The sequence below is a fragment of the Oryctolagus cuniculus genome, chromosome 19 (genome assembly GCF_051225735.1).
Source record: "Oryctolagus cuniculus isolate XC-2025 breed Fujian yellow rabbit chromosome 19, ASM5122573v1, whole genome shotgun sequence".
NCBI lineage: Eukaryota > Metazoa > Chordata > Mammalia > Lagomorpha > Leporidae > Oryctolagus > Oryctolagus cuniculus.
The window spans coordinates 47951835-48023923 of NC_142885.1; the positions used below are offsets into that span (position 1 = coordinate 47951835).

General features: G+C 43.4%; 2 long non-coding RNA genes across 4 annotated transcripts; one reads left to right on the forward strand and one right to left on the reverse strand.

Moving 5' to 3' along the window:
- Window positions 1-2104: 2104 nt before the first annotated feature.
- Window positions 2105-4400, reverse strand: LOC149120574 (uncharacterized). Its single transcript, XR_016225616.1, has 3 exons — window positions 4319-4400; window positions 4143-4220; window positions 2105-2584 (listed from the first exon to the last, which is right to left on the reverse strand). It is a non-coding gene; the product is annotated as an uncharacterized LOC149120574 (long non-coding RNA).
- A 5787-nt stretch (window positions 4401-10187) lies between these two features.
- On the forward strand, window positions 10188-59559 carry LOC149120575 (uncharacterized). 3 transcript variants are annotated; one of them, XR_016226307.1, is made up of 2 exons: window positions 10188-11058; window positions 12929-15627. It is a non-coding gene; the product is annotated as an uncharacterized LOC149120575 (long non-coding RNA). The 3 variants fall into 3 exon arrangements; XR_016226308.1 differs by having other exon boundaries at window positions 12933-15627; XR_016226306.1 differs by lacking the exon at window positions 12929-15627 and adding an exon at window positions 59142-59559 and having other exon boundaries at window positions 10208-11058.
- Window positions 59560-72089: the final 12530 nt, after the last annotated feature.

Consider the following 72089-nt stretch of genomic DNA (forward strand, 5'->3'; position numbering starts at 1 on the left):
CTCTCTTATTCCCACTCTTATGTTTAACAGGGATCACATTTCAGTTAATTTTCAACACTTAAGAATAACTGTGTGATAATTACAGAATTAAACCAGTCATATTAAGTAGAACAGACAAAAAAAATACTATGAGGGATAATGTATTAAGTTGTCCATTAGCAGTCAGGGCTATGCTGATCAAGTCACTATTTCTCATAGTGTCCATTTCACTTCAGGAGGTTTCCTTTTTGGTGTTCAGTCAGTTGTCACCGATCAGGGAGAACATATGGTACTTGTCCCTTTGGGACTGGCTTACTTCACTCAGCATGATGTGTTCCAGATTCCTCCATTTTGTTGCAAATGACTGGATTTCGTTGTTTCTTACTGCGGTATAGTACTCTAAAGAATACATATCCCATAATTTCTTTATCCAGTCTACCATTGATGGGCATTTAGGTTGGTTCCAGGTCTTGGCTATTGTGAAATGTGCTGCAATAAACATTAGGGTGCAGACCGCTTTTTTGTTTATCAATTTAAACTCCTTTGGGTAAATTCCAAGGAGTGGGATGACTGGGTCGAACGGTAGGGTTATATTCAGGTTTCTGAGGAATCTCCAGACTGATTTCCATAGTGGCTTGACCAGTTTGCATTCCCACCAACAGTGGGTTAGTGTCCCTTTTTCCCCACATCCTCGCCAGCATCTGTTGTTGGTAGATTTCTGTATGTGAGCCATTCTAACCGGGGTGAGGTGAAACCTCATTGTGGTTTTGATTTGCATTTCCCTGATTGCTAGTGACCTTGAACATTTTTTCATGTGCCTGTTGGCCATTTGGATTTCCTCTTTTGAAAAATGTCTATTGAAGTCCTTGGCCCATCTCTTAAGTGGGTTGTTGGTTTTGTTTTTGTGGAGTTTCTTGATCTCTTTGTAGATTCTGGTTATTAACCCTTTATCTGTTGCATAGTTTGCAAATATTTTTTCCCATTCTGTCGGTTGTCTCTTCACTCTCCTGACTGTTTCTTTTGCAGTACAGAAACTTCTCAATTTGATGCAATCCCAATAGTTGATTTTGGCTTTGACTGTCTGTGCCTCCCGGGTCTTTTCCAGAAATTCTTTGCCTGTGCCAATATCTTGAAGGGTTTCTCCAATGTTCTCTAATAACTAGTTACTATTAATCCTACTTGATTGACACATGACAGACTTACTCCTGGGACCCAATTTCAATCAGGCTCCTCTGAGTGCCCTTTCTGACTGATTCTCGACCTTGGGCTTGAGTCGTGTCATTGGCTCACGCTCCATACGTTATCACCCTTGCTCATGCATTTTAACCAGCATTCCCGGTCCCAGTGGCCAGGTTCTCCCCACCTTGCAATGGAGTCAGGCTCTGATGAACCCCTCGTAAGTGAAACAATACTGCACATGGAGAGTGCACGGGGGAGACACTGCCCCTCTGAGCATCCCAGCTCTGTCACATGGTGCACTGTTGAGTGCCGGCTGTATACCTTCATGACCGCAGGGCTCTCTAGCCGCACCTGCTTCCAGTCCCTGCCCAGTGTTGTGAGAGCAGCCTACCCCTGTGTTGCCAGGCTGGGGAAAGGTGGAAATTCAAGCCTGTGAGGTGCAGCTTCCATTGAACGTGTGTGGCTCTTGTAGCATCTTGTAGCTGCACTAAATGCCTGTCTCCCCATTTTACAGCTGAGGAAACTGAGGCACAGAACTAGTACGTGGCAGTGATGACTTCCAAGCCCCTGTGCTTTCCTAGGGGCCTGGTCTCATGTGGGTTACACTGAGCACACAGAGAGCTGTCTGTATGGTCCCCTTGGGTCCCTGGGGGCTCTGTGTGGCTGGAGACAGCCACGAGATGGAGAGTGGGACTGGTAACATCAGCGGCTGTGGCGCCATCACCCTGGGTTGGGGGTCTGATGTTCAGTGCCCACAGAGAGACATATAGGGAGAATAAACACCCCGATGCAACCCAACAGGCTCCCTGGGGACTAACGGGACCTCCCCCATCCCAGCTACATAGTTGCCACAGAGAAACATGCACATGTTCAAGGAAAACCCAAGTCTGTTTTTTTTAATTAATAGAAAACTATTTTTAATTCAAAAAAATTTAAAATAGCTTTAGGGAGGTCTAATTTACGCATAGTAAACGACATCCACTTAAAGCCTACAATTTGATGGGTTTGGAAACCAACATTGTAATCTGATTTTAAGACATTTCATCCCCTCCCCAAAGAAGCCCCACCCACCAGCAGTCACCATGCCATCGTTCCCCCACCAAAGCAACTGCTGACCCACTGTCGTCTCCAGGACATGCCTGCTCTGCACAGATGGCGTCAGTGAACTCAAGTAACATATGCTGTCTTGTGGGGCTTTCAAGGTTCATGTCCACGGGAGCAGGTGCCCACGTCTCTCCTTTTTCATTCCTGAGTAATATTCCATCATGTGGGTAGCTCTCCTTTTTGTTGCCTGGTCATTGGTTGATGGGCCCTTGGCTTGTAACCAGGAGTCAGGAGCCAGGAGCTCCATCCGGGTCTCCCACGTGGATGCAGGGGCCCAGACACTTGGGCCATCTGCTGCTTTCCCAGGTGCATCAGCAGGGAGCTGAGTTGGAAGCAGAGGTGGAACTTGAACTCGGGTGCTCTGATATGGGATGTGAGTATCCCAGGCAGACTTTGCCCGCTGTACCCTGACTGCCCGACCTTTCTTTGAGAACTGGAAGGAGCACCTAGCACAGCAAATGCACTAGACAGTGCCGTGCAGGCTTGGTGCCATGGTCGAGTGCTATGTATGCTACCTAACGGAAAGAGCCATGGGTTTGTCTATGCTAGCCTCACCACCAGTCATGCCTCAAGTAAGGACTTTGTCACACCAACCATGTCCCTAGCCACAGTCACTCTCAGCTCCACAGAGCCTGCTGGGACCAGCATGGGATCGAGGCCTGGCATGGAGCAGAACGTCCCTACACGGTGCGTGACTGCATCGTCTCTGAGTGCCACAAGGGGGCCTCCAGGGCCCCAGACTGGGTGCTCTCTGCCATGGCCCTGCTGATGTCTGGGTCTGCCCCCTTTTGGGGGGCTGTCCTGTGCCCTGTGTGATGGTCAGCAGCCTCCTCGGCCTCTGCCCACCAGGTGCCAGCTGTGCCCCACCCAAGCAGGGCGGCTCAAGGTTTTCATGGTCAGGGAAGGTGCCTCTCCTAGGACAGAATGGGGTCAGGGCAAGAAAGGGGGCCTGGGATAACAGGCCAGGAAATGGGGGCTTCGTCCTGGGTGGTGGGGGTAAGGTGCACTAAGAAACCCCCAGGGCTTCATGTGAAGGAGCGACAAGGTCAGGGTGAGGTTCGGTGAGACCATGTCTAGGGTGCAGGGAAGGCCAGCATGGGTGAGCCTGGCTGGAAGTTACCGCATGTGGATCTGGCCACAAGGAGGTGGGGCCATGGCCACAGAGCACCGTGTGCCTAGAACTGGCTGGGCCTGGGGTCACACCCAAGGGGCAGGTAGTGGTCCTGGAAGATGCAGAGGTGGGGACTGGGCTGGGGTCAGAAGCACAGTGGGAAGGTGGGAGGGGGGCTCCTCCTGGGGATGGGGGTGGAGCCAGGCCTTCCAGTGGGAAGTACTTCCTGGGGTAGGGGGGCAGGGAGGAAAGAGAGAGGGGGAAGGGAAAGAGAAGCAGCAGGAGATGGGAAGGCTTGGATGCAGATGTACAGGCACACGCACACACAGATCGGGAGAAAGAGACAAGCACACACACGCATACATGCTTGCACATGTCAGGAGAAAGAGACAAAGCGAGGGGGAGGGACAGAGACAGAGGCCAAGGGAGGGAGGAAGGAGGAGCTGGAGAGACACAGAAGACAGCAGCAGAGGGACCAACCTTTCCTTAGCTCCTAGACCCCAGGCTCTCTCCTTCTGCCACCTGCACTCACTCACAGCCTCGCTCTTACCTACCTGGGGCAGGTCCCAGAAGACCTGAATGGGAGCTGGGGTCGCCCCCATCCAAGTGGGGGCCCCTGAGCTCTGGCAGGGCTGGGGGGCCCTGAACCTCGCCCCCTCCCCTGCTGCTGTGGCACCCCTTCCCACCCTCTTCCCTTCCTCCCCATCCTCTTCCCTGCCCCCACTCCCGGGATGCAGACTGATCTCTCCATGCCCAGCTCCAAGCTCACCTGCGAGGCCAAGGCAAATCTTCCTCTTCTCTCCACCAGGCTCTCTCCAGGGCTTGGAGTGCAGAAGCCTGCAGGGGCCTGGAAGGAAACAGAGATGAGTGACACGAGGTCGCAAGAGTTGCCAGCAAACAGGGAGGTGCAGGTGCTGGTGCAGGGGTAGCCAGCAGATTCAGCACCTGGTAAGGGCCCGCTGGCCACGTGTGGAGGCAGCAAGCAGCCCCTAAGGCCCGCCCCAAGGCCCGCCCCTAAGCCCTGCCCCAAGGCCCGCCCCTAAGGCCCGCCCCCAAGGCCCCACCTCCTGAAGACAGCTGCCAGGGATGAAGTTTCAGCAGAGGAGCTTGGGGATGGCAGCCAGTGAGGACCCAGGGCTGCTCAGGTGTCTGCTTTTCATGAGAGAAGCCCCAGCTCCCGCGTTTTCAGGCACACCCTCCAGATTTTTTAAATCTTGACCAAAAAAACGCATGTTTTATTTTAAACGTCTTTTTTTAAAACAAAAAAGATTATTTATTTATTTGAAAGGCAGAGTTACAGAGAGGTGGAGGCAGAGAGGGAGAGAGAGAGAGAGAGAGAGAGAGAGAGAAAGTCTTGCATCTGCTGGTTCACTCCTCAGTTGGCCACAATGGCCAGACCTGGGCCATTCTGAAGCCAGGAACCAGGAGCTTCTTCAGGATCTCCCATGTGGGTGCAGGGGCCCAAGTGCTTGGACCATCTTCTACTGCTCCCTCAGGCCACGGCAGAGAGCTGGATCGGAAGTGGAGCAGCTGGGACTCGAACCGGCACCCATATGGGATGCCAGCACTGCAGGTGGTGGCTTTACCGGCTCTGCCACAGTGCCAGCCCCCTTTTATTTTTATTTCACTGCTGTCACCAACATCTGCAGGTTGGATTCAGCCTGTGGGTTGCTGGTTTTTGATCATGGCTGCACGTTTCTATTTTAGTGTTTGTCGTAATTGATTTTGCTTCACCATGAGTGCCGTTCTCCTCCTTAGCCCTTGGAGGGTAATGGCTGGGTCAGACCCATGACCTTGTCCCCCAGACCCACAACCCTGTCCCCCATGACTGTGCCAATGCCTCCCAGACCGCGGAAGCGTCATAGCCTTAGGTGAATGAATGAGCTGCATGTTGCAAGCAAGGGTGCTGCCTTCAGAGGGGTCAGAAGGCGCCAGAAGATTCCAGGAGCCATTACCTGTTGGCTGAATGGCAGCCAGTGCATCTGCAGGAAGCAGGGCACTGTGTCCTGTCGCTGGCCCCCTGAGACCTCCTGATTTAAATTCCACCTCATCCTTTGTGCGCTCCTCCTGGGAGCAGGGACCAAGGGGAGGATGTAGGCCATCAGGCTTCCCTTACCCTGAGCCTGGCCCCAGGCACAGGGCCAGGCAGAAATGGGGCTCTGGGAACCTGGGGAAGAAGCCAGAATTTTAATAAGTGTAATAAAAATAGGTAGTCAGTCCCACCACGGTGGGAGGGTTGGTGGCCCAGGCACTGATCCACCAGGAAGGCTGGACTCTGAGGGGCATGGCCAGGAAGTGGCAGATGCCCAGAGGCATGGCCTCAGGAGGGTGAGGTGGCTGGAGCTGCTCAGGTTGAGGGCAAGGTAAGTGCCCTTTTCCTGGTGTGGCCAGCAGAGGGCAGCACAGCCCCAGAGGAGTGAGTTGTTTAGGGAACCAAGCAGAGAAATGGAAACCCTGTGATGGGGGAGAAGCAAGGCTCCTGGGGTCTCTAATACACAGGGGCAAGGGCTTACTGGACAGTCCAGCTCCCATGTCTCCTCCAAGTGGAGGGAGACAGGCTCTGAGGCTGTCTAGGGACAGCTCATGAGGTGGTGACCATTAGGCTGCACTGCCTGTGATGGATCCAGGCCCCACTTCCTCCTGCACCATTGCGGGTGCTCCAGGCAACATCTTTGGGCCCCTCACTCCTATTTTAGAGATGAGATAAAGGAGGCCCAGAGATTTGTCACACAGCTGCAAGGGGAGCCGGGCCCAGGGCCACATGGTGCAGTGAGCATGTCTGTACCCACCCGTCCTCCCTAGAGGGGGAGCCTTATAATGGGACTTGCTCCTTCCTGGTTGTTCTTACATTCCTAGAATCTGCAGGGGTGGGGGCAACTGTACCCCCTCCAGCAAGTGAGACACTGTGTGGGGCCCAGGTGTGGATCCTTGTGCTTTTGCGCAAGTTCTCTATCTTCCTCAAGTCTCAGTTACCCTGATTTCAAAGTGGAATACTACTGACACCTATCACAGAGGGGGTTGTGAGGGATTAAAGCCAGGGTGGGGAATGTCTGGGCCACAGGCCATATGAGGCCCCCCAAAATCATGTGGCATGGCCCTGCCAAGGTGCACTCAGGTAGGACTCGACATCTGATACAGCTACAGCAGGCTAATTTTTAAGCTGGTATTTTTTTTAAAAGATTTATTTATTTATTTGAAAGGTGGAGTTATAGAGAGGCAGAGGCAGAGAGAGAGAGAGAGAAAGAGAGACAGAGAGAGGTCTTCCATCTGCTTGTTCACTCCCTAGATGGCCACAATGGTCAGAACTGAACCAACCAGAAGCCAGGAGCCTGGAGTGTCCTCTGAGTTTCCCACTTGGGTGCAGGGTAAGCTGGTAATTTTGTATGGCCTCTGAGTGATATTCTAAATATCCAAATGGCCCTTGCAGAAGAAAGATTCCCCGCCCTTGGTTTAACATGCTTAAGCCTCGTGCGTGGGTGCCAGTTGACTCTGGGGATGATGACTGTAATAGAACAGGTAATATCACGGCAGCTCCAGGACACTCACGGTGTGCAGTGGCTTTTTGGTATTATGGTGAAAAGGCTTGCAGTGCATGTGACAGGGGAAGGGCACGAGGCAGGTCAGAAACAGAGGGAAAGGGGGATCTGGGAGGGGACATGTAGACCAAAGCACTTAGGGACACAGAGAAAGAGAGAGAGTAGAGGGAGAGAGGGAGGGAGGTGGCTAAGTCTGCTGTTGATGTCTGTCCAGGACAGGCACATCCACCTCTTCTGCCCACCGTGTGTCCCCCAAAGGGCTGACAAGGCCCAGTAGAGCTCTCAGCCACACAGACAGATGGCCAGTTAGAGCCCAGGTCACACTGGGGCAGGATACACGTCCCCCACAGTGACCAGGAGAGCAAAGTCCTAGGAATCTACAGTGTTCTGTTTTGATGAATCCTGTTCAGAAAGGCAGGCTACAGGGTCTCAGTCAGGAGCAGGATGACGAAGGGTCAGGGGGCCTAGGGGATGTGGCAGGGAGGAAGCCAGGCAGTGGTGGGTGGGGGGTGGTCCAGGGAGAGTTCTGGACTGTGAATGCTGGGGCTGGTGCACAGGAGAGTGGTGGGCTGCTGCCATCTTGGACTCAGGCACCGGACACCATAGCTGGCCCTCAGAGCAAGGAGACCTGGCTGGGCAACCTCACCCAGACCCCAAGCCGCAGCCCTGGCCCTGTTCCCTTCATCTCCATGTCTCTGCAGCCTAGGGAGCCCTTGCTGGGCTGCAGAGCTTCCTGGGAGTCCGCCGCCTGCTCGTCTCCTCCTCCTGAGTCACCTCTTCTGTTGATTTGCTTTCCTTGCCTTGGAGCTTGACACCATCCAGGAAGAACTAGCACTGTAGGTTCTCAGCTTTACAGGAAATCAAACACACACTTGAGGAGTCTTCCACACCAGCCTTTTGAGAGCTCACCCACTTTTTTTTAATTTATTTGAGAGACAGAGAAGGAAACAGAGCTCTCATTCAGAGGTTCACACGCCAAATACATACAATGGCCAGGCCTGGGCTGAAGCTCTCCCACCAGATGTCAGGGAATTAATGACTTGAACCATCACTGCTGCCTTCCAGGGTGTGCAGCAGCAGGAAGCTGGAGTCAGGAGCCGGCATTGGGAACTGAAGCCAGGCACTGCAATACGGGGTGGGGGTGTTTTAAGCAGAGTCTAATGGCCAGGTCCAGCACCCATCCCTGTGTCTGCCTTTGTCCCTGTGTTGTGACTGACCATACCTCTGTTATAGCTGTCATTGCCATTCTCCTGAAATTCTGCCTTCTGCAACTATATTAAAGAATGACTCCTGAGGCTGGCACTGTGGTGTAGTGGGTTAAAGCCCTGGCCTGCAGTGCCTGCATCCTATAAAGGCACCGCTTCGAGTCCTGGCTTCTCCTCTTCCAATCCAGCTCTCTGCTATGGCCTGGGAAAGCAGCAGAAGATGGCCCAAGTCCTTGGGCCCCTGCACCTATGGGGGAGACCTGGAAGAAGCTCCTTGCTCTTGCCTTCAAATGGGCTCAGCTCCAGCCATTGCTGCCACTTGGGGAGTGAACCAAGGAATAGAAGACCCCCCTCTCTATCTCTCTCTGTAAGTCTGTCTTTCAAATGAATAAAATAAATCTTTGAAGAAAAGAAAAAAAATGGCTCCAGCCCAGTTCACTCTGCACACCCCCACCTTCTGCAGAGCACCTATGCAGAGCAGACACTCACCCCTGCTCTTTTGTTCAACGCAGACCTTCCAGACACCCAAAGGCCAAGCCTGGAGTGGGGGGCCAGAGCCTGCAGCAATCCTAACACGGAGACACACTAAGAAGCAGCCATTCTCAAAGACTTCTAGGGGCCAGCACTGTGACATACTGGGTAAAGCTACCACCTGCAGAGCCTGCAGCCCCTATGGATGCTGGTTCGATTCCCAGCTGCTCCACTTCTGATCCAGTTTCCTGCTGATGACCTGGGAAAGCAACAGAAGATGGCCCAAGTCCTGTGGTCCCTGCAACCATGTGGGAGACCTGGAAGAAGCTCCTGGCTCTCAGCTTTGGCCTGGCCCAGCCCTGGCCATTGCAGCCATTTCAAAATTGAACCAGTGGGTGCAATATTTCTCTCTCTCTTTCTCTCACTTTCTCTGCCTCTCCGTCTCCTTCTCTGTAATTCTGACTTTCAAATAAATAAATGTTAAAAAAAAGAAAAAATAAGACTTCTAAAGGGGCAGGGCCATCCTAGCCAGGAAATTATTCCCTTAAAGGAAAGTTCAGAATGACCAAATATATGTGTTTCAAGATTTGTACACAATCCAAAACTAACCTGAGAGGCTTGCTGGGTTTATGGTGTCTCGTTCATCTGTCTGTGGGCTCCCAACCACACCACACCACTGAGCTGTGGGGTTTTAAAGGTTAAGCCTCTGCATTCTCCCCCCCCCCCCCCCCGGTTCCTGGCAGCAGAGGGTGAAATGACCTCATTCATCAGAAGGCCTAGGGGCAAGTTCTGAGACAAAAGGAGATTTGCAAAGTGAAGGCTTCGACTGCCAAGTTTAAATGGAAATGGACAGACACACTCAGAGGATCTAATAGGAACAGTGGTAATTCAGAGGCCGAAAAGGCATCTTGGGGGCACACGGAACCCAGCTGGTGAAGCTCACAGACCCAGGACCAGAAATCTGTTAAGGAAGGAGGACGCCACTGCACTGGCCTGAAATCCAGGCTCCCCCAAACCAGGGAACACACAATATTCCGGTTCCCCAGCATTGCAGGTTTTACAGTTTGCGAAACCCAATAAGACACCCCACAGTCCACGTGGTTGTGTCTATTCTAAGTCCAATGGCTTCTCACTCTCTTGCTGTTCCCATGAGCCACACAGTGTCTTTGTGTGCATTTCCTAATGGACAGGTACACAGCCCAACCGCCCATAACAGACGCAGGGACTTCAGGCAGACAGGGAGCCACCTTCAGGAATTTGAGTTAAAACGTTCTGCCTGCCAAGCAGGGCTCCTCTTGGGAGAAGCCATTCTGGACCCCCAGGGTCTGGCCACCTCGGCCCTTGGTGCACAACCTGGGATGGCTCCAGAGTCAGCAGCTGTCTCACCCCTGGGTGTGGGGGAGGCAGGGCCAGGGTAGGGACCAGAGAGCCCTGGAGCCTCCAACCTGCACCTGCCCAGTGAGTGACAACCTGCTGCTGGTCTTCCAATCCCATAACTGTCTTTTGACTGGCATTGAGTGAAAGTTCAGTAAGCAGACCTCGGCGATTACTCTCTCTTTTTCTTTCTTTCTTTTTTTTTTTTTTGATATGCTGAAGCTGTAGGTGGTGGTCCCCTTTCTCCAACTGACAGCCCAGCCCTGAGGATTCTTTCCAACTTTTGGGGGTCAATAAAGGAGGAGGGCGGTTCAACTACAGAAAAGAACACCTGAGGACTGTGGGACCCCCCCCCCCCCACTCCAAGAGATCTGACTTGGGGGAAGAACCATGAGTGCACCTCGCACAGCTGCCACCAGGAGCTGCAGGATTCACACCCGGTCCAGCTCCTGGACGCGCCACTAGAGGGCGCGCTGTGGCCGCCCCGCCCTGTCCGTTTCAGCTGGAGCGGCCCCGCAGCCTCAGCCCGTTCACCTCCGCCCTGCCCACCTCTGGCGGCGCAGTCCCCACTCCCAGGGCAGCGTCTCCTCAGCCATCCAGCCCCGGACACCCGCCTGGCGTGGGCCACGCCCACTCCGGCTCGGCCCGCCTCCTTCGGGTCCCCTCCGGCTGCCTCAGATTGGGCCGTCCCGTCCACCAAGCCGCCAGGCCCCGCCCAGCAGGCAGCCTCGGGCGGAGCGCCCCGCCCAGTCGGGGGGACCCGGGCCACGCCCACTCCGCCCGCCGCGCGCCTCTCCGGTGGGGCCGCCTGGTCCCGCCCCTGTTGTTCGCTCTGGCAGCATCAGGCGGCTTTCTCAGTTCTTCGCGGGCTGCGGACACCTGAGCTTTGACGTTTGAGTGGCGGAGACCGGCGCGGGGCACTCTCATGCAGATGGCCGAGGACCCTCGAGGGCTCGTCAGGCGCGCCCTGGCGCCCCCGCCGCCCGGAGTCCGGAGACCTGGAGGCGCCGCCACGTCGTCCCGCGCTCACCAGCCGGCGGCTGCAGCCACGTCGCGGGGTCCCGAGGAGATGAGCCGGCTCACGGAGAGCACCTACCGGGTGAGGCTGGGGGCTGCGGCACAAGGCGGGGATGAGGGTCGGGGGCGTCGCTGGGAGGCCTCGGGACCCCGAGAGGCGCCAGGGCTGGGGTCGCCCGGACACCCCCGCGCCGTCCCTTTGGAGCCCGCGGCGGAGTCCACTCTTGGGGAAGGTCCTGCCCGCTGGTCCCCGCGGTCCCTCCTGGCTCTGGGGCGCCCGGGGCGAGCCGCACTCCGCTCCCCCACCCACCCCGCGCCATAGTTGCGGGAGTCCGAGGAGGCGAGGACCATGTTGGCCCGGCCGCCGGGGTTTGGCCCTCTGAGTCCCAAGGGCCCAGCTCAGGTTTCCACCCAGGAAGCCAGGAAGGCGGGGCGAGTCTAGTGTGCCTGAAGACGCCCCCGGCCCTGGGGAGGGGGTGGAGGCTGGAGCGGCCCCCGTGGCCCTGAGCCGAGCCTCGAGTGTGTAGGTCGGAGATTCTGTGGGGTGCTTGGAGGTAGCGAGCACCCGAGGTTTTAATAAAATTGCCCGGAGTTGAAAGAATGCGTTGATGGTTGGTCTCTGAACGTGCGTGTGTTAGAATATTTTTCCAGACGCAGGCATAGGGTTAGCGGCTAGTTTAAGCACTTATAAATGAATTTCAGTTGAAATAAGAGATGTGTTTAATCATCTACTATTAATAGAATACAAAACAACTTTTATTTTAATTCAGCCTGGGCTTATTGAACCCGTGAGACTTGAAAGTTCTCGAAATTCATCCGGAGCCACAATTTAAGGCCCACCCGTTTGGTCCTTTTTATGGATATTTTTTCTACCCCTTCAGCTGAGTTTGTGAAGGCTGAGTGAGTTCCTGAAATCAGAGGGCTTTTTTGACTTTTACTGGATAAGAATAAAAAGACAGCATGAAAATGTTTTCATAATCTCTGTTAAAGTCCAAAAGATTTCCCTTCATCCAATATGAATTATACTTTCGAGGTAGATGGGGTAGACACTGTTGGCCATGTTTTGGGGACTATGGCCACAAGCTGTCCCTTATTTGCGTATTTCTTTAATGGAGGGCAGTCTTTAAAAATTTGAAGGATAAACCCTTATATTTGTATTGAGGTTGCTAATATTTAATCCTGAGGAAGTGGGGGCAGGAGGTGGGGCTGCTGCCCAAGTGTCTCAATAAAATAGTCTCACTCCCACTAGGCTCAGAGTTGGGGAGCAGTGTCTGTCTTTAAGGAAGACCTGTAATTGGGGAGTGCAGATTTTTGCACATTTGAGGTGGGGTTCAAGTCTCCTGTGGAGTAGGGGAGCACCCCTGAACCCAGAGCGCTCCCCTCCACTGCCTCCTGGCACCCAGCATGTTTACCTTCCTCATGGGAGCTGAGGTCAGTTGGAGAGGGACAGTCATACTCAGCCAGCGCTCACCTTTGCTCCTTCCCCACCTCTTCCTGACTTTTGCTTTTGGTGATGACTCCTTGCAGGAGCTGTACTTGAGGCACAAATGCCAGCCGCTTTGTCCTGTCACATTACTCAGAGAACGAGGACAGGAGGCAGACAGTGTAGGCTTCATCATCTTGGTCATTCATATTTGTCAGCATTGCCGGTCTTTATAAATGGCTTTTGTGCTTTGAAAGATTGTACTGCACTGAAGATCTGTGCCTTAGTGCCTGGCGCTCCCAGGTGTTTGGAGGCATGCTGAAAGCTAAGTGTTAGCTGGGTTTAATCACCGTTTCCTCATTGATGTTTTGGGTCACATTTTTGTGTGTGTGGAGGTGCTGTGAAAGAAGTGAAGGCTGCTAGCCCTTGCCTGAGCTGTGATGGAAGTGTGTGATACAGGCTCACAGGTCTGTTTGGAAGCCTGAAAAGCCTTTCTTTTCTTTCTTTCTTTCTTTTTTTTTTTTGACAGGCAGAGTGGACAGTGAGAGAGAGAGAGAAAGGTCTTCCTTTTTCCATTGGTTCACCCTCCAATGGTTGCTACGGCCGGTGCACTGCAGCCAGCGCACTGTGCTGATCCAAAGCCAGGAGCCAGGTGCTTCTCCTGATCTCCCATGCGGGTGCAGGACCCAAGGACTAGGGCCATCCTCCACTGCACTCCCGGGCCACAGCAGAGAGCTGGACAGGAAGAGGAGCGACCGGACAGAATCCAGTGCTCCGACAGGGACTAGAACCTGGTGTGCCGGTGCTGCAGGCAGAGGATTAGCCTATTGAGCCATGGCGCTGGCCTGAAAAACCTTTCACCACCACCTCATTGGGTTCTTCCCTGCCTATCCCCCACCTGCAGTGATCAAAACTGGAAGCAATTCATGGTTAATACGGCAAAAATCCACCGGCAGTGTGGGTGCATGGAGCTGTCTCAAAAAGGAACTTCCTTCATGTTACCTAGCAATCGACAGTGTTTTACTACTAGAAACACAACCTTAGCAGGTGCGGTTACAAAAGCCCCCTACAAGTGAGATTTTATGACTTGCCAGAATGCGTTTTAGATTTTTTTTAAAATACTCAAATTTCTCCAGCTTTGGAATAAAGGACTAAATTCTTTAGAGAAAAAGGAGGGCTCATAAAGGAGTGTGACCCTTTGCTGTCAGTCTGAGGTATCCTTAAACATACATAGTTGCTGAGTTTTATCAGATGCATACTTTACAGATGATTCATGGGGAGCCATGCTCACTCCCAGGAGGATGTGTTTTACTACTTGACATAGAAATAGCATGGTGATAGGCCCCAATATGTCAAGTAATGTTATCGTTGATAGGTAGAGTTCAGGAGAAGGTCCCTCCCCTTTGCTACACTGTAGTCTATAGTATGCCAATAATTTGCCTTCAAAAGCTTGCTCGTATTTTTTGCATGGTTTTCTGATGAGTACATGCTTTAGTGGTAGAGGAAGAAGTTCAAAAAACTCCTTAATTCAGGGTAGCCACAGCCTTCCTAGAAGTTCGAACTGTTAAAGTTTGAGGAAGTTGAGCAAGAATGGGTGTGGTGTCATCACTGGGATGCCCTAGCTACATTAATCTTGCAGAACAGTGAGTGAAAGGCAAAAGGACACAGGTCTCTGAATGTCACCATCTCAAGGAGGTCCTAACAATGCTTATCTAAAATCCCAGACAACTCCCTCTGTCTTCCCAGCCCCAAAGTGGACTCCACCAGAGGGAGAGTTTTGTTCTGTTGTATTCCAAGCACCCAGATCAGTAGTGGGCCTGTGTATTCACTGCACGAATACAATTTATTTAGTTAGTTTCCTGTGCTGAGTTCTGGGCTCCTTCCCTTGACTCTTTGCAAAGAGTTCCCTTTCATTCTAAGTGGACATCAGCACTGGGGGTGGATCTGTATTTTGTTTGCTTGCTTGTCATTCTTAGATTGAGAAACAGGCCTTGGGTCTGTGAGTGCCCAGCTTTCACATGCCACTCAACACACCAGTCCTCCAGAATAATTTGCTTTCGAGGGGCCAGCCCATGCAGAAACCATGCTTGTATACCTTTTCATTACTGGGACAGTTAAGATGTCACTGAAGTGTTTTTTTTTTTGTCATTCTGTCAATTTATCATCATTGGGATGATTTAAATGACCCTTTTAATAAGAAAATTAAGCGCAATTGTTTTTTCTGTCAGGTAAAGCGAGCAGTCTGGGCATGGGTATTAGGTTTGTTCCATGGTTTTATCCTTTCTCAACTTGGGTATAATGGGAGATGTGTAGGATTAAGTCTGGTGTGGCTGGTTCCTGAGTGGACAGTGATGACAGGTATAGCAAGTAACACTTTTAAGAGCTCTTAGTTATGTTTATCACTGTAGCCATATGCAGCTTGGTATCTTCATCTTTTTTCTGAATGCTGCTACTTCAGCTGTGCTGAAGATAAGATGGGGTTTGCAGAGGCCCAGGCAGCTTGCCCTTGGCTCCATGAGGGCTAAAAAGGGTGGGCGCCAGTGAGAATGAGGTACCAGGCCTCAGCAAGAACGGTCGTCAGATACAGGATATTAAACTGAACAGCCCAGTACTTTACTTTTAGTCTGATAAATGAAGATATATAAAGCCAAACGATGGGCTGCTTTTCCTCTCATAAACATTTCTTTCTTGACTGGAAAGGGGTTTTGGAATCTTAAAAACATTGTGGGGAAGCCTGGGAAACTGGGACCACTTGGACAGGTGACACTGTTCACGAGTTTCAGGTGCTTTTGAGTTTATATTTGTGACGTTATTTCAGTATTTGGCATTCTTTTTTTTTTGGCCTTATACAGACTGTCAAGGGGAACCTAATGTGCATGGAATTGCAACAAATTGAATTTTTATTTTCTTTAGCATCCCACACAGCTATTTATTCTGCAGTTAAGAAGTAAATGTTATAAAAACTGCACAAACATTATCTGTTGACACATGGAAATACACTTGTATTTTAAAACCCTGTGGATCTATAGTATACATAAGGAATGTTTAAGTATATAGAGCTAAATTGTCACAAAGTGAATACACCTGTGTAAATGCACCCAGACCAAGAGGTGAACCGTAACCAGCCCCCAAGGTCCCTCATGCCACCTTCCATCCACTACACCTGTTCCAAGGGTGGCTACTCTCTCAACTCCTAGATTTGTCTACTTTTTTTTAAAATAAATTTGAAATAATATACAAGTTACTTTTGAAGATTTATTTATTTGAAAGGCAGAGTTGAGAGAGAGACAAGACAGAAATCTTCTAACCTGGTTAACTCCCCAGATGGTTGCAACAGCTAGGGCTGATTCAGGCCAAAGCCAGGAGCTAGGAGCTCCATCCAGGTCTCCCTTATGAGTGGCAGGGGCACAAGCACTTGGGCCGTCTTGCACTGCTTTGCCAGGCACATTAGCAGGGAGCTGGATCAGAAGTAGAGCAGCTGGGACTCAACAGTGCTCATACGGGATGCTCGTGTTGCAGGTGGCAGCTTAACCCCCTGTGCTACAGTGCCAGCCCGTTGTTTGTCTTTCACCCAGGGTGCTTGTCAGATGCACCTCTGGTGATGGAGCAGTCGTAGTTCATTCATTCTTGTTGCTCTGTAGGTCATGTTCTACTGTGTGACTACATCACAGTCGAGCCACTTGTTGGCCACTTGAATTACTGCTCCAGAAGGCTGTGAATAGTGCCCTGTGAGCATTCTAGTATGCATGTGGATGAGCATGGGCTCCCATTTTTCCTGGGCATATACATAGGAGTGGATTTGCTGGATATGGGTGCTTTAGTTAGGAACTCCCTGGCAGTTTTCCAAAGTGGTTGCACCAGCTGGCATTCCTACCAGCGGCCTACAGAGAGTTCTGGTTGCTCCAGACTTTGCCAGCAGCTATTATTTTCCATACATGTGTGCAAATAAAAATTTAAGTTAGAGCCAAAACAAAACTGCCCTGGGCCTGTTGGTGATAGACTGTTTCTCTTTTGGATACCCGCAGCCTTGGTGGGGCCTGCCTGGAGATCTTTCATTTTTCAACTCAGAAGACAGAGCCAGGATCTAGCGGCTGTGGCTCTGCATGTGGAGTTGTGTACTCTCTAGAGTAAAGCATAAACTTTAGGTTATTAGACTGTCAAACTAGCCGGGCTCAGCACATCAAAGAGTTTTGGTATGAAGGGACGTTGAGGGCATAGCTAAGCCTATTTAAGCAGTTACAAGTGAACTGAATTTTCTTCTTAATTGATTATTAATAACTTTGCCTGTCTTTTTATGTAACTTTTCTTGAAAATGTACCTACTATACTGTTAAAGGCACAACAGGCTAGTTTTAAACAAGACTGTCAGTGAGTTACAGTTTAATCAAAACTAGAATTTTCTTTTTTTAAAAAAAGATTTATTTACTTTTATTTGAAAGTCAGAGTTACACCACAGAGAGGAGAGGCAGAGAGAGAGAGAGGTCTTCCATCCGATGGTTCACTCCCCAATTGATCACATCCGCCAGAGCTGCACCGATCAGAAGCCAGGAGTCAGGAGCTTCTTCTGGGTCTCCCACATGGGTACAGGGGCCCAAGGAGTTGGGCCATCTGCTGCTGCTTTCCTGGGGCATAGCAGAGAGCTGGATAGGAAGAGGAGCAGTCAGGACTTGAACCGGTGCCCATATGGGATGCTCACACTTCAGGCCAGGGTGTTAACCCGCTGCATCACAGCACCAGCCCCCAAACTAGAATTTTCTGAAAAATTTGTTCTTTTTCCACCCAGTTAGATTATAACTGAACATGATTGTGAAAAAGTCCCCAGAATTAACCTTCCAGCCTCTCCCACAGTCATTCATAGGTTGTTACACATATTTAATCTTGGAGGTTTTTTAAAACCTTTTCTCTGGGACTGGCACTGTGGTTTTGAGGGTAAAGCCTCCATCTGTGGAGCTGACATCCCATATGGGCTCCAGTTCGAGTCCCAGCTGCTCTACTTCTGATCCAGCTCCCTGCGAATGTGCATGGGAAAGCAGTAAAGGATGGCCAAGTCCTTGGGCCCATGTACTCGTGTGGGGGACCTGGAAGAAGCTCCTGATTTTGGATCAGCCCAGCTCTGGCCAATACAACCATTTGGAGAGTAAACCAGCCTTTCAAATACATAAATGTTTTTAAAAAACACTTTTTTCTCTAATACTGTAGTATTTCCCAAATCTCGATGAAAAGGTACACTGGAAATAATACCCAGCGTCCCACCACCCAGAGATAACACGCTCATTGCTGTACCCTGTGTCAGTCTCTATTCTGTACTTCCTCATTCTGTGACACCACGGCACTCTGTTCTCCATCAAGATTTGTGTGGATAGATCCTTGCCAGTTCTTTGCTGTGAAGTGGGTATCATTGCAGGTAAATGCTTTGCCCAAACCCATGATGTTTTTCCTTAAGCAAAATACCTAGATGGAGGCTGCAGATCAAAGGGTTGGCACGTTTTATTTTTCTAATTTATTTATTAGAGAAAGAGCGAGCTGCTGGTTTACCCCCCGGATGACTGCTGTAGCTAGGGCTGGACCAGAGCAGGAGGTAGTTCAGTCCAGGTCTCCCACGTGGTGACAGGAACCCAGCTGCTTGAGCTGTCCCAGGGTCTTCATTAGCAGTAGGCTGGAGTCAGTGGCCATGGAGCAAGCCCAGGCTCTCCCATCAGGGAAACGGGCACCTTAACCACTAGGCTAAATGTCTGCTCCTAGTAGGTACATTTTAAATCACAGTTATTCCACATTGCAAAATTCCGCCCGCCCCCCAGAATACAATACAGCTCTAGAGTTTTTTGCACCAAAATAAATTCTACTTTTTGATTACACTTTCTATGAACTTTTTGAATCATCAACAGGTGCACCAAATGATACTATGGTCTGAGCTATATAAGAGCAGCCTTCCTCCAAACTCTGATCAGTTAAGTAGATCTTGTAAAACCACCTCTTTTTATGCCCCGTGGGAGATGTGGGTGTGTGCACACATATATATATTCTTTCTCTGTCCCTCTCTCTCTGGATTTTGGCCAGCACACTACTGGGCTTGATTTTCTCCATGAACTTAGAATAAGGACAGCACTGTGGCCTTTCAGACCCAAGTGCTTCTCTCCTTATTTTTCCCAGCCTTGATTTTATGTTTAACACTTTCCTGACCCTGAGTCTCTTCCAGGTTTATCGCTGTTTTAATGCCTGAATATTCTGATTGTTAACAGCTTCCTCAAACTTTTGTGATAAAGGTGAGGCCTCTGGGAATGAGATAAAATGTTTCTCTTTCAAAAAATCAAAAATAAATGGAAGCCTTAGCAGAATGTGTGGAGTAAAATACATGAATATGGCTCCACTTGGAGGTCTGGGCTGAGCCATGTGCACAGCCTCCTGGAGCTGGGTGCAGTGGCACCGAGATGAGTTTTGTTGCCTGAACTGTTTGTTTATTTGGTGCTTTGGAGGCTAAAACAGTTCCTGAGCAGCAGCAAGGATAGTATCAAGCTGGCTGTGGTTATGTGCCAGGCAGGAGGGAGAGGGGGACTGCCTGCTCTCCACCTTTTAGATTGTTTACTGTTTTTCTTTTATGTGAATGGGCTACTTTTATAATGTTTTACCTGGAAGAAGTAGAAATGATGTATGTAATTTCCATTTCATTGGGTAAAAAAGTTTTAACTACTCTAAAATTTGCCTTTTTGTACTTCTGTGTTGTAAATTAGCCTTTGAGAGGTAAACCTTACACTTTCTTTTTTTAGATTTATTTATTTATGTGAAGTCAGAGTTACACAGAGAGAGGAGAGGCATAGAGAGAGAAGGAGATCTTCCATCTGGTTCACTCCCCCATCCGCCGCAATGGTCATTACACCAATCCGAAGCCAGGAGCTTCCTCTGTGTCTCCCAAGCGGGGTCAGGGGCCCAAGGACTTGGAATATCCTCCACTGCTTTCCCAGGACACAACAGAGAGCTGGGTAGGAAGTAGAGCAACCAGGATTCTAACCAACACCCATATGGGATGCCAGCACCGCAGGCGGCGGCTTCACTCGCTTTGCCACAGCGCTGGCCCCTACAGTTTCTTAATTCTCAAGTCTGAGAGTACATTTTTAACATTTACTAACCCAAGACTACAAATGCAACAGGAAATTAGCTCAATAAAATTGAAAACACTTGAATTCCAATGTGTGACACTCTTTTAACCCATCTTAGGCCTGACATTGCAAGCAGCTGATCCTTTTCAATGTGCAGCTGTGTCCTTGAAGAAGACAAAAGAAGTACTAAGAGCCTGTCAGAATTCAAGGGGAAGTTCAGCTGATTAGAACACATTGCCTAGAATAAACATGCAAAGGATTGGGTGGAGGTCAGAGTAGGTCTTGGATGGAAAATCCAACTACCAGCCACCACTGAAGTGCAGGACAACCAGATGCTGTGTTGGAGGAGAGGAGACTGGTGCAGGAGACAGCCATGTCACCTTTATATGCCTGTCAAATGCAGGTGCCTGAGGCTTGAGTTAATAGACTGATCAATCCATTTTCCCCATGAAACTAAATGGGGCAGGCGTTGTACAGTGTAGGACTAAGCTGCCACATTGAGTGCCTGGGATGGAGTCCTGCCAGCAGTTGATGGCTCAGGTCCTTGAGTCCCTGCCACCCATGAGGCAGATCTAAAGAGAAGGTTCCTGACTCGGCCTGGCCCATCTCTGAGGAGTGAGCCAGCAGATAGATTCTTTTTCTCTCTCTGTTCTGCCTTTCCAATAACTAAAAAATAACTTTAAAAATAAAACTCCAGTGACAAATAAGAAAACTTACAATGATGATTCCTTATACTGGAGTGCTATGATTTTTCTCCTAAACTTTGATGGTTTTCATTGGCCACATGATGTGTTTACCACTACAGGTGGGCTTTGTCTTTGAGCAGTTTGAGGAGTAGAACGTCAGCTGTTTCTGACAGCTCAGTGTATTTCTAAGTGTAACATGCTTTACCTATGCAAGACCTGTTCTTGTTAGAAACTCAGTCCAGCTTCTGTGTTGTTTGAGAAGACTTCCTGCTAACCAACCCATCCTTTGCCTCAGCCCAGATTGGCATGTGTCCTGCTAGTGTCATGTCACTCCAGATTGGTGTGGGTTCCTGCTAGTGTCATGTCATCCCAGATTGGCATGTGTGCTTGCTAGTGTCATGTCACTCCAGATTGGCATGTGTGCCTGCTAGTGTCATGTCACCCAGATTGGCATGTGTGCCTGCTAGTGTAATGTCACCCAGATTGGTGTGTGTGCCTGCTAGTGTGTTTCTCCACTTGACGTTGGGCACTGGTTTCCTCCTCTGCTAATAGTCCAGTGAGAACCCCTGTCTCCTGAGGTGCTGCAACTTGAAATCTCCAAGGACAGTTTTTTGGCCCATAGTAGGTGCTGCAGTGTGGGGAGCAATTCGGACTAGACTAAGTTACTGGAATTAAGACTTATTCTATGCATCTGCTCTCCCACAATATGGCGCTGGGAGAGAAGAAAACAGCTTTTACACAGCTGCCTCCAGTTCAACCAATAAACTGTAGGACTTGCTCCTGATTGGAGAGCAGCGTACTCGGCGTGTGGGCAGCCGAGTTAGGATTGGCGGAGGAGGACTATAAAGGAGGAGAGAGACGGCATGCACCAGGAACATCTAAGGGGAACATCTGAGGGAACACCTGTGCAGCCCCCGAGAGAGCCGGCCGGCGGTGTGCCGCTCCCCTGCGGAAGTGGGGAATGCGGCCAGGGGGAACTGCCCTTCCACGGAGGTGGAAGGGATAGTAGCCAACCCGGGAAGAACCAGCAGCAAACCCGGGGAGGGCCGAGCAGACGAAAGAACAGCGCAGGGTCCTGTGTCGTTCCTCCACGAAGAGGGGGAGCGACACTGCAGTAGTGTTAGCTGGGAGTTGGATTGGCATGTGTTTACTGGACCATAAACCACACACGGACATTGATTTTCTTCTGTTGTGTTTACTGCTGTCCTCAGTATCTAGAAGAGTGACTGACACATAGGTAGGGCTCAATAAATATTTAATTGTGTTAAAATTACTGGCACATATTTTTCTTTCCCTCTATGAGCGGTATGCTCTATGAGAATTTTTAATCCCTCATCTTGGTGGTAACATTGTAAATACTGAGATACTTGTGGGGTGGATAACCAAAGATGTGTACTTATCACATACTTGTGACTCAAATCATCACCTCCCCTCAGCCAGCAGGATTGGGAAGCCCCTGTGAAAACAGGTGTCCTGACCCAAGCACCCGTGAGGTCGTTGCCAAGCTTACTGCTGGCATTCATGCTTTCTCCATCTGCTTTCTCAAGCAGCAAAGCTGTGCCAAGCACCATGGTCACTACTGAGAACCAGAATGAAGAAAAAACAAGTGGCCTGAGCCTCTCCAGACTTGATAGCTTGGGGATGCCCAAGCCAGTGTTGGAGGATCTCCAGCCTCCCTCCACCATGGCCCACCCTGGGGCACCGATTGTCTCTCTTGACCTTGTCCCAAAGGGCCCTTCCTTTGCCACTTCAGTTCTTGGGAGTTTCAACCTGGGAAGAGAGGAGAGAGAGGTCAGTGCATAGGCAGGTGGAGTTGGAGAAGAGTGTTGCAGGCAGTCTGTGAGATGTCTCTGGAAAGTGGGATACATGGGAGAAGTAGATGAGGGAGAAAAATTACATACATTCTTAGAAATTTTAACTTCTCTTGCTGGTACTTAACCTGGGAAATGTAAGTAAAGAACTTGGACTATTTTCAAATTATCTGAGGGGTTTTGAGCAATCTTTATCAGATGAGAAGGGCTGGGATTGTAACAGAATAGAATGGCCCATCTCAGGATGCAGTTGAGGGGCATTCTGTAGAATCACTTGCTGTATGAAGCTAGTGTACTTTGAGCAGGTTCCTGGAACTACTTAGGGCCATTTCTAAACAGATTCAACCTAGCAACTGGGCTGACCTTTCCTGTAAATCCATTGCTTGCTTTCTATCCTGGGACATGCCTTTTAACAACAATACCCAGACAGGCAAGAACACTTAACCGAACAGTACAGCGTGCTCCACAGCCTTCACAGTGTTTCTCTGTCAACAGCTGTTTAAAACCCACTGACTAATCAAGTACAGTTATGAGAACATACACCGCACAGATATACTATAGAACAGAGGTCACAGGGAGAAGATGGTGCCACCCATGCTGCATTTACTGCTGGATGGAGGGGGACAGATGCTGCCTCTGTGCACCTGGGTCTTGGGGTTTAGGGAAAGGACTGTGGGACCAGGCTGTTTGTATGCCCCATTGCAAATAGACTTATAAGCCTTATAGGACTGAAAGGTTTTGAGTTATTAAAGCTGACTAATATTTTAGGAGCATGGGTTCTGAGTTAAAAATTACTAAGTGACTAACGAGGCAAATTAAGGCGCAGGCTTTTTACAACTAAGAGCTGGAGTCCCAACTAAGTCTCTTCCTGTAGCTATTGAGTTCTCTGAAGCTGATGTCCATGACTCATGCACCTGTCACCACAGACAAGGCCCATGGTTGCTTCCACTTATGTAACAATAGCATTTGTGATGTACTCAGGTCTCTTTTTCCTCTTCAATGTGTAAGACTAAGTTTTTTTTTTTTTTAAATCTTGTCCCTCTTTTAGTCTCTACTCAGTCCTGCACAGGTTCCCATTTCCTATTGAAGAGTTACATATATATATATATATATATATATACACACACACATATATACATAATAATATATATGCATATATATGTATATTTAAATTAAGTGATAGAGGCAGAGAGAGAGCTCACATATGCTAGCTCACTCTCTAAATGTCGGGATCTCAATCCAGGCCTCCTGCATGGATGGCAGGCACCCAGTTACTGCCATTGGTGCTGGCTCCCATGGTGTGCCTTGGCAGCAAGCTGAAGTCAGGAGCCAGAGCTCAAAATTGAGTCTAGGCATTGCTTCTTGGCCTTTTGTCTAAGATCAAGTGTAGAACTGAGCCCAGGTACTCTTGACATGGGACACAGTTTAATTGGTAGCTTGTATTAAAGCTAAACAAATTTGATGCATTACATAAATTATGCAAATTTAGGAACACAGTGCTTGTCCCCACCCTACCCTCCCTGTCCAGGGAACAACCTGTCCAATGCACTTGCTTGTCTGACTCTAGGCAGCAGCCATGGGGACTGATCAGCCCAAGGATGCTGGTCAGGTATCTGCCATTCAGTACCCCTGATCACAGACAGATTGGCAGAGCACTGGCACCATGCAGGAGTGGCTGGGTATCGTCCCGGAAGACTAGAGAGCTCCACACTTCCCTAAGCTTCTGATCAGCTGGATTAGGAGTGACAACGTCTTTGGAGCACACAGGATTGCAGTGAGCACAGGGCAGCAGTGCCAGACCTGGGGTAAGGCCACTGCCCCCAATTCTTTATGGCAGCATGGCCTCTCCTGCTGAAGTTGTGTTTCCTGGGAAGAAGGGGGTGGGTGATAGGTGGGTGACACTTGTGCAGTAGGCTTTGGGACAAAGTAGACGATGTCCATGGCAGTGGCTTCATTGTCAGCTGGCAGTGGCATTGGCAGCAGCGGTACCATAGGCTTGGAGAACACGGGAACGATTGGATGCGTTTATCCTCATGGGACAGAGAGATGCCCCAGACCTACTTTCATTGAGCCGAGATCCTGGGGCTTCATAGCAGCATTCTCCCTTCAAATCCACAGTTTTGGAGGCAGCGGGGGTGGGCAGTGGCTCAGCTGTGGGTAAGCCAAGAAGCGGGTGTCTGCTTCCACTCCCCTCTCCCGGAGGACACGGATGTGAAACTGTACCCAGAGTTGATGCTAAGGTCAGCTGCCTGGTAATCATCCAGTTCAGGAGACTGCACCCCTTCCTTCTCAATCCCAGCTGGGCCTTCCTCCTGGACAGGAGCAACTGGTGAGCAGATGTGGCTGACTCAGTATTGGCATTTTTGTGTCCTTGGTGATTTCTTTCTCAATGTATGGCAATTTTCGTTGTATTGCACTTTGACTTCTTTGCTTAAATGGATTCCTAAACATTTGATTTTGGTGGTTATTGTCAGTGGGATTTTTGTTGATTACTGTGTCAGTGAATTCATAATTAATCTATAAAAAAACTGCTGCATAAACAGTATGTTTATTTGTAACCTGTAACTTTAATTAGTTATTTCAAAAGTTCAAGCAGTGTTTTTGATGGGTGTTTTAGTTTTTCCTGGTACACTATCCTATAACTTGCAAGCATTTGTAATTTGACATTCTCTTTTCTAATCTTGGTGGACTTTCTTTCTTTTCCCTAATTGCTCTTCTGAAAATTTACAGTATTGTGTCCAGTAAGACTGGTAAAAGGGGACATCCTGTGTTGTTACATGTGTGACAAAAATGCTTTTACCTTTTCTCCATTCAGCATGACATCGGCTGTTGTTTTGTCATACATAGCTTTCATGATGTTGATGCATGTTCCTTCTATATCTGTTTTTTGGAGGTTTTTTTTTTATCATGAAAGAATGTTGAATCTTTTCATTAGAGTTGTTTGTACCTAATGAGATGATAATGTATTTTTTTTTAAAAGATTTATTTCATTTATTTGCAAGAGTTAGAATGATAGAAACAGAGTGAGAGAGCGAGAGAGTGAGAAATTGAGAGAGAGAGAAAGAGACAGAGAGGTCTCCCATTTGCTAGTACACTCCCCAGATGACCTAATGCCCAAACTGAGCCAATATGAAGTCAGGACCTTGGACATTTTTCTGGGTCTCCCATGTGGTTGCACCCAACAGTGGAAATACTGTTTCTAGTTTTTAAAGTCTAGTGGAAAGTCTGTTTCTAGTTTTTAAAGAAAACTCCACACAGTTTTCTATGGTGGCATCACTAATTTACATTGACAACAGTGCATAAGTGTTCCCCTTGTCCACAACCTCATTAGCATTTGTTATTCTCTGTGCTTTCTGTTTTAGCCATTAGGGGTGAGGTGATGGCTCATCCTGGTTTTGATTTACATTGATGGCTAGTGATGTTGATCATTTTCATATATGTTGACAATTTGTATTTCTTCCTTTGACAACTAGTGAAGTCATTTTTTTCCATTTCTCAATTGGATTGGTTGGTCTTTCTGTTGTTGAGTTTTTTAAGTTGCTGATATATTCAGGATATTAGTTGGATATTTGTCAGATAAGTGGTTTGCAAACATTTTTCCCACTCTATTGGATGTCTCTTCATTCTAGTGATTGTTTCCTTTTGCATTCCTTTACGTTTAACAAAGGAAGAATAGAAGAGCTAGATTCCCATACTTTCCTTCACTTAGCTTGCTAAGTCTCTGCAAAATTTCAGTTAGGCTTTGAGAAAATAAATTTTTACGAGGGAAGGTCTTCTTATCTTCTTAGCAAGAATGGAATACCAGGTTTATTTCAGAGTAACTAGTTTTCCCCTCCCTCATTCCAGAATCAAGAGGGACTTTTTCTCCAATATTCACTATGAGAACATGTTAGAACCCCAAAAGATAAAAATTCACACCAAAGTGGCACCCCACCCATGTCCACACCGAGTGTTTAGGAGTTTATCAATTACAGGGTGCATTTTACTACACTGAATTACTGGTTCCCACTGAGAATTCTGAGTTTGTCGGCACGGTGGGATGATGGTATTCTTCAACAGGAAGCACTGGAAGCAAGTTTCAGTCATCATGTCCACTTTATTAATGACCAAACACACATTTTAAAGGGCAGGAAGAGGGGGCATAGCTAATTCAGGGCTATCCTGATTCTATAGGATAGAGCTGATATTGGCTCCACTGTGCTTTTCCAATCAGCTTGAAGGTCACTTAGCTAGGGTAGCTTTCCAGGTGGGCCTGGGCCACACCTGGGAACAGTTTACCTGATTGGCCCTTCAACAGAAGGCAGGGGTGGAGGAAATGTGCCTGGGGCTCCTGTCAGCTGCCAGCAGTCAGGATAAACCCCTGCGTGGTCAGTCTCCCAGCCAGGTACAGGAACACCTATGCTACAGAGAAGAAAATATTTAATCTTAAAAGTATTGGAAGATAAACATATTTTTCAGTTGAAGAGGATACAGCATTTAACAAAAGTGGCATGAACCTGATGGTTAAGCAAATATTCCAAAAATGAATGAAGAAAAGTTGCATGAAGAGTGACATTTCCCACAGGCAGTAAGAATAAACTTTAATTGGAAAATTTATCAAAAAGTCAAAAACAGTTTTCCAGAAATTGATGATCATGTAAGTATATTTTGTGGCAGAAGATTCTTAGGATGATGAGAAGAAAACACTAATGAAGGAAAAGAAACACAACATTAGAAAGTAGGCCTTGCATGAGGCTCAGGATATCTAAGGAAAAATTGTAGAGAAAATATATAATAGCCAGCCCATGTACTGGAACAAACATTGAGTAGCAAAGGGTTGAAGAAGTTTTTCAAAGGGGGAGACAGGACGTGGGAGCATCCATTCTAAGAGCATGCCACTGGATAGCTATGCACTCCCACTTTTATTTAGAGGATACTAACCAGTCGACAAACCAGCAGGCCTGTAGGCAAGGTTATACATCAACTTAAGGATTTGGGAAAAGTTCGGTCTGGTGGTCTAACATAGGGATTAGAGCTGTGTTGCAAATCTTCAGAGACAAGACCATTTAGGTGTTCCTGCAAATATACAGATTCCCCAGAATATTCTAGGTACCAATTAATGTCCTTTAGCCCCCTGCTGCTCCTGCTGCTGCATTCCTTTGGGGCATGTGTGCCCTTCCCAGCCTGTTTTGGCATGAGCAGAAACTGCTGCCATGCCTCTATTTTCAGAGGGATTTATGCAGCATATATACATCCCCCCTTTTATTTTATGCATATATTTTAAGTTTAGAACACTAGATCAGATATGCATGAGATGAAACTTGGACTAGACAAAATAGGCCGGCGCCGTGGCTCAATAGGCTAATCCTCCGCCTTGCGGCGCCGGCACACCGGGTTCTAGTCCCAGTCAGGGCGCCAGATTCTGTCCTGGTTGCCCCTCTTCCAGGCCAGCTCTCTGCTATGGCCCAGGACTGCAGTGGAGGATGGCCCACGTGCTTGGGCCCTGTACCCGCATGGGAGACCAGGAGAAGCACCTGGCTCCTGGCTTCGGAACAGCACGATGCGCCAGCTGCAGGGTGCTGGCTGTGGCGGCCATTGGAGGGTGAACCAATGGCAAAAGGAAGACCTTTCTCTCTGTCTCTCTCTCTCTCACTGTCCACTCTGCCTGTAAAAAAAAAAAAAAAAGAAACTTGGACTAGACAAACACAGGATGAGGATCATAATAACAAGTACCACAAAGAGCAGCCAATGCAGCCAGGATCCCAATTGACACCATTCAGGTTTAAAATTTAAACGAGAAATTTCATTTTTGATATATCAATTTCCTCTTGAATTAAATTAGAATTATTTAACAAGTTGAAACAACCTAGAAATTGTTGATAGCCAGTGCTAAGTTTAAGTAGTAAATAATCGATAGCAGCACAATTTGTAAAACACCTTCACGAATTTGACTTTGAATTAATAAAAGATAAGGCAGCAGTGATGGCATTAGCAGTTTTTTTCTTAAGTACAGGTAAGCTCCTCTAGGAAAATGGGCAAGAACAATTCCAAAAACAGGAAAACAACACAGGATTTTCTATAGGTGTCTTAACCTCAGGAGTAATAGTCATTAAGCAATAAGAGTCAAAAAAGAGGGGAAAACATAACATGATGATTCACAAGACCAAAGTAGAACTGTATGTAAGTTGAGCAAAAATAGTAGTAAGTGAAGTCTCAGGAGTCTCTATACTGTGTTTATGATCCAGGCGTTGTTGTGCAGAAGCAATCAGCAATCAGTGACTTCATATCTCCCCAGGTGGTCGATTCATCTTGGGGGACTTGCAATGAAGTGGCTTTGCTTTCTGATTCTTCCAAGGAGGGTGAAAGAGTGGCACTGGTTCTTTGTCTTCTTCTTTAGCAGTAAAGCAGAAATTGGATGCTGTGACTGCTGGTGGCAACTCATGGTGTTATGCAGGAAAGACACAGTGGGCTGGAATCCACACAAGACCTGTAAGAGGAACAGAAACAAACCCTCTTCCCCACGTGATGAGTGGTTTAGGGCTTTTTCAATTAAGTTAGGGCTCTCCTTGTAATAACTAACAGCTGTGGTTCTTCATGAGCTGGATGGAAATGCTTTTGTGCTGGGGTTTCACAGTCTAGAGAGGTAGAATTCAATTTTGAAAAATAAATTAAATAATTAAGAGTAAATAAGAATTGCCATTGTCTGATTAATCTCCCCAGGGGTGTGAGCCCCTTTTCTTTCATTTCATTTTGAAGAAGGATTTTAAGCCTATGATAGGCTTATTCAAAAATGGCTTAACCTGTAGGATTTTGGTGAATGTTGTGAGTAAGTTTACTCAGAGTGGAAGACAGTGGGACCCCTCTAAGGGGACCTGTTACACTGGTACATACTTACGCCTTCCCTCCATCAACCACTAACCCCTTTGTGGGAATGAAATGATGTCATAAAGCAGCTGTCAAACACTAGGCTACTTCCCTTAACATCATACAGAGTTCTGGAATACATTGACTCAGCCACAGCCTTGCACATTTTCCCATGAATGTATAATCTTTCCCTTATGTTGGACAGTGAATCATGCAGTTTACAATGCCTACCAGTTTAGCAAAGGGTCACTTATTCAGCCACTCCTCGATTCTACTGTGAAACAGGTCTTTGTATGTGCAACTCTGTTAAGATCTAGCAATAACTTCAGGGCAGAAGCTGGCTCTCTCCTTTATAACTTCCTTTCCTGCTGAGGCCTTAACTCCCCTACCTCCCAGCTTCCCTCCCAGATACAAGTGGACAGTAAGATGGGTACTGATAGCTGGGTAATAACCAGTCAGAACTAGGTCATTCACTCATCGTGTAGAAAGAACTTGCCTTCTGATCTTATATCCTCTATTGGTGAAGGGTCTCGTTTAGGAAAAAAGGTGTTAAACAACTCTGGTTTTTAATTTTTTTTGTATTTATTATTATGCGAAATAAAAGTTGGGAATTCCAAAAAAAATGCAGAAGAGGTATAGGTGGGCCCATTATCTGTCTTTAATTCTGTAAGTTGTCCATTTTTTTTCCTTTGGAGAAATAAGTTTGTCCAATTTTTCCTTTGGAGAAATAGTTTCTTTATAGCAAAGATAAACGAAAAATTCTATATATATATTATTTTTGCCACATTACAAATTTAAACACAGGTAACAAATCTTACATTATGGTTAGTGCTTTACTTACTTGCAAAAGTAAAATCAATGTAAATGATTTATACCATCCTCCTTCTCCAAAATGTATTTTTATAAACATATATCCAGACCTAATTCATTAAAAAAATTGGACACAACAACATAGTGAGTAGATTCTTAAGCGTGGTTGCCCAAATGTAACCTGAATGGCTATCAATGACAACATTTAAATAACAAAAGGATTTATTAAAGGACTGTGAGTTACATCCATTTGCAAAAGCTCCTTGGCATGACAGCCTCAAGGGTTGACAGCAGCAAAAGGAAAATAATGAGTGGTTTGAGCACATTGGGAAAAGCTAGATATAATAGCAGGAGCATCAGGAAGAGGAATTTTAAACTGTTTAAGGAGAGATTTAGCTATTGATGAAAAAATTCATGACTCTGAAGATCAGTAAATAGGGTACCAATATGTAAAGCTCATGTGCATATCTGTTGCCTTCTGAAAGAAACCTGGTAAATAGGTGTGACTGTGAAAATGAGCAACATACAAAGGAAGTTGTCATTGGCATAGAAGAGTCTGTAAAGTAAAAAAAAAAAGTAAATTAAGATCAATGACAGAGGAGAAATTATAATTACCATGGTACTTTGTATCACATGGAAGAAGATTTATTAGAGTCAAAGACCTCCAGCCTGAATGGCATGGAAGGGGCTATAAGAGAAGCAAAACCCAAAAGACTCTATGGCACTGGGATTCTTTTTAAGTACAGTTTCTTAACTATAATTTTAAAGGAAAAAACTTGACAATCAGTTTGGCATTCAGTTACCAAGCAGGGACAAAAGCCATCCAAAGACCTGATATACACTTATCTGACTTTCTCATGATAAAGCAAAAAACCATCACACGTGTGGGACACCTAATTTGCTTTCATAATAAACTGTGAGCTCAGTTGTTCACCACTCGCTTGCTAGTCTCATAGTAAGTTTGTGAAATTCCAAAGACTGGGCAGCCAGGCACTTATGACTTTGTTAAGGATAACTTTTTGGGGAAAGGAATCATTTTACACCCCAAATTCCACTATCTATTAATCCATCTGACTCCTCACAGCAAGATTAATTTGAGCATGCAACAAATGAAACAGTAAATTAGTAACATGTTGAGAATTGCTAATAAGATTAAAAGATTAATCTTTAAACCATTGAAAGGCCAAAATATCTGTTGCCAGTTCACTCCATTGAGCTGTGTGTGTGTATAGGTGTAGGTGTGTGTGTGTGTGTGTGTGGCAAGGTACACTTTTTTATCCAAAGAGAATTTTGTTGTTAAGTAATCACTCCTCTTGTAGAAGATCCATCTGAAAAAATAGTAAGAGCTTGTGCTATCATCATGTTTATAATCACAGAATGGAAGGAAAATGGCAATATTGTAAGAAGAGCTCTTAGGAAAATTATAAGAGCGATCTCTTACATAATCAATAAAGGCAATTTGATAAGTAAGTTGAAATTGTTCAGGTTCCTGTTCAGAAAAAGGCAAGTAAATATTTATCAAATCAAGCCCAATTAAGGTAAGAGACCAATGAAGTCCTTTAGGAATTAAATCTGCAACAGCCTGTGAGTAAGGATAGATATGAAAGGAAGAGGTATCAGGTAAACTAAGCCATTCAACAATGTAAATATTTTCAGAAACCTTACAAGCAATACTCCAGTGGGGTTAATAAGGCTGGGAACAACAGCTAGCTGTAAAGGGACTTTATGGGGAGTGTAATTAACAAAAACTCTGCCATAAGGTAAGATTAATATCTTTTAGAGATTGTTGAATTTGAGGTGAAATTTTAATGTTAGCTGTCAGATGTATTTTTCCCATCAAGGCTTCAAAAATCAATTGCAACTGCTGGGTAGTTAACCTAAAAGAGGTGAAAATGTAATATGCCCCACCCCCAAAGGCCCCACATTGGGCACCATTGATAAACTTATGGGGTGATTAATAAGCTGTGTGGGTTCTTGCCTAATATTCAGAGAATTCTGAATACTGGCATAAACAAACAAGGCAGAATGATACATTTTAAGCTTTTATTCAGTGAGAAAGAGAAATAAATCTGGATTCATACTGAGCATCAGGAGCCAGCCACCTGGAGGAGCATGTATGCTAGAAAGCATGAGGTGGGTGGCCTGAAGGCCACACTCCCTGGAAGTGCAGTTCCAACTGGGAGAAAGTATGGTTAATCAAAGTTACCAAAGGCTAAAAGTAATTCTAATTGGTTGATGGTAATAAAAAAACAGCTAAAGATTCTAAAAATTTATTACTAAAATTATTTCATTCTTCCATCTTGTATGTTGTGTTATGGGTATGTACATATTGTATCTCTATATAGGGAATTTAAGAGCTCTGTCTTAATTGACTTATAAATGAAAGATTGCTCATAAACTGCTAAATTAATCAGATACATTTGATTAATGTGACCTAAATCTCTTTGTCAGACGTTTTAAATCTATTGGTAGAAAGAAACTAAAAATGCTTCATATATGTGTGATTAAGTTTGCTGGTTAAACAAGCTACACTGTGTTAGATATTTACAAAATATTCCCAAATGTATTCTTAAAATTTATAGAAGGCATTGGACCTTCTAGTAAATATTTTCATAAGTTGATATTTAATGACTAAAACTGCTATTCCTTCATTCCTCTATTCTCTTTAAGATGGGAAACTGACTGTACTGAAGGACTCTCCAAGATGCACAATTTGATTTTTAGATCTGATAAAAGGGATGGCTAATATTTTTCTGTAATTGCATAGCTAAAATGAGAGCTTAAATTATAATTACAATCTAAAATTACTTTGCCATTGGCACAGTAAACAGGCAATATCTCCCTTTCAGACCAAACACAGGGAGAGAAACGTATAAAGTGAAGACATAGCTTTCCTCATGGGTATTGTCTACCTCAAAATCAACTACTATCAGAATATGGCTGTGACTACAGATGTCTAAGGCCTCCACAGATTAGTGATGGGACTTGAGCACCCCCTTGACTTGCATCTCCTGGTCTGCTTTAAACAAACAAACAAACAGGAGGCTGGGCCGGTGCCGTGGCTCACTTGATTAATCCTCCGCCTGCAGCACGGGCATCCCATATGGGCGCCAGGTTCTAGTGCCGTTGCTCCTCTTTCAGTCCAGCTCTCTGCTGTGGCCTGGAAAAGCAGTGGAGAATGGCCCAAGTGCTTGGGCCCTGCACCCGCATGGGAGACCAGGAGGAAGCACTTGGCTCCTGGCTTCAGATCGGCATAGCTCTGGCTGTAGCGGCCATTTGTGGGGTGAACCAATGGAAGGAAGACCTTTCTCTCTGTCTCTCTCACTTTCTAACTCTATCTGTCAAATAAATAAATTAAATAAAACAGGTGGAAAAGAAAGCTGAGCATCAGAAGCCATGTAATGATCAGTAGCAGGTCTGTTAAAGGCTGTTCTGTACAGTGATCTGCCCTCAAAGAGACCTAACAGGCTAGTCAGTTGCAGTGGCTTTCAATATGGAAAGCCAGGGCTTCAGCAGAAGTCAGCTTGTGAAAAGCCCTGGCAGCTCTGCCAGTCAGGAGTTGGATCACTAGAAATGGAACTGCCCTGGAGTTGAAGGATGCCCAGGTCAGAGCCACAGATCTTGCTGGCTCTAAGCTGAAAAGCCCTTCACTAAGCCCAGCTTCCAAAGTAACCACCACTGCTGAGGGGATGGCCAAGTATGGTCAGTGACATTTTAAGCAGAACTGCAATTTCCTGTCAGAGATGCCACCTTCCTTCACCTGGCTGGTTCTCTGCCCAGGCCAGCTAGGTAATGGAAGTCAACAGGGTGCCTTCCCCAAGAGGTTCACATCTCTGTTAAGATGTACCCCATGTGAAGCGATAGATAAGTCTGGGCCTCATAACTGGCAAGACCTGAAAGCCCACCTGATTATTATCAGTCCCCTTCTGTCAGTTTCTAACTGCCTCTCAATCAGAAAACTTAGTAGTGGTTTAGACAGCAGCTCTCTTAGGTTCTCCAATAATGACTGTCTTTTGTTCTAGACCATATCTAGCCCACCTGGGGCCTCTTTCCTTTGTAATTATAGCCTATACTCTAACATCAATGACTCTCCTCCCCAACATGTGTGTATTGATGGTCCTCTCCCCCACATAATGTTGTATGATGGTTAAGAATTTCTCCACAGACAAACCCCTCTACCCACAAAAGATGAGTGGCCTTTCTCCCAGTCTTGGTTGAGATCAGTTTTAAATTATGCCCATCAAACGGTCTTCATAAGGGCCCAGAGACCCCCCTCATTTCCTTTCCTCTTTGAAATCTCATTGTTGGTTAATGCCACTACTACGATCATTGGTTGCTATTCTCACCATGTCTTTTATACTTCTGCGTCTGTTTAACTGTTTACAAGAGTTGATAATGGAAGAAACCAAGGCCTTCACCAGCCAGGCAGTCAACCAAATGCTTCTACAGGGATATATATTGGCTCCCCACCCAGGAGACAGTGGCTTGAGATATCACCCCATGCCAGCAGAGAGTACCTCATTGCCCCATGGCAGTAGGAAGTAGCTCTAAAGACAGATTATTGTCCCTCTACCCCTCCTGGACTTTTGAGGCCAATGTAATGCCATACAACTCTTGCTTTATAAAAAACAAAAGGGGGTGAATGTTAGTAAAATGCTGCAGTCCTATCTATGGCATGATCTACACCCTGGACACCATGCTAGGCTCTAGCCCCCACTGCCATGGCTGGAAGCCAGGTGACCCATGGCCCAACCTCTGGTGTCAGCTCCACCCTCACCCTAATGGGATTCGCTGCCCCTACTTTCCTGCCTGCTCCCCAGCAAAGGTTTAAGAGGACCTTTTCCTGAACACATGGCACTCTATCCCTCTCACTCTCTGTCTCTTGATCTCTCTCTCTCTCTCACTCGCTCAATCACTCTCTTTCTTGATCTCTCCATTATGCTCTCCTTCTCCCTCTTTTTCCTTCTTTGCCTCTTCTCTCTGTTCTGTTGGGATTCCCCGAATAAACCTTTATCCTTTAATAACACAGGTCCAGTTAAGTGCTGTTCAAATCACTGCATCTCTAAGCTAATTTCACTTTTTGCTTATTTTTCCCCCTTTCTTTTTTGTTTTCCTTTTCCCTCCTTTCATTTCTTTTAAAAGATTAATTATCTCTAAAGAAGAACCCAAGAATAATACATCTTTTGTTAGCATTCAGACATAATTATAACTTGTGAGATATAAAGATATCCTCCACCTAATACACTAAAAGGAAGTACATCTTTGAGAACAAGTTTTACTTTTAAATCTCATGACACAGCACTTTGGGGACAGAGTTCCTGCATGGGAAGTTAGTGCACAGTGCCTCTCAGTTATTTAACAAATGACACTCTTACATATGACGTCGGTGATAACCCAAGACTCTTGACATCAGCTACCTAGGCTATGGAAACCTTTTGGATCCACAAACTCAACAAAGCCATAAGCAAAGTGGAAGTTCTCTCCTCCCTGCAAAAAAAAAAAAAAGTATATCCTTCTTTGATGGCCACTTCTTTCTACTGGGGGTCTTTCTCACATAAGTCCTTCATTTGGAACATTTTTGCCAGTGTCTTGACTTTCCATACCTGAAATGCTCTCTTGGACTTTTCAGCCAGACAAGAATGCCTTAAGGGGATGATTCTGAAGTCAGAGTACTACATAAGGTGATTGCCATTCTGAAAGACTGCTGTATGGACTGCTTCCCATGTTGAAGAATTCACTCCTTTATAATTCTGTTTGTTATCATTATTACCAAACATTTAATCCTATTTATATGATCACTTTACCACTTAATAGTATCTATATGACCTCTATAACACTGAAGTTGCTATTTTTACCACCCAGATTAAAGGGATTTGGAGTCCCATGGGAAGTTTTTCAACTGTACACTTAGAGGTAAGTCCATAGGAATGCATGCAGAACTATACTGCTTTAGAGTTACAAACTTCATACATCCTTCAATTACAACTTTAGGATCACAGTAATTCTTCCCACCATGCCCACCCTCCCACCAACACTCTCACCCCCTTTCTCTTCCTTTTCTTATTCTTACTCTTATTTTTTTTTTACTAAGATCAGCTTTTATTTAACTCTATACACATGTGGTTAACTCTATGCTAAGTAAATAGTTCAATGATTAATATTAAAGAAAAAAGATAAGTAAAATACAAAGGAATAGTAAGAAAAACAAAAAAACTGGCTTATTTCACTAAGTATAATGATTTACAGTTGTATCCATTTTGTTTCAAAGAGAGAATTTAATTTTTTATTACCACTGAGTTGTATTCCAGAGTGCATGTATAAAATTTCTTTATCCAGTCATCAGTTGATGAACATCTGGGTTGATTTCACATCTTAACTATTGTGAATATAGCTGCAGTAAACATTGGGATACAAGTAACCGTTTTATATGCTGATTTCAGGAGTGGGATTGCTGGGTCATATGATACATCTATTTTTAGCTTTCTGAGGTATCTCTGAACTGTCTTCCACAGTGGCTGTATTAGTTTACATTACCATCAACTGTGGATTAGGGTACCTTTTCCCCATATCCTCACTAGCATTTGTTGTTTTTGATCTCTGTATGACAGCCATTCTAACTGGAGTGAGGTGAAATCACATTGTGGTTTTTATTTGCACTTTCCCAATGGCTAAGGATCCTGAGCATTTTTTTTCATGTGTCTATTGGCCATTTGATTTTCCTCTCTTGCAAAATGCCTGGACAAGTGATACACCCATTTCTTAATTGGATTGTTTCCTTGTTGGTATTGTTGAGTTTTTTAAATTTCTTTATAGATTCTAGATATTAATTCTTTAACAATAGCAAAGTTTGCAATTTTGCTACTTGCTCTGTTTTTGGGATAAGAAACAACTGATCTCATTGACTCTAGAGTGAGAGAATGTGGACTGTATCTTCATATGTAGAACTTCTTGGATTTATAACATTGAACTCAACCCAACTCTATGTAAATTTTTAAAAGGGAAAACTCATGTCCCCAACTCCAGTAATGGATAAGGCAGTGTTTCATGTCCACAGAGTCAATAGTGAAGTGTGGACCCTTGACTCACATTGTAGACAAGAATGTGTCATAAAGGGTATCATGACCAGGGGGAACATACGTGCATCAACACAGGGGAAAATGGTCCCCTATTATGCCAGTGATGAGAACTCACCCTATCTCTGCTTAACCCTAAGCCTAGAGCCCTGTCTTCAGGATATAGAGACTGAGTAAGATCACCATGATACTGTACCTGTCATTCTCTGACTTCTGTTATGCTCAGGATCTCTGTTGACATACTCCTGAGCTTTGCATTTTTTAATTATTGTCAAAATTGACCAAATTTGGCCTGGAAATATTGGTTAACATTTCTTCATAGGTCTAGGTTTGTTGGTATCAAATCTGGGGCATGATCTTCCCTTAGAACTGTCTGGAAGCACAGGCAGTCAAAGCCAAAATTAACATTTGAGATTGCATCAAATTGAGAAGTTTCTGTACTTCAAAAGAAACAGTCAGGAGAGTGAAGAGGCAACCAACAGAATGGGAAAATCTATTTGCAAACTATGCAACTGATAAAGGGTTGATAACCAGAATCTACAATGAGATCAAGAAACTCCACAACATCAAAACAAACAACTTAAGAGATGGGCCAAGGACCTCAATAGACATTTTTCAAAAGAGGAAATCCAAAGGGCCAACAGACACATGAAAAAAAATGTTCAAGATCACTAGCAATCAGGGAAATGCAAATCAAAACCACAATGAGGTTCCACCTCACCCTGGTTAGAATGGCTCACATTCAGAAATCTACCAACAACAGATGCTGGCGAGGATGTGGGGAAAAAGGGACACTAACCCACTGTTGGTGGGAATGCAAACTAGTCAAGCCACTATGGAAGTCAGTCTGGAGACTCCTCAGAAACCTGAATATAACCCTGCAATTCAACCTAGCCATCCCACTCCTTGGAATTTACCCAAAGGGAATTAAATTGGCAAACAAAAAAGCTGTCTGCACCTTAATGTTTATTGCAGTTCAATTCACAATAGCTAAGACCTGGAACCAACCCAAATGCCCATCATCAGTAGACTGGATAAAAAAATTATGGGACATGTACTCCATAGAATACTATACAGCAGTCAAAAACAATGAAACCCAGTCATTTGCAACAAGATGGAGGAGTCTGGAAAACATCATGCTGAGTGAACTAAGCCAGTACCAAAGGGACAAATATCATATGTTCTCCCTGATCAGTGACAACTAACCGAGCACCAAAAAGGAAACCTGTTAAAGTGTAATGAATATGAGAAACAGTTACTTGATCAGCCCTTGCCCTGACTGTTGATGAACAGATTAATACGTTATCCCTCTTAGTATTTTTTCTGTTTGTTCTACTTAATACTTTTGGTTGAATACTGTAATCAATACACAGTTATTCTTAAGTGTTGAAACTTAACTTAAAAGTGATTGCTGGTAAATATAAGAGTGGGAATAAGAGAGGGAAGAGATGTGAAATTTGGGACATGCTCAAGCTGACTTGGCCCAAACGGTAGAGTTAGAAACATACCAGGGAATTCCAATTCAATCCCATCAAGGTGGCATGTACCAATGCCATCTCACTAGTCCAAGTGATCAAATTTCTGTTCACAACTGATCATGATGATAGGACTAAGAGCCAAGGGGATCACATAAACAAGACTAGTGTCTGCAAATATTAACTGATAGAATAAAAAAGGGAGGGAGAGACCCAACATGGGAGGCGAGATGCACAGCAGACTCATGGAGTGGCAGATGTCCTGAACAACACTCTGGCCTCAGAATCAGCCCTTAATGCATGTGGATCTGGCTGAAAAGCCCATGAGAGTATTTTAGGCATGAAAATCCAAGACACTCTGGCAAAAAAAAAGTGACCTAGATGAAAGATCTCCGCAAGTGAGATCCCAGTGGAGGGAACAGGTCATCAAGGAGGGAGGTGCCTTTCTCTGAAGGGAGGAGAGAACTTCCATTCTGACTACAACCTTGCCTGGATATGATCGGAGTCGGTGAACTCAGGGGGCTTCCATGGCCTTGGCGACTCCTGACAGGAGCCTAGGGTGATTGGTGATGCCATGAACAGGAGTGTCAGTTTGTTAAGTCAACAACAGGAGTTGCTGTGCACTTGCTCCTCATGTAGGGTCTCTGTCCTTAATGTGCTGTACAATATGATTTAATGCTATGACTAGTACTCAAACAGTGTTTTTCACTTTGTGTTTCTATGTAGGTGCAAACTGTTGAAATCTTTACTTGGTATATGCTAGACTGATCTTCTGTGTGTAAATGGAATTGAGAATGAATCTTGATGTGAATGGATGAGGAGAGGGAGCGGGAGAGGGGAGGGTTGTGGATGGGGGGGAAGCCATTGTACTCCATAAGCTGTACTTTGGAAATTCATATTCATTAAATAAAAGTTAAAAAAAAGAACTGTCTGGAATATCTCACTTAGCATTTCCACACATGGTTCACACAGTTTCTCCTGAAGGGATAATATAGCTCCCTCGTCCCTATACGTGGGATACATCATGTGTATTTCAGGAACAGCTCAGGCTGTGGTTGAAGGCATGGTGAATCTGAATAGTCCTGGTAATTCTTCTGAAAGATTCTAATGGTTTCCATTTATCATGACAAGAAACAGCTCTTATCTGCTTAACTGGCAAATAATGGGTTTTGTTCCATCTGCCTCTGCCAAACTGATAAACGTGAAAGTCAAGCCCACTGACCTCTAGATAAGGGACCCCAACTGGCACTTCTGCATCAAACTGGATCCTTGTGACCCCAGAACATGGAGGGTGTAGTCATAGAGCTGATATCCCTAGTGATCATAAGATGAAATCTACCTGGAACCTGAAGTGCTGCCTCCCTATCAACCCACATCCACAGGATGGTACCAGTGCTGGTAGGTTTAAACCACTCATGCTGATCTGAACAACTCATGATCAGAGGTGATACTTTCCCTGATATTAGTTCTTCTACGTGTCTCTGTAATCCATAGTCTGCCAAGTCTGCCAAGATCAACTAAAGACAAAGTGGTCAGCCACAACACTGAAACAAAGAAAGAACGAAAGAGAGAGAGAAGAAAGAGAGAGAGAGTCCATTGTTGTTCTGCTATTTTGTAAAGTAATTCTATGAAGTTCACTGTAATAAAGTAGTTTATAGGTCTCAATCGCATCCTATTGAGTGGAATTGCTGCTTATTATATTTCCTTACTGATTCTCTGCCTGCCATATCAGTTTTTTTAATATGGAAGTATTAGAGTTATTAACTACTGTAGTAAGTTCTTGTATTTTTTTCTTCCATTATTTCATTGTTTGGCAGTTATTTTACAAATCTATAAGTTTTTTCTTCAATTTTTAGCAAGGCAAAATGATTCTTCTCAAAGGACATACAAGTTTAATGTATGCATGATCAATTGATTTCCATCTCTCAAAATAGAAAACAATATTTTCTCTGTTTTTTTCATTATTCTGCATTAAATATTTGTCTATCTTTTAGGAATTTCCATTCAATTAGTGGTAATATATGTTTGGTTCCAGCAAGTAAGTGAAATAAATAAGCATAGCCACTTTATGTTTGTGTAAGATTAATAATTTAACATTCTTAAAATTTATCCTTGGAGGAAAAATACCATGGGAGAGGAGTATTATTGGCATTGTCCAACTGGTCAAAGAGCTTTGGAACTCACTGGGAAGCAACTATGTGCTTGTGTAGATATATGGTCATGATGAGGATCATCATATGATGATGATGATGATGATGATGATGATGATGATAAATACATATAGACAGTGAATAGATATAGATAGATATAGACAGAGAAAAGTATTTTAACTCTTAGTTTCCTCACATAGCCTTTCTCACAGTGAACAAATAAAAAGACTCATCAAAAATGTGGAAATCATATCTGAGTTCACTTGGTTTAATCAAATATCTGTGTTTCAGAATTGTGCTTGTTACATGGGGTAAGTAGTTTCTATTTCCTTGACCAATTCCTGTCATGTGATCTAAATTCTAACCATTCTCATATATGGAATGAGGTAAAGAGTCATTAAGGTTTCATGGCACAGTGACTACCATAATGGTTTATTTGTTCCCCATGGAACATAATCTTAGTCATCAGGATACATACTGGGATTGTCTGTGTACCTGCCTCATACACAGGACTTTGGAACTAAAGTCTATCTAGATGTTCTCTGTGTTGACATTCTGACTTGAGCCATTTTTCTTGGAAAATGGTTGCTCTTACTAATTCTACAAACTTACTGGATTTAAAAAAGCACATTTTTTTTCACTTCATGTTTTGAAGTTCAGAAATCCACAATGAGTTTTATAGGGCCAGATCAAGATATCAGTAGGACTGGTTTCTTCTGCTGCCTCCACACAGAAGAGGAGTCACTTAGTGCCAAAGACCATCCAGATGAAAATTCTCTATTAACATTCAAAATATCTGAAACTAACATAACTGGAAAACTGGAACCTCTGATTTCCTTCCAGATAGTTATCCTGAGACATTTGCTATAAGTTTCTCAGCTTCTTTTCTTGTTCACAGTTCAGCCGTAATGGGGATCTATTGGCATCAAATATCAAGGAACCAAGATTTTGTTATTTAGATATTGAGGAGGAAAGTATACCCAGGATCATCAGACGTTACAGAGTCCTTCAGCTTGTGTGGTATGATTTCTTAGAGCTTATTTATGCAACATTGGATTGCCTGAGAATTGGTGTTCTTTGTTTCCCACTTTGATCTGCAAGGTTTTGACTTCCTTCAACTGGAGAAGACCACAGGGGAATAATTCTTGCTCACAAGCTCTATGCCTTTGTATTTCTATTACCCAACTTTTTGCAGCCATTAAGAAAAGGAGGAGCTGGTGCTGTGGTGTATTTGGTAAAGCCACTGCCTGTAGTGCCAGCGTCACATATGGGTGCCTATCCAAGTCCCAGCTGTTCCACTTCTGATCCCGCTCTCTGTTATGGCCTGATAACTCACTGGAAGATGGCCCAAGTGTTTGGGCCGCTGCACCCCCATGGGAGACCCAGAAAAAGCTCTTGGCTACTGGCTTCAGATTGGCTATTGCATCCATCTGGGGAATGACCAGTGGATGGAAATCTTCTCTCTATATCTGTCTCTCTCTGCCTCTCTGTAACTGTGCCTTTCAAATAAATAAATAAATAAATCTTTAAAACCAAAATAATGGAAATATGCCTCCAAAGTCAGTTCTGGCTCAAATCCTTAAAGTCAGTGAATTTAGCATTCACCCATTTCAGTTGCATTGATTTGTGAGAATAGGAGAATGCTTTGAAGTTTTACAGAAGCCATTTTGGTTTGTCAGCATGATAAGTATAGTGAAGAGCTTTCTCAGAAGATGGCACACCTGTGCGTCTGATTGAGAGCTACACCAGTCCTTCAGGTTTTTGTCACTTATGAAATATGACAGTAGAGCTGCACTGACTATGAAATGTTTAAAATCCTTATGATTGGTTTAGGAAGTACTCAAATATAATTTTCACTTCTTTTTAAATTGCATTTTTTTAAACTTTTATTTAATGAATATAAATTTCCAAAGTACAGCTTATGGATTACAATGGCTTCCCCCCCATTACGTCCCTCCCACACGCAACCCTCCCCTTTCCAACTCCCTCTCCCTTCCATTCACATGAGGATACATTTTCGATACTCTTTATATACAGAAGATCAGTTTAGCATACATTAAGTAAAGATTTCAACAGTTTGCTCCCACACAGAAACATAAAGTGAAACATAATAGATGATTTTTTAAATGATGATGAAATCAGATCAGACCTATTGTCATGTTTAATCCCAGTGAGAGTCAAGTTGGGAATTGATAATTTCTTTTTTTTTTTTTTACAGAAGATCAGTTTAGTATACATTAAGTAAAGATTTCAACAGTTTGCACCCCCATAGAAACACAAAGTGAAATATACTGTTTGAGTACTTGTTATAGCATTGAGTCTCAATGTACAGCACATTAAGGACAGAGATCCTACATGAGGAGTAAGTGCACAGTGACTCCTGTTGTTCACTTTACAAATTGACACTCCTGTTTATGGCATCAGTAATCTCCCTATGCACCAGTCATGAGTTTCCAAGGCTATGGAAGCCCTCTGAGTTCTCCGACTCTTATCTTGTTTAGACAAGGTCATAGTCAAAGTGGAGGTTCTCTCCTCCCTTCAGAGAAAGGTACCTCCTTCTTTGAAGACCTGTTCTTTCCACTGGGATCTCACTCACAGAGATCTTTCATTTAGTTTTTTTTTTTTTTTTTTTTTTTTGCCAGAGTGTCTTGGCTTTCCATGCCTGAAATACTCTCATGGGATTTTCAGCCACATCAGAATGCCTTTAGGGCTGATTCTGAGGCCAGAGTGCTGTTTAGGACATCAGCCATTCTATGAGTCTGCTGAGTATCTCGCTTCCCATGTTGGATCACTCTCCCCTTTATTTATTCTATTGGTTAGTATTAGCAAGTACTAGACTTGTTTATGTGCTCCCTTTGACTCTTAGTCCTTTCATTATGATCAATTGTGAACTGAAATTGATCACTTGGACTAGTGAGATGGCATTGGTACATGCCCCCTTGATGGGATTGAATTGGAGTCCCCTGGTATGTTTCTACCTCTACCATTTGGGGCAAGTCAGCTTGAGCATGTCCCATTTGTACATCTCTTCCCTCTCTTGTTCCCACTCTTATGTTTAACAGGGATCACATTTCAGTTAAATTTTAACACTTAAGAATAACTGTGTATTAATTACAGAATTAAACCAGTCATATTAAGTAGAATAGACAAAAAAAACTAAGAGGGATAATGTATTAAGTTGTTCATTAACAGTCAGGGCTATCCTGATCAAGTCACCATTTCACATAGTGTCCTTTTCATTTCAACAGGTTTCCTTTTTGGTGTTCAGTCAGTTGTCACCGATCAGGGAGAACATATGGTATTTGTCCCTTTGGGACTGGCTTATTTCACTCAGCATGATGTGTTCCAGATTCCTCCATTTTATTGCAAATGACTGGATTTCATTGTTTCTTACTGCGGTATAGTATTCTAAAGAGTACATATCCCATAATTTTTTTATCCAGTCTACTGTTGATGGGCATTTAGGTTGGTTCAAGGTCTTAGCTGTGGGGAGCAATCCGGACTAGACTGAGTTACTGGAATTAAGACTTATTCTATGCATCTGCTCTCCCACAATATGGCGCTGGGAGAGAAGTAAACAGCTTCCGCACAGCTGCCTCCAGTTCAACCAATAAACTGTAGGACTTGCTCCTGATTGGAGAGCAGCGTACTCGGTGTGTGGGCAGCCGAGTTGGGATTGGCGGAGGAGGACTATAAAGGAGGAGAGAGACGGCATGCACCGGGAACATCTAAGGGGAACATCTGAGGGAACACCTGTGCAGCCCCCCGAGAAAGCCGGCCGGCGGTGTGCCGCTCCCCTGCGGAAGTGGGGAATGTGGCCAGGGGGAACTACCCTTCCTCGGAGGTGGAAGGGATAGTAGCCAACCCGGGAAAAACCAGCAGCAAACCCGGGGAGGGCCGAGCAGACGAAAGAACAGCGCAGGGTCCTGTGTCGTTCCTCCACGAAGAGGGGGAGCGACATTAGCTATTGTGAATTGAGCTGCAATAAACATTAGGGTGCAGACTGCTTTTTTGTTTGCCAATTTAAATTCCTTTGGGTAAATTCCAAGGAGTGGGGTGGCTGGGTCGAACGGTAGGGTTATCTTCAGGTTTCTGAGGAATCTCCAGACTGACTTCCATAGTGGCTTGACCAGTTTGCATTCCCACCAACAGTGGGTTAGTGTCCCTTTTTCCCCACATCCTCACCAGCATCTGTTGTTGGTAGATTTCTGTATGTGAGCCATTCTAAGTGGGGTGAGGTGAAACCTCATTGTGGTTTTGATTTGCATTTCCCTGATTGCTAGCGACCTTGAACATTTTTTCATGTGCTTGTTGGCCATTTGGATTTCCTCTTTTGAAAAATGTCTATTGAGGTCCTTGGCCCATCTCTTAAGTGGGTTGTTGGTTTTGTTTTTGTGGAGTTTCTTGATCTCTTTGTAGATTCTGGCTATTAACCCTTTATCAGTTGCATAGTTGCAAATATTTTTTCCCATTCCGTCGGTTGTCTCTTCACTCTCCTGACTGTTTCTTTTGCAGTACAGAAACTTCTCAATTTGATGCAATCCCAATAGTTGATTTTGGCTTTGACTGCCTGTGCCTCCTGGGTCTTTTCCAGAAATTCTTTGCCTGTGCCAATATCTTGAAGGGTTTCTCCAATGTTCTCTAGTAACTTGATGGTGTCAGGTCATAGATTTAGGTCTTTAATCCATGTTGAATGGATTTTTGTGTAAGGTGTAAGGTAGGGGTCTTGCTTCATGCTTCTGCACATGGAAATCCAGTTTTCCCAGCACCATTTATTGAATAGACTGTCCTTGCTCCAGGAATTGGTTTTAGATCCTTTGGTCAGATATAAGTTGGCTGTAGATGTTTGGGTTGATTTCTGGTGTTTCAATTCTGTTCCATTGGTCTATCCATCTGTTTCTGTACCAGTACTATGCTGTTTTGATTACAACTGCCCTGTAGTATGTCCTGAAATCTGGTATTGTGATGCCTCCGGCTTTGTTTTTGTTGTACAAGATTGCTTTAGCTATTCGAGGTCTCTTGTGCCTCCATATAAATTTCAGCACCATTGTTTCCAGACCTGAGAAGAAGGTCTTCGGTATCTTGATTGGTATTGCATTGAATCTATAAATTGCTTTTGGGAGAATGTACATTTTGATGATATTGATTCTTCCAATCCATGAGCATGGAAGATTTTTCCATTTCTTGGTATCCTCTTCTATTTCTTTCTTTAAGGTTTTGTAAATTTCATCGTAGAGATCTTTAACGTCCTTGGTTAAGTTTATTCCAAGGTATTTGATTGTTTTTGTAGCTATTGTGAATGGGATTGATCTTAGAAGTTCTTCCTCAGCCATGGCATTGTCTGTGTTTACAAAGGCTGTTGATTTTTGTGCATTGATTTTATACCCTGCTACTTTGCCAAAATCTTCTATGAGTTCCAATAGTCTCTTAGTAGAGTTCTTTGGGTCCCCTAAATAAAGAATCATGTCATCTGCAAAGAGGGATAGTTTGAGTTCTTCCTTCCCAATTTGTATCCCTTTAATTTCTTTTTCTTGCCTAATAGCTCTGGCTAGAACCTCCAGAACTATATTGCATAGCAGTGGTGAGAGTGGACATCCCTGTCTGGTCCCAGATCTCAGTGGAAATGCTTCCAACTTTTCCCCATTCAATAGGATGTTGGCTGTGGGTTTTTCATAGATTTCTTTGATTGTATTGAGGAATGTTCCTTCCAAACCCAGTTTGCTTAGAGTTTTCATCATGAAAGGGTGTTGTATTTTATCAAATGCTTTCTCGGCATCTATTGAGATAATCATATGGTTTTTCTTCTGCAGTCTGTTAATGTGGTGTATCACATTGATTGTCTTGCGCACATTAAACCATCCCTGCATACCAGGGATAAATCCCACTTGGTCTGGGTGGATGATCTTTCTGATGTGTTGTTGCATTCTATTGGTGAGAATTTTATTGAGGATTTTTGCATCTATGTTCATCAGGGATATTGGTCTGTAATTCTCTTTCAATGCTGCATCTTTTTCCGGCTTAGGAATTAAGGTGATGCTGGCTTCATAGAAAGAATTTGGGAGGACTCCCTCTTTTTCGATTGTTCTGAATAGTTTGAGAAGAATTGGAGTCAGTTCTTCTTTAAATGTCTGGTAGAATTCAGCAGTGAATCCATCTGGTCCTGGGCTTTTCTTTGTTGGGAGGGCCTTTATTACTGTTTCAATTTCTGTCTCAGTTATGGGTCTGTTTAGGTTTTCGATGTCTTCCTGGTTCAATTTAGGTAGGTTGCATGTGTCCAGGAATCTATCCATTTCTGATAGGTTTCCCTGTTTGCTGGTATACAGGTCCTTGTAGTAATTTCTGATGATTCTTTTTATTTCTGTGGTGTCTGTTGTTACGTTTCCTTTTTCATCTCTGATTTTATTGATTTGGGTCTTTTCTTTTTTTAGTTAGTTGGGCCAATGGGGTGTCAATTTTGTTTATTTTTTCAAAAAACCAGCTCCTCGTTTGGCTGATTTTTTGTAATGTTTTTCTTGATTCAATCCTGTTGATTTCTTCTCTGATTTTACTTATTTCTCTTCTCCTACTAGATTTGGGTCTGGTTTGCTGTAGGTTTTCTAGATCCTTGAGGTGAATTGAAAGCTCATCTATTTGGTGTCTTTCCAATTTCTTGATGTAGGCACCTATTGATATAAACTTTCCTCTTAACACTGCCTTTGCTGCGTCCCATAAGTGTGGGGAGCAACTCGGACTAGACTGTTACTGGAATTAAGACTTATTCTATGCATCTGCTCTCCCACAATATGGCGCTGGGAGAGGAGTAAACAGCTTCTACCCAGCTGCCTCTCACCAACTTGACAAGCTGCAGGAGCCGCTCCTGATTGGAGGAGAGCGGCGTGCTCGGCGTGTGGGCAGCCGAGTTGGGATTGGCGGAGGAGGACTATATAGGAGGAGAGAGACGGCATGGTGGTGTGGGTTGGTTGGAGAGTGCGTTGGAGAGTTCGCGGGGAAGTTCGTTACTTCGTTCTTTCTCATTTTCTCTACTCATTCTTGCTTTGGGAGTTTGCTGTTTACTTATTCTTACTTTACTATAGAAAGGACTTGTAAAAAAAGGGAACATCTATCCGAATAACACCTGTGCAGCCCCCCAGAGAACCGGCCAGCGGTGTGCCGCTCCCCTGCGGAAGTGGGGAAAGCGGCCAGGGGGAACTGCCCTTCCACGGAGGTGGAAGGGATAGTAGCCAACCCGGGAAGAACCAGCAGCAAACCCGGGGAGAGCCGAGCAGACGAAAGAACAGCGCAGGGTCTTGTGTCATTCCCCCACGAAGACGGGGAGTGACACATAAGTTTTGGTATGATGTGCTGTTCTCCTCATTTACTTCCAGAAAATTTTTGATTTCTCTTTTGATTTCTTCTATGACCCATTGTTCATTCAGGAGCATGTTGTTCAATCTTCATGTGTTTGCATATGCTCTAGGGATTCCTGAGTTGCTAATTTCCACCTTCATTCCTTTATGGTCTGAGAAGCTGCATGGTATGATTCTAATTCTTTTGAATTTGCTGAGACTTGCTTTATGGCCTAGTATGTGGTCAATCCTAGAGAAGGTTCCATGTACTGCTGAGAAGAATGTAAAATCTTTAGCTGTGGGATTGAAAGTTCTGTATATATCTGTTAGATCCATTTGGGCTATAGTGTCGTTTAAATCTACTGTATCCTTGTTGATCTTCTGTCCTATTGATCTGTCTATTTCTGAGAGTGGAGTATTGAAGTCCCCCAGTACTATTGTATTGGGGTCTAAGTCTTCCTCTAAGTCCGTTAACAAGTCTTTTAGATAAACCGGTGCCCTGTAGTTAGGTGCATATACATTGATAATTGTTATATCTTCTTGTTGTATTGATCCCTTAATCATTATATAGTGCCCCTCTTTGTCTCTCTTAACAGTTTTTGTGGTAAAGTTTATGTTGTCCGATATTAAGATGGCTATGCCCACTCTTTTTTCATTTCTGTTGGCATGGTATATCTTTTTCCAGCCTTTCACTTTCAGTCTGTATGGATCTTTGTTGGAAAGATGAGTTTCTTGTAAGCAGCAAATAGATGGGTTTTGTTCCTTAACCCAATCAGCCAATCTGTGTCTTTTAACTGGACAGTTCAGGCCATTCACGTTAATGTGACTAATGATAAGTGGTAACTTTGCCCTGCCATTTGCCAAAGATAAGTTCTAATATATGCTTTGAATTCCCTGTGATCTTTTGCTGTGAGCTTTCCTTCCTTTACCTTCTTTCATATTGATGACCGTGTTTCTGTGTTTCTGTGTGTAACACATCTTTAAGCATCTTTTGCAGGGCTGGAAGAGTGGTGACAAATTCTTTCAATTTCTGTTTGCTATGAAAGGTCTTTATTTCACCTTCATTCACAAATGATAGCTTTGCAGGATATAATATTCTGGGCTGGCAGTTTTTCTCTCTTAGTACCTGGGCTGTATCTCACCATTCCCTCCTAGCTTGTAGGGTTTCTGATGAGAAGTCAGCCGTGAGTCTGATTGGAGATCCTCTGAGAGTAATCTGACGTTTCTCTCTTGCACATTTTAGGATCTTTTCTTTATGTTTCACTGTGGAGAGTTTAATTACAACATGTCGTGGTGAGGATCTCTTTTTGGTCGTGTTTATTAGGGTTCTGTGAGCTTCCTGTTCTAGGATTTCTCTGTCCTTCTCCAAACCTGGGAAATTTTCTGCTAATATCTCACTAAAAAGGCCTTCTAATCCTTTCTCCCTCTCCATGCCTTCAGGAACTCCTAGAACCCGAATGTTGGGTTTTTTAATAGTATCCTGAAGATTCCTGACAATATGTTTTAGATTTCTAATTTCCTCTTCTTTTCTTTGGTCTGACTGTATCCTTTCCTGTTCTCTGTCTTCTAAGTCCGATATTCTCTCTTCTGCTTCACCCATTCTGTTTGTAAGGCTCTCTATTGTGTTTTTCTTTTGATCTATTGAATTCTTCACTTCATTGTGATTTCTCGTCACTATCCCAGTTTCCTGTTGTACTAGTTGTTTCGTTTCATTTTGATTCCTCCTTAATATTTCATTTTCACGAGAGAGATTTTCTATCTTGTCCATTAAGGATTTCTGTAGTTCAAGAATTTGTTTTTGAGAACTTCTTAATGTTCTTATCAATTTTTTGAGATCTGCTTCTTGCATTTCTTCTATGTCATCATCTTCATAATCTTGAATTGGGGTGTCTTTTTCATTTGGGGGTGTCATGGTGACTTCCTTGTTTTTATTACCTCGGTTTTTGCATTTGTTATTTGGCATATTGGAGATATTTGGTTTCTTCACTGTGGTGCTTTTTCTTGTTATACTATGACTCTAGATTAAGTGGGCTGTCTGTTTTTGATGGAGCCTTAGGGCTTGAGATGGGTGTGGCCTGAGAGCTCTGTTTGGTGTGCCAAAGGTGACACTCCCAGGTTAGGCGTGGTAGATCTCTCTCTCTCTTTTTTTTTGATTCAAAAGGGAAGTAATTCCACACAGCTGAATGAAGTTCAGGTAGTTAGCAGGCAAATGATATACCCACAGGAGCCAGAGATTGGAAGCTCTTTCCCAAGGACCACACAGGGAATCTGTTCTGCCCTCAGAGTGGGCTCAAATTCTCCTTCAGTCTCCCACTGGGTTGCCAAAGTTACGGAATTGTAGCGTCTCTGGAGAGTGCTCATGTGAATTCCGTGAGTTCTCTCCCCCACCGTCTCTTTTTTCACAGTCTCAGTTCAGTAGCACCACAAATTTACTAGGTCCTAATCTCCTGTTAATTCGCCCCACCCAGAGTCAGGTTTTTCTGCTAGGCTCAGGGCCGGTGCAGACCTGAGGTCGCTCTGCTTATGACGTATGTCCAAGATGGTGCCTGCTCTTTGTCTTGCTCGCCCTTGAGAGGTGAGCGGAGAGAGAGAAACCCGTGTCTGTACCAGTCACCTTTTCTCTCTCTCTCTCTCTCTCTCTCTCTCTCTCTCTCTTCCAGTTAGCCTGGTGAACTTTTCCCCCCCGGGGGTTGTTCCCTCTAGTCTCCTCTCTCTGCTTGCCTGCCAGTGTCTCGGGCTATTTTCAGGTTCGGCTCACCTCACGTTCCAGCGCTGGTGTGTTGAGTCTGCCACTGGTGTCCCGAACTGTGCGCTCCCACGCTCTCCACGCAGGTCCACTGTGAATCATGGGTTCTGGAAGAGTTTCTTCTGCTGTTTCCTACCCTACTTTTCCTTGAACCTGCAGTATCTCCACTTTTATCAAACTGTCTCTCCCTGGACTGTCAGTGTGCTCCCTTCCTATTCCGCCATCATTAGAAGGCCTCAAATATAATTTTCACTTTTAAAATCTAATTGATATGTTTGAAATTCCTATATACAACAAGTGATGATGATTATGTTAACTTGCAGAAGAGTTTTGAAAGCTCAAATAAAAGATGGCACAGATGTTTGGTAATATGATTAGGTGTATAACAAGGGAGTTTCAGGATATGTATTCTCAGGATGTAACATACTCTTACTCTCTTCTTATGGGGCTGACCTTCACTACCGTTGAAAGAATGTCTTCCAAGTGAAGAAAGGACATTATTCCACATTGATTGTTCCCATGTGATTTCATAGTCTGTTTTCTACATTAACTGATCTATTTTGCTTGTTACATAAAAATAATACAGTAATATTCCTGCTTTCTATGAATTTCCATGTTATAAGTAATTTCTATTTGCATAATTTACTCAGATGATAAATATTTTGTTTAAAAGAAAGATGTCCATTATCTGTTGATTATTTATAAATTATTTTCCCAATTATCATCCAATAGTTTCCTTCTCAAAACAAAAATGAGGCACAGTGCCTGAATAGCGGGGCCAAACTTATCTAGTGGAGAAAATCTGTAGGAGGGAAACAGAAACCTGAGAGAGAATTAGAGTCTGGGACTTCAAGTTTCTAGATACATTTGGGGAAAAAATAGAGGAAGATAAGCCATGTTGTCCTTTATAATTCTGGAAATTTCTCAACATTGGATGCACAGAGACCAGTGACAGGGTGAAATGAGGAATAACAAATATGAGAGTCATGATAAATTCAAAATAGGAATGTAAATCAAAGAATGTATGGAATTGGGATCAAATAGAAAAATGTATTTTTACCCCAACTCAAATTCTTTACTTTAAAACTCTGAAGCAGAACCTATAAACAGCAATTGTAAATTTCTCAAGGATTGGGGATTACTTTTCCTGCTCTTGCAGGAATGGTCTAGCATCTCATTCCCTTTCTTGTTTCCCTCATGACTGGCATAGAGTAATACTATATAGTAATCTGTGCACATGAATAGCAATACCTCAGTTCTGTTGTTACTCTGGATCCTCTCCCCAGGACATAGAGGACATGAGCTTGACTACAATCAAATAAGCCCCTTACTGCTCCCTCACCAAATAGGAGGGGTTCTCCTGTAGGACAGAAGGCATCAGTGGGAAGAAGAGATCCGAATCACTGTAAAAACTGTCTCATACATAATAGTTACAACAGACTCAGCATCCTTCCATTTTACACTTGGCAAAAGAAAAGCCAAAATTGGTAAAGTGACTTGCTAGCCAGTCTCCCCACCATGACCACCAAGAAATGGTGAGCTTTTTTTTTTCATTTGACAAGTAGAGTTAGACATTGAGAGAGAGAGACAGAGAGAAAGGTCTTCCTTCCGTTGGTTCACCCCCCAAATGGCCGCTACAGCTGGTGTGCTGCACCGATCCGAAGCAAGGAGCCAGGTGCTTCCTCCTGGTGTCCCACGTGGGTGCAGGAACCCAAGCACCTGGGCCATTCTCCATTGCCTTCCTGGGCCACAGCAGAGAGCTGGACTGGAAGAGAAGCAACCAGGACTAGAAACCGGTGCCCATATGGGATGCCAGTGTTGCAAGTCGGAGGATTAACCAAGTGAGCCACCATGCCAGCTCCCTGGTGAAGTTTAACCTAAGGAATGAGCCTAACTTAAAAGGTGACCACCACAATTAGGGACCCAGGGTAGGTCACCTTATGTTGGAATATTAGAAAGTGTGGACAGTGAGTGATATCTGCCAGGTACCAGGGTAGCCGGGTGCCCCAGAAAGATTTGGTGCTAAGTGAGCAGCAGATTCGGGGCCTGGTTTTTATTTCTTAGTTCCCTCCACAGTCCTTTCATCTGGACTGGATACCTTGGCATTCCTCTGTAGAAGAAAGCCAGATCCCTCTTGCAAACTCTCTGTGGCCATCTTGCCACTGGAAGACCTGGAACAGCAAGGTTGAGTTGGATTGTAGTCTCTTCTGATGTTATATTCCCAATAGAGAGGCTACCCAAATACAAGCTCCAGGTATGTTGGGAATAGATTACTCCAGTTCTGGACACCCTGGCACTGTGGGTTGGGAAAAATGTGCATGGATTGGAGGAGGATGGGCAGGCTTGGGAATCCCCTGCCCTGGGATTGATTTCTTGATGTTGTCCCTGACTCTCAGAATTTTTATGCTATGTAGGGGACCTGGCCCACACCCACAACTCTAGTTGACTCTTCTCCTTTGAAGCAGGAGCAAACAGTCTTTATTGTTCATACAGGAAATAGGAAGTAGTAGATCTAGTTTCTGTCGGTCAGTCCCCATCAATGTCCACATATCCCTCACAGTTTTGTTGTTCAGAAGGGCCATTATCTAAACTCAGAATCTACCCAAGTTTGTGTTGGCCCTAATATTTGTCACTATGGCCATAATATGGGTGGCTGCATCTATAGCTAGAGGAGGCCAGGAGTGCTTCTCATCCAACACTGTGGACGCAACCTGCATAGGAGATCAGTTGTGAGAGATTGTGTTACCACAGGGATCGAGGCTCAGAAATAGTTTCTGATGACTTTTCCCAACTATCTTAATATGCAGAACATAATATAAGAATTTTCTCTGGTATCTGAAGTAGCTAAAGCTCCCTCCCAGCACCCACAGATGCTTTTTTTATATCAAGACAAGGAACAACCTGGAGGAATGTGAAATCGGTTTTATAAATGAAGAAACCAGTTTGCATTCTGTGACCTTTTCCAAATCTAGGAGGATGTGAGTTATTGGGGCAAAAGAGAGAGCTTCTTTGGGGAAGACACAAAGAAAAATGACAAAAGAAAAAAACTGCATCTAGCTGCATTGTACACAGAGTAAGTTACCTGGGACCTACCTGTCATATCTTATGCCATTTATTTTCTGCTTAATCATGGGGAGTTTATTCTTGTACCATCCCACTTTTCAGAGGATCATAGTATTGTTCAGAGGGCTATAGTGACATTCCCAAGTCTAGTGAGAACAGTCACCATCATGCCATAGAGTGTAGAGTAGATTTACTTTTGCTCCAAGGGAGGCCAAGAGAGACATAAGTCAGTGTAAGCACTAGAAAACACCAGGGGAGCCGGAGCTGTGGATTAGTGGGTAAAGCTGCTGCCTGCGGTGCCAGCATCTCATATGGGCGCTGGTCTAGTCCCGGCTGCTCCTCTTTTGATCCAGCTCTCTGCTGTGGCCTGGGAAAGTAGTAGAAGATGGCCCAAGTCCTTGTTCCCCTGCACCTGTGTGTGAGACCCAGAAGAGGTTCCTGGCTCCTGACTCCTGGCTTTGGATTGGCACAGCTCCAGGTGTTGCAGCCAATTGGGGAGTGACCAGCAGATGGAAGACCTCTCTCTCTATGCTTCTCCTTTCTCTCTCTGTGTAACTCTGACTTTGAAATAAATAAATAAATCTTTTTTTAAAAAAAGAAACCACCAGAGAATTAGATTTCTAAGGTGGGAACCAGTAGATGACATGGCTAAGAGCATAAACAGATGACTAATGAGTAAGAAAGTCTGTATTACGTTGAGAAATAAATAAAAAATGAAAAAATACCTTCTCCAAATGCACCAAAATGTACTTTTCCTGTGGTGTTGAATTCCCACTTCAATGTGCCTTGCAATTGAATAAATGCTTATCTGAAAAATACCCTCACAATGTACACTCGCATTCTAAATACTCCTTGCTAAGTTTCACTGAGATTTCTAGAAAGCTTAGCTACTGTGAGACAGGAATCCCTGACTCCATAATTCAGGTGAAACTTACATGAAGCTCCCTACTATACCAAGTACTATTTTTCTTGGACCCTGCCTAAAGCTAGAGTAAATCAGACTGCAAAACCTAGTCCAAATCACAAAGGAGTGGTAAAGGAGTGGTAAACATTGTGGCATTGTGGATTAAGCCACCACCCACTTCAGTGGATCCACTTCTGATCCTGATACCTGATAACGCATCTGGGAAAGCAGCAGAAGATGGTCAAAGGGCTTGGGCCTCTACCACCCAGGTTGGAGACATGGATGCAGTTCTCCATTCCTGACTTGGACCTGTCCCAGCCTCAACTGTTGTGGCCATTTGTGGAGGGAACCAGTGGATGGAAAATCTCTCTCTCTCTCTCTCTCTCTCTCTCCCTCCCTCCCACTCTCTTTCTCTCTGTGTACTTGTGTTGTGTGGGTGTCTTTATAACTCTGCAATTATAATAAATAATAAATAAGTAAACAATATAAATATAATGTAACACATCATAACATGTTTCAGATTTTGAATTTCCAACCTACTCCTGTTAACAACCAAACATACAACAAGAAAGCACAGAGAACAAGGGGTTCCATGCACTGCCCACGTCTGCTTATGCATTGCTCCAGTGAGTCACCATCTATGGGGCAGGTCTCCCTCAATAGCCACTTCTGGCACTAGAGAAGTTCAATATATGCTAATTTTTAAAAACATTTTATTTATTTTATTTGATAGAGTTACAGACAGTGAGAGAGAGAGACAGTGAGAGAGGTCTTCCTTCCGCTGGTTCACTCTACAAATGGCCGCAATGGCCAGAGCTGCGCTGATCTGAAGCCAGGAACCAGGAGCTTCTTTCTGGTCTCCCATGTGGGTGCAGGGGCCAAGGACTTGGACCATCTTCTACTGATTTCCCAGGGCTGGAAGTGGAGCCAGGACCTGAACCGGCACCCATATGAGATGCCAGCGCTGCAGGTGGAGGATTAACCTACTGTGCCACAGCACCGGCCCTTATGCTAATGTTTTAAATGTTTTTTTTTTTTTCAATAAAAGAGAAGTACCAGACCTCAAATATTTTAAGGTTCAGGGCAATAGATAGGGAATACAATGGGTAATTTTTTAAAAAGTTCCTACAGCAGTTTTTGGGAACACAATTTTGGGAACCACAATGAGTATTTTTTTAAACTTCTATGGCAGTAAAACAAATCTAATATTTGATTAATGTGGGAGGTTACCAGTTACAGATTAGTTAAGTTTCTGACTGTTTAAGTTAGTTTGAGTTAGTATAGGTTTGCTCATGTAAGTATTTGGAAAAATGGAGCTGTCTAAGCATAATGGTATTCCAATTAATATTCAAATTTTATTCATTTTAATTTTGAAAGGGGTAGAAAGAGAATAAAAGCAATAATGAGCAAGGGAGAGCAAGAGAGAGACAGAGAAAGCAAGCGAGTGAGCTGGTTCACGCGTTCATTGTGTCACTCCTCGCAATACCCATAATACCCATTTTAGGGCCATGTCAAGTCCAGGAATGAGGAACTCAAATTCTATTTCTCCCACACTGGTGATGGAAAACCCAGGTGCTTGATGCAACAGCTATTTATTTTCACAGTATGCATTTGTATTTAGCTAGCATCAGAAGTGGACCTTAGATTTAAAGTCAGACACTTTGATATGGGATGTGGATGTCCCAGCAGGTGTTGTAATTGAAAGGCTGGATGAGCATCCACAATATTTTTTTTAATTATCAATTATTTCACCATTCATGACCCCCAAATAGTACTCTTTCCTGGAATATTTTTCACTGGAAGCACTAATAGTTTTCCTCATGTGTGAAACTCTGGGGCTGAGATATTCTCAACTTAGCTTCAGACCTAGCCATTGAGTTGGCTCCTGGTGCTGACAATGTGGTTCCTCTTCATTTCACACAGTATGAGACTGAATGAGCACTGGATTTTGCCACCTTTCATGACACAAACCTGCACAAGTCAAGACGTAGTTGGTGGTCCTGTACCTGATTTCCAGGGTAGACATCTTTCCTATGCAATTTTTAAATTCCTACTGGATCTTGGGCACCAGCTACAAATTCCTGGACCAGCTGTTAAATAGGTGAGTGAACACAACCTGCAAAGGAACAATAGTGACATTGCCATCCATGATCTATCTTTTGGAGCCATCACTGCAGCTCCCTAAGCCACAATTTGCTATGGCAAAAGTTGAAAGGTAAGACTATGTCACTATATCACTCAGACTATGGCAGATGCTACCCTTGTGCCTAGCTTTAATGGCTTCTGGATGTCCTATTGTTGTTCATAAATATTAGAATACAGTCCCCAGGAAGTGTTATGTGTGCCTAAGAAATACTCAAGTATCTGTGAAGGTTCTGTTTGAAGTGTATTCATTCAACAAGTATTTATTAATCACTTACTACATGCAGCTGCTTTTCCAGAGTTGACATGATTCAATGAATAGGAGCACAAGCCAAATGTGCTTCCTCATACATATGCTCAGAACCATTACATAAATATTATAACCATGGATATACTATTACTTGATATTTCTTTCTTTTTTTGGGGGGGGGTTTTCTATATTTGTTTTTTTTTTAACTTTTATTTAATGAATATAAATTTCCAAAGTACGACTTATGGATTACAATGGCTTCCCCCACATACCGTCCCTCCCACCCACTACCCTCCCCTTTCCCACTCCCTCTCCCCTTCCATTCACATCAAGATTCATTTTCGATTATCTTAATATACAGAAGATCAGCTTAGTATACATTAAGTAAGGATTTCAACAGTTTGCTCTCACACAGAAACATAAAGTGAGAAATAATAGATGATTTTTTTTAAATGATGATGAAATCAGATCAGACCTATTGTCATGTTTAATCCCAGTGAGAGTCAAGTTGGGAGTTGATAATTTCTTTCTTTCTTTCTTTCTTTCTTTCTTTCTTTCTTTCTTTCTTTTTTTTTTTTACAGAGGATCAGTTTAGTATGCATTAAGTAAAGATTTCAACAGTTTGCACCCCCATAAAAACACAAAGTGAAATATATTGTTTCAGTACTCATTATAGCATTAAATCTCAATACACAGCACATCAAGTAGAGAGATCCTACATGAGGAGTAAGTGCACAATGACTCCTGTTGTTGACTTTACCAATTGACACTCCTGTCTATGGCATCAGTAGTCTCCCTATGCTCCGGTCATGAGTTTCCAAGGCTATGGAAGCCCTCTGAGTTCTCCGACTCTTATCTTGTTTAGACAAGGTCATAGTCAAAGTGGAGGTTCTCTCCTCCCTTCAGAGAAAGGTACCTCCTTCTTTGAAGACCTGTTCTTTCCACTGGGATCTCACTCACAGAGATCTTTTGCCAGAGTGTCTTGGCTTTCCATGCCTGAAATACTCTCATGGGCTTCTCAGCCACATCCGAATGCCTTTAGGGCTGATTCTGAGGCCAGAGTGCTATTTAGGACATCTGCCATTCTATGAGTCTGCTGAGTATCTCACTTCCCATGTTGGATCACTCTCCCCTTTATTTATTCCATCGGTTAGTGTTAGCAGGTACTAGACTTGTTTATGTGCTCCCTTTGACTCTTAGTCCTTTCATTATGATCAATTGTGAACTGAAATTGATCACTTGGACTAGTGAGATGGCATTGGTACATGCCACCTTGATGGGATTGAATTGGAATCCCCTGGTATGTTTCTAACTCTACCATTTGGGGCAAGTCAGCTTGAGCATGTCCCAAATTATACATCTCTTCCCTCTCTTATTCCCACTCTTATGTTTAACAGGGATCACATTTCAGTTAATTTTTAACACTTAAGAATAACTGTGTATTAATTACAGAATTAAACCCGTCATATTAAGTAGAACAGACATAAAAACTACTAAGAGGGATAATGTATTAAGTTGTTCATTAACAGTCAGGGCTATGCTGATCAAGTCACCGTTTCCCATAGTGTCTGTTTCACTTCAACAGGTTTCCTTTTTGGTGTTCAGTCAGTTGTCACCGATCAGGGAGAACATATGGTATTTGTCCCTTTGGGACTGGCTTACTTCACTCAGCATGATGTGTTCCAGATTCCTCCATTTTGTTGCAAATGACTGGATTTCGTTGTTTCTTACTGCGGTATAGTATTCTAAAGAGTACATATCCCATAATTTCTTTATCCAATCTACCGTTGATGGGCATTTAGGTCGGTTCCAGGTCTTAGCTATTGTGAATTGAGCTGCAATAAACATTAGGCTGCAGACCGCTTTTTTGTTTGCCAATTTAAATTCCTTTGGGTAAATTCCAAGGAGTGGGGTGGCTGGGTCGAACGGTAGGGTTATCTTCAGGTTTCTGAGGAATCTCCAGACTGACTTCCATAGTGGCTTGACCAGTTTGCATTCCCACCAACAGTGGGTTAGTGTCCCTTTTTCCCCACATCCTCGCCAGCATCTGTTGTTGGTAGATTTCTGAATGTGAGCCATTCTAAGTGGGGTGAGGTGAAACCTCATTGTGGTTTTGATTTGCATCTCCCTGATTACTAATGACCTTGAACATTTTTTCATGTGCCTGTTGGCCATTTGGATTTCCTCTTTTGAAAAATGTCTATTGAGGTCCTTGGCCCATCTCTTAAGTGGGTTGTTGGTTTTGTTTTTGTGGAGTTTCTTGATCTCTTTGTAGATTCTGGCTATTAACCCTTTATCAGTTGCATAGTTGCAAATATTTTTTCCCATTCTGTCGGTTGTCTCTTCACTCTCCTGACTGTTTCTTTTGCAGTACGGAAACCAAGGAAGGAAAGCTCACAGCAAAAGATCACAGGGAATTCAAAGCATATATTAGAACTTATCTTTGGCAAATGGCAGGGCAAAGTTACCACTTATCATTAGTCACATTAACGTGAATGGCCTGAACTGTCCAGTTAAAAGACACAGATTGGCTGATTGGGTTAAGGAACAAAACCCATCTATTTGCTGCTTACAAGAAACTCATCTTTCCAACAAAGATCCATACAGACTGAAAGTGAAAGGCTGGGAAAAGATATACCATGCCAACCGAAATGAAAAAAGAGCAGGCGTAGCCATCTTAATTTCAGACAACATAAACTTTACCACAAAAACCGTTAAGAGAGACAAAGAGGGACACTACATAATGATTAAGGGATCATTTCAACAGGAAGATATAACAATTATCAATGTATATGCACCTAACTACAGGGCACCGGTTTATCTAAAAGATTTATTAAGGGACTTAAAGGGAGACTTAGACCCCAATACAATAGTACTGGGGGACTTCAATACTCCACTCTCAGAAATAGACAGATCAATAGGACAGAAGATCAACAAGGATACAGTAGATTTAAACGACACTATAGCCCAAATGGATCTAACAGATATATACAGAACTTTTCATCCTACACATAAAGCATTTACATTCTTCTCAGCAGTACATGGAACCTTCTCTAGGATTGACCACATACTAGGCCATAAAGCAAGTCTCAGCAAATTCAAAAGAATTAGAATCGTACTATGCAGCTTCTCAGACCATAAAGGAATGAAGTTGGAAATTAGCAACTCAGGAATCCCTAGAGCATATGCAAACACATGGAGACTGAACAACATGCTCCTGAATGAACAATGGGTCATAGAAGAAATCAAAAGAAATCAAAAACTTTCTGGAAGTAAATGAGGAGAACAGCACAACATACCAAAACTTATGGGACGCAGCAAAAGCAGTGTTAAGGCCGGCGCCGCGGCTCACTAGGCTAATCCTCCGCCTAGCGGCGCCGGCACACTGGGTTCTAGTCCCGGTCGGGGCGCCGGATTCTGTCCCGGTTGCCCCTCTTCCAGGCCAGCCCTCTGCTGTGGCCAGGGAGTGCAGTGGAGGATGGCCCAGGTGCTTGGGCCCTGCACCCCATGGGAGACCAGGAAAAGCACCTGGCTCCTGGCTCCTGCCATCGGATCAGCGCGGTGCGCCGGCCGCAGCGCGCCGGCCGCGGCGGCCATTGGAGGGTGAACCAACTTCAAAAGGAAGACCTTTCTCTCTGTCTCTCTCTCTCACTGTCCACTCTGCCTGTCAAAAAAAAAAGCAGTGTTAAGAGGAAAGTTTATATCAATAGGTGCCTGCATCAAGAAATTGGAAAGGCACCAAATAGATGAGCTTTCAATTCACCTCAAGGATCTAGAAAACCTACAGCAAACCAGACCCAAATCTAGTAGGAGAAGAGAAATAAGTAAAATCAGAGAAGAAATCAACAGGATTGAATCCAAAAAAAAACATTACAAAAAATCAGCCAAGCGAGAAGCTGGTTTTTTGAAAAAATAAACAAAATTGACACCCCATTGGCCCAACTAACTAAAAAAAGAAGAGAAAAGACCCAAATCAATAAAATCAGAGATGAAAAAGGAAACGTAACAACAGACACCACAGAAATAAAAAGAATCATCAGAAATTACTACAAGGACCTGTATGCCAGCAAACAGGAAAACCTATCAGAAATGGATAGATTCCTGGACACATGCAATCTACCAAAATTGAACCATGAAGACATCGAAAACCTAAATAGACCCATAACTGAGACAGAAATTGAAACAGTAATAAAGGCCCTCCCAACAAAGAAAAGCCCAGGACCAGATGGATTCACTGCTGAATTCTACCAGACATTTAAAGAAGAACTAATCCCATTTCTTCTCAAACTATTCAGAACAATCGAAAAAGACTTCACTTAAATAAAGTGAGAAGTTTTCTTTATTTGCAATCCATGTGGAAAGGAATTTCTGTTGGTGAACCATTCTTTTTTATTTTATATAAGTTATATAAGTTTCATGTATTTCATATATACAGATTTGGGAACATATTGTATCTTCCCTCCCTCCCACCCATGCTCCAATCTTTCTTCCTCTACCATCTCTTATTCCCACTCTTTTCCTAAATATCTACTTTCAGTTTACGTAATGAGTACAAAGTTAACACTACAATAAGTAGAAAAGTTCAACAAATAGTATGAACAAAAAAGAAACACACTGTTCATCAACAGAAGAGACAAGGGCTGTAAACAATCTTCAAACCTAAAAAAATGACAAGTTAACTCTAATACATTACATTGTAAGTACTCTATTAGTTATCCTTAATTAGGGAAATAATTTGCTACCCTTAATTAGGAAAACATGATATATGTCTTTTGGGGACTGGCTTATTTCACTAAGTATAATTGTTTCCAGTTTTATCCATTTTGTTGCAAAAAAAGGATTTCATTTTTTTTACTGCTGAGTATTACTCCAAAGTGTATGTAAACCATAATTTCTGTATGCAGTGTTCAGTTGACAGACATCTGGGTAGATTCCATATTTTAGCTATTTTACATTGAGTTGCAATGAACGTGGGAATACAAATAACTCTTTGATGCTAATCATGCTGATTTCTTATGGTTTGAGTAGATTCCCAGAAGTGGGATGGCTGGATCAAATGTTAGGTCTGTATTCACATTTCTGAGGTATCTCCATTCTGTTTACCAGAGTGGCTCTATTAGATTCTATTTCCACCAAGAGTGGATTAGGCTATTGTTTTCCCCACATCCTCACTAGCATTTGGTGTTCGTTAATTTCTCTATAGAGCAATTCTAACAGGGTGAGGTGAAACCTCATTGTGGTTTGATTGATGGCTAGTAATCTTGAGCATCTGTTGGCCATTTGAATTTCCTGTGTTGAAGAATGCCCGTTCAAGTCTTTGCCAATTTCTTAATTGCAATTCTGTTTTATTGTTGTTGAATTCATCATGCTCTTTATAGATTCTGGATGTTAACCCTTCATCAGTTACATACTTTGCAAATATTTTCTTGGCTGACTTCACTTCCCTGAGTGTTTCTTTTGCAGTGCAAAAGCTTCTCAGCTTGATGTAATGCTATTTGTCAATCTTGGCTTTGATTACTTATACTTCTGGAGCATTTTCCAAGAACTCTTTGCCTATGTCAATGTCTTGCAGAGTTTTCTCAATGTTCTCTAGTAATTTGATGGTATTGTCTCATACATTTAGGTCCCATGCAGTACCCTACAGGAATTTATCAAATATAATTTTACTGAGAATTAAAAAAATATATGACTGTTGATGAGCAACTTGATATGTTATCCCTCTTAGTATTTTTTTGTTTGTTCTACTTAATACTTTTGGTTGAATACTGTAATCAATACACAATTCTTCTTAAGTGCTGAAACTTAACTGAAAATTGATCACTGTTAAATATAAGAGTGGGAATAAGAGAGGGAAGAGATGTGCAATTTGGAACATGCTCAAGCTGACTTACCTCAAACAGTAGAGTTAGAAACATACCAGGGGATTCCAATTCAATCCCATCAAGGTGGCATGTACCAATGCCATCTCACTAGTCCCAGTGATAAATTTCTGTTCACAACTGATCATAATGATAGGACTAAGAACCAAAGGGATCACATAAACAAGACTAGTGTCTGCAAATACTAGCTGATAGAATAAAAAAGGGAGAGAATGATCCAACATGGGAAGTGAGATACACAGCAGACCCATAGAATGGCAGATGTCCTAAACAGCACTCTGGCCTCAGAATCAGCCCTTAAGGCATGTGGATCCGGCTGAAAAGCCCCTGAGACTATTTCAGGCGTGGGAAGCCAAGACACTCTGGAAAAAAAAAAACCTAAATGAAAGATCTCCGCGAGTGAGATCCCAGTGGAAAGAACGGGTCATCAAAGAAGGAGGTACGTTTCTCTGAAGGGAGGAGAGAACTTCCACTTTGACCATGGCCTTGTCTAAAAATTATCAGAGTCAGTGAACTCAGGGGGCTTCCATAGCCTTGGCAGCTCATGAGAAGAGCCTAGGGTGATTACTGATGCCATAAACAAGAGTGTCAATTTGTTAAGTCAACAACAGGAGTCACTGTGCACATACTCCTCATGTAGGATTTCCATCCTTAGTGTGCTGTACATTGAGATTTAATGCTATAACTAGTACTCAAACAGTATTTTTCACTTTATGTTTCTGTGTGGGAGCAAACTGTTGAAATCTTTACTTAATGTATGCTAAACTGATCTGTATATAAAGAGAAACGAAAATGAATCTTGATGTGAATGGAAGGGGAGAGGGAGTGGGAAAGGGGAGGGTTGCGGGTGGGAGGGATGTTATGGGGGGGAAGCCATTGTAATCCATAAGCTGTACTTTGGAAATTTATAGTCATTAAATAAAAGTTAAAAAAAAGACTTATACATGAAAATATATATATATATATATGTATCTGGCTCAGTGACTCTTTCAACCTCATCCCTTCTTATTCTTTCTAAAACCTTGTCCCCATCTCCCAGCCTCTACTTTACATCGATGAGGAGGTTCTTGCAAATGGCATTGTCCTTAATATATATATTTTGAAATTTTTAGAAGCTTCACTGTTGATAAGGGAAAAGAGAAATTATATATTTCAGGGCAATGGGAAATATATGAGTTCAAAACCCTTTTGAGAACACATTGGATCCAAACTACTGTAATGAGTTTACAACTGTGTTCTTTTCATCCCCAGAGCCCCATAAGACTGAAGAGGATAACTGTCAGGTTGATCACCTCAGTTCATTCCAACTTCAACTGAACAACTCTATTCTGACCATTTAGATTTCAACTGGACAATTTTTTTGAGTTATTTAGTTATTTGAAAAACAGAATTACAAAGAGGGAGATACACAGAGATCTTCCATCTGCTGGTTCACTCCCCAAATGGCTGCAATGACAGAAGCTAAGGCATTGTAAAGCCAAGATCCAGGAGATTCTTCCAGTTCTCCCACATGGGTACAGGGGCCCAGGGACTTGAGCCATTTTCTACTACTTTTCTAGACCATAGCAGAGGGCTGGGTTGGAAGTGGACCAGCTGGTACTTGAACCAGCATCCATGAGGGATGCCAGCACTTCAGGAACAGCACTGACCCCTACAATGTATTTGACTTCCGTGGGGTAATCACTTGCAAGGCCCAAATTTTACAACAACCTTTGTCTTCTAGGTAAGAAAACTTTGTCATGCAGCAGAAATCCTGGCATGAGATCCAAGAAGGTTCAGAAACCAAACTTAACAGAAATAGTCCCTGTACAGCAATTAGTACTGTCCACTGGTACTTCCCAGTATCACATATGGGGCTGCTTTGAGTAGGGCTCAGGTGTACCTCAGTGCTCCTATGGAGGGGAGGACATCCACCTGGAGATGTCTCTCTATGTCTTCTTCAGAGGATTAACTAGAGAGCAAGGGGTGGTGTGGACCAAGGACATATTACTGAGGGGCACACACTCCTAGGGAGGGCAGATAATGAATATGAATCACGAAGAGATATTAGCTGTCCTGCCTTCAGCAGGATTAGATTAGTAAATAGAAATCCTCTCCCAGCATTATACAGATGCCTAGAAAGTGATTGCAGATAGGAGGATTTGGGTTTAACCCATAAATGAGCCAACACTGGGATTTAACAGTGAAGGTCATTGTGCCTATTGATAACAGGAAGGGACCCTGGTTATGCCATCTTTAGCTAGAAGATGGGAAATGTGGACAGTGAGGGACATCTGGCATGGACCGGAGTGGCCAGATGTGCCACAGTAGAGATACAGTGCAAGAGATAGGTAAGTGTGCAGCAGATTCAGGACCTGGACTTTTTTTTTAAAGATTTATTTATTTCTTTATTTGAAAGTCAGAGTTACACAGAAAGAGGAGAGGCAGAGAGAGAGAGAGAGAGAGAGAGAGAGTGAGAGAGGTCTCCCACTTGATGATTCACTCCCCAATTGGCTACAATGGCCAGAGTTGTGCCGATCCAAAGTCAGGAGCCAGGAGCCAGGAGCTTCTTCCAGGTCTCCCACGTGGGTGCAGGGTCCCAAGGACTTGGGCCATCTTCTACTGATTTCCCAGGCCATATCAGAGAGCTGAATGGGAAGTGGAGCAGCCACATCTTGAACCAGTGCCCATATGGGATGCCAGTGCTTCAGGCCAGGGCGTTAACCCACTGTGCCATAGTGCTGGCCCCATGGACCTGGTCTTTCTTACTTTACATCCTTCCCACAGTCCCTTTGTGTGGTCTGGATCTGTTGGTCTTTAATCTCTCTAAAAGACAGCCCAATCCCCCTCTCAAGCTCCCTGCAGCCATCCTGTCTGTGGTAGACCTGGTCCAACCGCATTGATTGCATTTAGCCTCTCATGAACTTACTTTCCCAATAGAGAGGTTACCGAATACTGAGGATCCAGGCATTGGGTGAATGCTGCTTCAGTTCTGGGCTCCCTGGTGCTGTGGGTTGGGAAAAGTGGGCATGGAATGGAAGAGGACAGTCACACTTGGGAATCCCCTGCACTGAGAAGGACCTTTTGATGCTGGTCCTGAGTTCCAGATTTTTGTCTGCTTTGTAGGAGTCCTGAGCTCTGAACCACAATTCCAGTTGACTCCTCTCCTTTGCAATGGCAACAGTTTATTATTTTATTTTTTTACTATTTTTTTTCTGCTTTATGCCATTGGTTGAACTCTTTAATTAACGCAGAATTATTCATAGGTGTTTGAATCCAATTGTAAATAGATGCCAGTAAAAAATAAGAGTGGAAATAAGAGAGGGAGGAGATGCACAGTTTGGCACACATTACCACTTAACCCCTAAGCATAAAGCTAAAATCTTGCCATGGAACTCCGAATCCCATTACGTTGGGTGGAACTAACACCATCTTATATGTTAAAGTGATCACATTAAGTGTGCAACTGATCATATGTATAGGATTAAGTGTCAAAGGGATCACATAAATAAGACCAATTGTATGGCAATAACAATAGATATAATTTAAAAAGAGAGAATGATCCAACTTGGTAAACAGGCCACATAGCAGGCTCATACAATGACAAACATTCTAAACAGCACTCTGACCTCAGAATCAGCCCTTACAGCATATGGATCTGGTTGAAAGGCTCATGGGAGCATTTCAGGCATGGAAAGCCCAGATACTGTGGCAAAAAAGGGCTACATAGGGGATCTCTGAGATTTCAGTGGAAAGAAGGGGCCATTAAAGAAGAACGTACTTTTGTCTGAAGGGAGGAGAGAACTTCTACTTTGCTTATGTCACTGTCTAAATAAGGACAGGGTTTGTGGACTCAAAAGACTTCCATAACTTTGGTAGTTCAGGACTAGAGCCTTGGGTGATAACTGACATCATAAATAAGAGTGACAAGTGAGCCAGTGCTGCAGCTCAATAAGCTAATCCTCTACCTGCTGTGCCAGCACCCCGGGTTCTAGTCCTGGTTGGGGTACCGGATTCTGTCCCGGTTGCCCCTCTTCCAGTCCAGCTCTCTGCTGTGGCCCGGGAGTGCAGTGGAGGATGGCCCAAGTGCTTGGGCCCTGCACCCACATGGGAGATCGGGAGAAGCACTTGGCTCCTGGCTTTGGATCAGCGTGCTGTGCTGGCCATAGCGTGCCAGCCGCAGTGGCCATTGGAGGGTGAACCAACAGTAAAAGGAAGACCTTTCTCTCTGCCTCTCTCTCTAACTGTCCACTCTGCCTGTCAAAATAAAAATAAAAATAAATAAAAAAAAGAGTGTCAAGTGTTAAATCCACAACAGGAGTCACTGTGCACTTACTCCCCATGTTGCACCTCTGTCCTTAATGAATTGTACTAAGAGAATTAATGGTAAAACTAATCTTCAAACAGTACTTTATACTTTGTGTGTCTGTGTGGGTGCAAACTGTTGAAATTTTTGCTTAGTATAGAGTTGGTCTTCTGTATATGAAGATAAGTAAATGCTGTCTCTGTATCTATTGAGACAATCATCTGATTTTTTCTCCAGTTTGTTAATTTGATGTATCACATTGATTGATTTTCAAATGTTGAACTATCCCTGCATACCAGGGATAAATCCCACTTGGTCCAGGTGAATGATCTTTCTAATGTGTAGTTGAATTCTGTTGGCCAAGATTTTGTTGAGTATTTTTGCATCTATGTTCATCAGGGAGATAGGTCTATAGTTTTCTTTCTCTGTTGTATCTTTTCTGGTTTTAGGAATTAAGGTGATATTGTCTTCATAGAAAGAATTTGTGAGGATTCCCTCCTTTTCAGCTATTTTGAATAATTTGAGAAGGACTGAGATTAGCTCTTTAAATATCTGGTAGAATTCAGCAGTGAAGCCACCCGGTCCTGGGATCTTCTTTTTTGGTAGCATGTTTATTACTGATTCAATTTCAGTCATGGTTATGGGTCTGTTTAGGTTTTCTATGTATCCATGATTCAGTTTAAGTAGATTGTATCTGTCCAGGAATCTATCCATTTCTTCTACATTTCCCAATTTGTTGGCATACATCTCTTTGTAGTTGTTTCTGATGATTCTTTTTATTTATGTTGTGTCTGTCCTTACATTTTCATTGCCATCTTTAATTTTACTGATTTGAATCTTCTCTCTCCTAAGTGCATATAAATTTATAATAGTAACGTCTTTGTGTTGAATTGATCCTTTAACATTATATATCGTCCTTTTTTGTCTCTTTTAATAGCCTTTGTGTTAAAGTCTATTTTGTCTGATATTAGGATGGCCACACCAGCTCTTTTTTGGCTTCTGTTAGCTTGGAATATCTTTATACATCCTTTCAATTTCAGTTTGCATGCATTTTTGCTGGTGTGGTGTGTTTCCTGAAGGCAACAGATGGATGGGTTTTCTTTTTTAATCCATTCAGCTAGTCTGTGTCTTTTAATTGTAGAGTCGAGACCATTTACATTCAGTGCGACTATTGTTAAATACTGTCATTTTCCTGCCATGTTTCTTTAAGTAGAGCTGTTTATGTATTTTGGATTTTGTTTGTATTTTAGCTGGTTCATTTTCTGTGTTCATCTTCTTTTGTAGTGAAGTTCCTATTTCTGTGTTTCTGAGTTCTGCACAGCCTTGAGCCATTGTTGTAGGGCTGGTTGTGAAGACACAGATTTTTTTTCAATTTCTGTTTGTTGTGGAAAATCCTTATTTCCCCTTCTTTCATAAGTGATAGCTTTGCAGGGTATGGTATTCTGGGTTGACAGTGTTTTTCTTTTAAAATTTGGAATATATCATGCCATTGCTTCCTTGCCTGTAAGGTTTGCAATGAGAAGACCAGGTTGAGTCTGATTGGATTACGTCTGAATATGATTTGTCGTTGCTCTCTGGCAAATTTTAAGATTTGTTCTTTGTGTTTCACTGAGCTGAGTGTTGCCACAATGTGTCATGGTGAATTTCTTTTCTGGTCATGTCTGTTAGGAGTTCTGTGTATTTCTTGTGTTTGGACCTCTCTTTCAATCTGCCTATTGTGGAAGCTTTCTGATATTATTTCATTAAGAAGGCCTTCTAATCCATTCTCTCTTTCCAAACCCTCATGGACTCCTGTTATCCACACGTTACAACACTTGATAGAACCTCATAAATCTCCAACTGTGATTTTTAATTTTCTATTTTCTTCTTCTTGTGTTTGGTCTGACTGTATTATTTCTTGAATTTTGTCTTCAAGTTCTGATTTTGCTCTTCTATTTCATCTGTTTGATTTCTGAGAGATTCCATGGCACTTTTTATTTGGTCAATTGAATTTTTCATTTCCAGTATTTCATTCTAGCTTCTCTTTAGACTCTCTATTTCCTGGGTGTGCTTTTCATTCAGATCTTGAATCTGTTTCTGATTGCTTCTAATTCATCTGATTATTAATTTTCTGAATTTTTTTCTGGAATGACTTCAATTTCTTCTTCTTCAGCATTTTTATTGAAAGTTTATGTTGCTCCATTGTCGAGTTCATAGGTTTTTTCATTTTCTTATTCAGGATTTTTTTTCTTTGTTCTTCAGCATTTTTGTTTGGTTTCTGTTTGGTTTAATTTTTAAATGGATTTCCCTCTGCTATGGGCTGCTATGGGTCTGTGCCATTTCCAGTGTAAGCAAGTAGCTCCACCTCTAGATCTTTGTTTATTTCTGGTAGCTGAAGGAGCTGGGTACTTAAGGAGGCAGGTACCCAGGCTTTGATGTACTAAGCCCTGCCCACTGTTTGCTGGCCTCCTTGTTCCTCTGTTTGCCTGAAATTGTCTGGGCCTCCGTTGTTCAGCCTTCCCTGTCACTGTGCCCCCTGCATGATGAGGGGGGAGCCACTCTGAACCATTGTGATCATTGATCCCAGGTGGGGTTTCCCCCACAACAGATATTTGTGTGCAGGAGTTGAAAGCACAGCCCACTGGCCTGTGCTCCAGAATGTAAACAAACAAGATGGCTGCTCTCCACCCACTGCAGCTCCACTTGTGGGTGGCACCGAGGGATCGTGGCATGTTCAACCTGTCTGCTCATCCTCCAGAATTGTGCCCTCTTCCCCTTTATAGCACCAAGTGCTGTTCACTTTGTTTCCCCACTCATTTGTGTCTGCATCTCCATGGGCTTGCACCCTCTCACTTGTTTCCCCCAGGGTGTGGTGGCAGTTGCCCTCTCACTGGTTCTCCCCTCCATTCTCTTTCTGCAGTTCAGGCACCTCTATCTTCTCCAGAGTGGTCCCTGGAACATTCTGGCAAACTTCCGGGCCACTCTGTGCCAACTTTTCATGGTTCCATCACATGATTGCATCCCCTCTATTCATAAATCTTTCTCTGCATGACTCAGAACATCCTGCTGCTATACCACCATCTTCCCAATCTCCCTGTGTCCTTAACAATAGTAAATATTGCTCTCTTGAAACATCTGGGGCTTTCAGTTTATTTATTTATTATCTGGTTTCTTCTATCATAATTAAAATCCAATGTCTTTATAAGTTTTTGCTGTTTGTTTCTGGATATTATTGATGCTTTTATGAATGTAATTGTTTCTTTATTTAAATTTCATATTGTTAGTTACTGGTATACAATGGTAGAATTTAATTCCTTGTGTTCATTTGATGTTTTATGATAGTGGTGAATTATTACATTACTGAATTTTAATATATTCTTTAATATATGTTATGTGCAAATACATCCAGTTATTATTTTCCAGTAAGAAAAATTTGATTTCATTTTCTTGAGCAATTTCTCCAGTTAGTATTTCAGTACACTACTAACTAGATTGGTAAAAATTGGAATTCGATTTGTGTTTCTTAAGTTATATATTAAGCCTCCATTCTTTCATTATTGGATATGATGTTGGCTGTAGATTTTCATAGAAGATTGCAAAAGATCTCACAAGGTTCCTTCTATGAGTGATTTCTTGGACTATTATAACTAATAGCTATTAGGTTTTTCTAATGGTTTTCTTTGACTATTAAAATTATTATTTGCTCCTTCAGTTATGTAACTTTGTGTATTAACTGAATTGGTTTTATAATATCCTGTCTACATGAAATTTGAAAAAATCCCCAAACGTTTGATCATTATGGTGTATAATTTTATCTTTATGGGATCATCTTGTCAGTGTTTCAAAAATTCCTGTGTCTGTGTTCATGTTAGATATTGCTCCATATTCTTCATGATTTTTAATGCTTTTCAAAGAAATATTTATTTATATATTTGAAAGGCAAGTTTAGAAGGAGAGAGGGAGGGAAGCAGGGAAATCATCCATCATCTGACTCATTCCCCAAATGCTTGCATTGCTCTGCGGTGGGACAGCAGTCCAAAGTAAAGAGCCTGGATTTCCATTGATGTCTAATATATTTATTGCATGAACCCAAGTCCTTGAGACAGCATTTATTACTTTCTGGGTACATGTGCAAGAAGCTGGAACAGAATTCAAGTAACTAGAACTTGAACCAACATGTCGATATGGGATACTGATATGATATCAAAAGCTGCAGTTTACCTGGTTGCACAATTAGGTGACATTTGAAGTTTTGTCCTGCTTTGGTATAATGGTAATATTGAGCTAATAAAATGCATTTGCATGTCTAAGCTTTTCTATTTCTAAAAATATTTTGTAAAAATGGCTATAAGTTATTTATTAATTGTTATTAAGATTCAACAATTAAAACATTTGACTTTGGAAAATTGTTTGTGTTATCATTTCAAAAACTTGGGCAAATATAAAATGAGATTCAAATACTAATAAATGAGTGCTTTCTACAGTTATTTTATAATATAGAATATTGGGGCATTTCAAATGAAGAAAAATTTTACAGGATTCTCATGTATGTGCCAAAATAACCATGCCATCTGTTTTACATGTGCAGTGTTGATATTTGTGCTTTTTGGAAAAAAATCCATTCTAAAAATGTAATGTAGACAGGTAAAATGCCCAGAAAATAACAAAAATCTTCAAAATGGCATATAGACTTGCAAGGGGTAAACGAGAACTTCCAAGATATGGGAGAACCAAGGGAATGATTCAGAGAAGTGATCAACCAAGAAGCCAATGCCCCATCCAGATATGGACAACCAGAGGACGTCAAACTCTCTTGCATTGTGCAATATTGCCACAGTGGGATAAACAAGAGATGAAGTGACTAAAGGATCTGAGTTGTGACATACTCATGCAGCAGAATCAAAATATACTTTATTTTACACTCAGGGAATAAGATACCAGAATTTGTGCCTTAACATCTTTAAAATATTTGTCAATACATTGAGAAAGCAGGAAACTAAAATAATAAGAAAAGTTAAACAAACTATATACTTGTTAAGACATAAATGGAAAAGTTCCAATGAGAATGTGAACAAGTGAAAATATTATGAATAAAGTTAGTATAAAACATAGATGAAAACTGCACAGGGCTACTGAGAGGACTGGTGAGCAGGGATACTTAGAACAATGAATCTGG